The 52,494-nt window shown below is 44.9% G+C and overlaps 3 protein-coding genes across 5 annotated transcripts; 1 reads left to right on the top strand and 2 right to left on the bottom strand.

The window, feature by feature from the left end:
* The first annotated feature begins 11,660 nt into the window (after positions 1-11,660).
* On the top strand, positions 11,661-16,794 carry LOC142941897 (epithelial membrane protein 1). The gene is made up of 5 exons (XM_076084025.1): positions 11,661-11,726; positions 13,463-13,550; positions 14,153-14,258; positions 15,121-15,261; positions 15,412-16,794. The coding sequence occupies exons 2-5, from the start codon at positions 13,473-13,475 to the stop codon at positions 15,573-15,575; spliced, it is 489 nt and encodes a 162-aa protein (XP_075940140.1). The 5' UTR covers positions 11,661-11,726; positions 13,463-13,472; the 3' UTR covers positions 15,576-16,794.
* A 439-nt stretch (positions 16,795-17,233) lies between these two features.
* On the bottom strand, positions 17,234-23,362 carry gsg1 (germ cell associated 1). The gene is made up of 6 exons (XM_076086681.1): positions 22,932-23,362; positions 21,434-21,507; positions 19,681-19,728; positions 19,387-19,578; positions 19,177-19,288; positions 17,234-17,681 (listed from the first exon to the last, which is right to left on the bottom strand). Exons 1-6 carry the CDS (start codon positions 23,360-23,362, stop codon positions 17,234-17,236), a joined length of 1,305 nt encoding a protein of 434 aa, XP_075942796.1.
* A 2,457-nt stretch (positions 23,363-25,819) lies between these two features.
* Positions 25,820-41,154, bottom strand: tcf20 (transcription factor 20). Of its 3 annotated transcripts, none has more exons than XM_076084044.1 (6): positions 40,649-41,154; positions 30,108-38,546; positions 29,917-30,010; positions 29,688-29,751; positions 29,431-29,531; positions 25,820-27,349 (listed from the first exon to the last, which is right to left on the bottom strand). In XM_076084044.1, exons 2-6 carry the CDS (start codon positions 37,296-37,298, stop codon positions 27,333-27,335), a joined length of 7,467 nt encoding a protein of 2,488 aa, XP_075940159.1. In that variant the 5' UTR covers positions 37,299-38,546; positions 40,649-41,154; the 3' UTR covers positions 25,820-27,332. The 3 variants fall into 3 exon arrangements, with proteins under 3 accessions (XP_075940159.1, XP_075940167.1, XP_075940151.1); XM_076084052.1 differs by having other exon boundaries at positions 29,702-29,751; positions 40,532-41,154; XM_076084036.1 differs by having other exon boundaries at positions 40,532-41,154.
* Between the last annotated feature and the right edge of the window lie 11,340 nt (positions 41,155-52,494).

Here is a 52,494-nt window from a genome sequence, read left to right on the forward strand (position 1 = left end):
CGACAGGAATCAGGTGAGAGTAGTGGTTCTGATAGTCTGGCTGGGAATCAACGGCAGGGAGAGGCTGAGGACCGAATGTAGGAGTCAGAGATGAGGGAGAAGGAGGGTTAACTGCAGTGCGTCTCTCAGGACTAAGATACTTGTGGCGATACGTAGGGTGGGGATAGTAAGGTGGGGCCAGGTAGAACGGTGGAGCCCATGGAAGTGGCTCCAGGGATTCTGGCATGTGCTCTGCTGGCCCTCTGGTTAGATGATGAGGGCTGTTGACCACAGGCTGATGGGTCAGGGGGAGTTCTTCAGGGGGAGAGACAGGACAGGTCAGCGTGAATGTCTTCTCTCCTATCTGAAGAGAAAGTGTGTGGTTTCCATCCTGAGGAAAAAGATGAGATTTTCTGTGTGAGACTGTAGAAAATAACCACGTTCAGGACTAGATCATTAATGTCTGAACACATAAGGAAGTAAACGATATCTATATTTAGCAGTTGATGGTATGGCGGTCCGACTTCTGACAACGAGGGCACCTTTGTACACTAAAGCTGGTCTGAGACGGTGTCTTTCTATTCTTATTCTTTGACTAAATGCTTTGAATCCTAGTCCTTTACCCCTGAAGTTAAACTTCCGTTATAAGTCGGTATAATTAAGTTATGACTTAAGGGTGAATTTAGTGGAAGCAAAAGTAATATCTATATGCGTTTTGTAATAAATACACAAATATATATATATTTTTTTTCTCAATTGTGTTCATCATTGACTGATGGATTTATTAAATTTATTGGATTAAATTTGTTTCCTTCAGATGATCATTTTGATTCTTAAAGATATTTTGATTTCCTCAGATGTTGTACTGCGTTCATTCCTCCCTCAACACGTTTCTAAAGTTCACATTAATACAAACGAGACTTTAAGATATCATGCGACACCAGTCACATAGTTTTGGCATCATCCTTCCCTGAGAAGTTATTACTGACTGAGTCATTATTATTGATGATCAAACTCAAAGAATGACAGTGCTATGGAGACAATAAAAAAAAACACTGAAAATGTAATTTCGATGTCTCATAAATTGTTCCTTTTCTGAAATTCACCTTTACTGCGACACCACAGGTAATGAACGGAGCAGCGATTATAATCTCTGCATCTCGTCTGTCCAGTGTGTAGCCACACAGCTCAGCTAACTCCACCAGACGGGTCCATTTCCCTCGGACTGTAGAGTAAAGGAAAAAAAAAAAAAACTACAGTCATATTTATTGTAAAAGTCTGGAAAACAAAAGAGAAGATGAATATCTGAGTGAACTAATAGAAATGAAAGGGAAACTTCGTTTTACCATTTACCCTCAGCTCCTCTGTAGCATGGAGTCCCTGCACTTTGACGGTCATACCGAGCGGGGAGCAGCAGAGGGAGGAAGGGCCCCCGGCCTGAGGCTGGATCTGAGGGGCCGGGCAGGACATCTTGACCGGAGTCCCCCTCCACAGCAGAGGCAACGCATAGCCGTCAACCTAAATACATGTTTTAAAACAGCAACCTTTTATAACTTTTACTGCTGCTGGCTAAAACAATTTCACATCCATTAGACAAGCGCTTCTCATTAAATACGCATTAAAAACATGAGTCATCACGCCATGAAAGTCCATAACCATCTTGTTAAGATGACATTAGAGCGCAGTGAGTCACTTCAGTTGTAATGTATGATTCATCCTAACCCCGTTACTAACAAAGGGTGTGTTGCAAGACAAAGACACCGTCACTGTAAGAAACAATCAACAGAGAGGCTTCAGTGAGATGAGAAATCCTCCTTTTGAACATCAGAAACAAAACAAAAAGGTAAATAAACTAAACTTGTCAATTTGATCCGATTTCCCACAACTTTGACCATCACAATGTAGAGAGCAAAAACGGCTAGTTGGTTGAAGTGTCCTGTAAAAAACGAATCTGTGCATTGTTATCAGACATTAAACATATTACATGGATACCATACCTCCCGTGTGACATGGCAGGCATCATACTGAGCCATCAGACTGAGGTCTCTCAATGTGGTCTGAACAGAGAAGCCACAATGAGGTGGCAGCTGGGACAGCGGCACGGAGGACTCGTTCACTGAGACACAAAGAGACCACAAAACCTTAATTTTACCCATATGACAAAAATAAATAAATCTGGTTAAACTTGAGTCCACACCAAGCTGCTACTATTTTGTGTGGCGTATCTCCAAATTTAAGCTTAACAATGTCGGGGGGGGGGGGGGGGGGCTGTAGCCTCACCTCGGTCCAGCTGTAGCTGGACAGCTCGTCTCCTCCTGACAGTGAGGGTCATGGCGTCGTCTCCGCACTGCACCACGGGGTGCAGCCTCTGCCAGCTCTCCTCTGAGCCGTTGAGCCGCTGACCTCTGACCCTCTCCCGGCCTCCCTGAGCTTGGACTGGTGAACAAAAACGAACCATAACCAATAATGCTTTGAAAGAATTTTCTACTCTCCTGCTTGACATTTAAAAAAGGCACAGCTTTATGAGCCATTATCTCTGTAGAAACCATCTCTGTACCCATTGCATATTATTTTTATTCTTTATACTGTGGACCTTCGCACAGCCACAAAAACAATATTTTTTTGCAGTTACATGTACATATTTTTTTTGTGTGATTTTTTAATTATTATTATATATTCATGCACTAATACACCAAAGCAAATACATTTCATATAAAAACATTACTTCAATGGGAATAAACTACCAGCTCACCTGAAGCAGCAGAGTCTGCCTGGTCGCCCACATGAAGGCTCGTTTCCAGTTGACCAGTAATATAAAACGCGCCAGGAACAACATGTTCAGTTTTCCCTTTGCCACAATATTCATTTGCAGCGTCGCTTCGCTTCGGTTTGTTACGGTTTTTGAAGCTTTTGTCAGCGGACGTAGACGCTATTGTGAGTTTGGGCGTCAGTCCGGAGGTGTCGGACCGTGTCCGGTCCCCGTGTTCCAAGTTGTGAAAGTACGGGAGACGTCTCGAGTCGAGCTGTAGCCGCTCTCTGCCCTCTCGCTCAGAGGGGTGAGGGAGGCCTTCTGTCGTCACAACGCTGCTCCCGTCATTGTGCAGAGACGGGTGAGCGGTCGGGTGGGAGGAATGAACGGAGGGCTCACACCGGCCCACTGGGGGGAAAGTTATGGTCGTGATGGTGTAAATGAGAAGGACACCGAAGCAGTATCCTGTTCGTTTCAAATGCATGTCAGATAAGAGTTTCTCTCTGCGCACCAACACACTGGGACAGAGCGAACAGCAGCGGTATCTTTGTAGGCTTCCTGCCAACACACCTGTGCGCTAATTGCCACTAATTAGTAAATGGCGGATTATTAGTATAACGGTTGCAGATTTCACACGTTCAAGTGTGTTTAATGAACGTTGAAGGATTCAAGTCACCACTTAACTTGATTTAAGTGCATTTACTCATGTACTTAACGTTTGAATACGATCATTAGCTGCTACTTTATGCTTCTATTCCACTACGGGGGGAAATGTTAACACTTTGTAACCCCACAACATTTATATTTTCCTAAAAAAAAAAATCAAATAAAAGAGAAACAAAACACAGTTCATTGTTAAAGATTAAATGGGTGGTTCAAAACATTTTCGGCTTGTGACTTCTCACAAAAAAAAAGCAGATCCTCCAAAGAGATTTCCCCTCTAGAATTTAGAGGGATTTATTTAGATAGCTGCTAGAATCATACAACGTTTCACAAAAAAAAAGGAAAGATTACAGAAAAGTCTAAAAAATTAATATAAATTTGTCGACCCCTTAGATTTATTTTGTGATATTTTGAAAGGGAACAAGCTCTACCCAGCTACAACATATACGCTCTGATACATCATTATCAATCTAACATATAATAAATGATCAGTCAGGACGTTTTCTGCACAATAAGTACATTTACTCAAGTAGGAGTAGGATTAGGATTTTGAAACGTGTACTTTGAGTATGGACTATTAAAAACTTTGATCACAATCTACTTCTCTGCCCACTAGAGGGCGGTACTACATTGAACTAATCATTTCCACTGGAGACCTATCCACACACACACACACACACACACACACACACATTATTCATACATTTGTAACCTCAGAAATTGCTTTTTTATCTCTTTAATACAATTGACCATTATGCATAGTTGAATTCTTCATTAAAAAATATATTTTAACTCTTAACTTAAAAACATGTCTGCACTTCTGACAGATCTCACTCCACCCTGACATACATCCCCGTTGACCTTTGCCCTCTTTTTAAATAGTCTCTCTCTTTTTTGTCAAACTGCACACATCATCTGATTGATAGTAATAAGTCATATACTAAGTCACATCAGAGATTAATTTACCACCTAACTCATTTGCATTTCATAGTTTGGTTTTATATACTTAGCTGAAATAAAATCCTTTGCTGCCAGTGTTCTTCCCAACTGCCGTCTGGCCTGGAAATAAATGCCTCTAATAAAAGTTTAATAGACTCTAGATGCTCCGCCTATTCATGAGGAGAAAAAAACACAGATATTTTCTGTGTGCTACTGTAGGCGACCAAACCGTCAGGAAACAAGAGCACTGTTGGTTTAACTGCCAACTCCGCCATCTGATAATTATAGTGACTCTGCCAAGCTGTGGGCAGTCATCACATTGAGGTCATGATGTTATCGACTGAGGGCAGACTGGTAATGTTCTCACAGTTTGCCCTCTCTCGCCTCAAGAATCACAGCTTGAATGCTTGAAACAAAATACACTTCATAAAGAGGCTGTGTGTGTGTCAATGGGGTGGGTGTGGGGAGGGGGGGGGAATGATCAGTTGATGATGGGCGCGGCAGTGAGATGACTCATATTTGGAGTTGCCTAGCTACAGCCAGGAGTTGTTTTCATGAGAGTCGGAGCGAGAGTACAGTGTGTGTATATGTCTGGATTTCATTGAGAGAGCGAGCCTTTGTGGGGGCGACATAAACGCAGGGGTGGCACCCGAGCAGGAAACAGGAGGAGCAGAATAGTTTTCCAAAAGAGGAGAAGAAATCACGTGAGGACAAACTGGAGTTAAATGTAGTAATGTCCACGAGGGAGGGGAAAGAAACAGAGCGAGGTCTACAAAAGAAGAAAAGAGGGCTGAGGGTGAGGAAGTGAACCAAATACGAAAACCCTTGGCCAGTAACCATGGAAACATGCCGGCTCGACTAAATATGAGGAATTCTTTTTTTTTTGTTGAATGTAAACGGTGGCTGAGGCACCACAGCTGACACACACACACACACACACACACACACAGGCAGCCAACAGGGCGCATGCTTTGAGAGACATTCTCTCAGCTACAGGTTTAGCATATTCTTTGAGGTGTTAATTTGATTTTGATTGCCCCTTCGCTCAAAGTTACCCCCGGCCCGTCCACCTCCTACGTGGGTCTTTGCCCTGTGCCACATCATGTAGCCTCTCTTCTCTGATTCCAATATTTCACCCTCGGGACAAACACAAAGCTTGAGTTTTGTGCAACAATTCAAACACAATCTAACAGTGTAAAAGAAAAAAAATGAAAGCAAGTTATAATAATGATAATACACTTTTTTTTATATATATATACATTTTAAATATTTAAACAGTGTCATAAAAATAAATAAAAGATTCAATAAAAACAAGGATACAGACTTAAACAAAACATATGGTTAAACAATTTAAATTGTTCGGATCGTTAGAATCAGCTTTATTGGCTGACTATGTGTACACATACAGGGAATTAGCTCACACAGCACATAGAAATAGACACAATAACAAGGACAACAAAGATGGGTAAAATAAACTTTGAACGTATGTACATACATGTAGGTGACAATAATAGGTGTGTACATAAATATGTCTAAAAAGCAACAATGAACAAAAACATACAATGTCTGCACACACAAATCAAGTCGTACTTTAAATTGTAAACAGTGCAGATATTGAATGGGTTATGTTATAGATGACTTTAGAAACATGAAGTGGGTGCTTACAGTACATGCATGTATACATGTCTATGTACAGTATATACAAGGTGTACAGGTATAATGAAAAAAGGAGTGGACCAAGTATTGAACCCTGTGGAACACCATATGGAATGTATTGGGTACTTGAAACAACCAATACTCATGATAAAACTGTAGGTCATAATTAACCTAAATTGCATCGGCACTTGTGGTTAACGTTGCCATCCTGCTTATTTGTCCACAACTGAACACTTAAACTTTTTGAAAAAGCATGTTTTTAAAAAAAAGGCCTGTATTTCCTTACGGAGAGAATGAGGCTGCCTTCAATTAATGAGTTATTGTCGGGCCGAAGGCCACGGCATGGACACACACTGGGGAGGTGACCATTACTGGAAAATGAAACTGATGATCATCACACTCCTGAGAGGACAGAAGGAAAGGAAACTGTGTGTGTGTGTGCGTGTGTGTGTGTGTGTGTGTGTGTGTGTGTGTGTGTGTGTGTGTGTGTGTGTGGGTGTGTGTGTGTGTGTGTGTGCCGTTGTTTCTCCAGTTCAGCAATGTGTCGTTCCCTTAATGGTGAGTATGCAGTATGTTTATACAATATGCATGTGTTTACTTTTTTTTCCAGAAACTGGGGCCATGTGTCACTTCCTTGGCAGGTAGATGAGAATGTGTACATGTATACGAAGGTATGTGTGTGTGTGTGTGTGTGTGAGGATGTGTGTTTGAGAATGTGTCCCTGTACATAGCTTATCATAAAACCCCAGCCCAGTGACACTGGAAGCAGGGGCGGAGGGCGACGGTCGACTTTTTCCAATTAGTCGACAGCCTGGGGGTGAGGAGAGAGTTACAACACACCAAGCTATAGTGACAAAGGCCCTTGTGTTTGCTCTGTCGCGTTTTAACAGAACACTCGCATGAAAATGACCCCTGTAAATCCTGTGAATACACACTCTGGGCTGTGTTTTTATAATAGGAGTTTAGAAATCTCAGGGCAGGGTGCGACATTGTGTAAGAGGAGAAGGAATGAGCACAGTGAGACAGTCAACCACAGACGGAGAGCTTCACTATTGTGTAAAGCAGCAGTGACTTGGCTGTGGTCAGGCTCACTCCCCTTGGCATGGAGGCACCACTCTGCTGGCTTTGTCTCACACAGTCGTGTTGAAATATCCCTCATTGAGCATCCACACAAACACATCATCAAAGGATTTAGATATTACACAACTAAAAATAGCAACGTACCTTTACCTTGTTTGTCTATTTACAACAAATGTATATTTTTTGGGAATATAGCCGGTGACAATTTAACGTGTGTGTATGTCTAACATTGCCAACTTAACAAACAAACGGTAATTAAAAATGCAAGAATGTCACAGGTTTGATACACAAGAGTGCTTGTTGAGGATGTTGGGTAAGTTAAAGTAATTGTTCTCCTGAGGCCACATATTCCATTTTTTCCACAATGTAAAATGTCAAAGTGTATTTCAGTCAGCCCTGCATTCAGTTCTGTAATGAGCCCGCGGTGTATCGTAAACTGCACACTAAATAGAACCACCCTGAACCAGCAAACCCTGAGAAAGTATTTAGAGGCACCATCATTAATACTTGTGCACACAACAGTTAGCAGATCAGACAATATCGCAACTGTTACAAGTGATCCTTTAGGACTCTCTGGTTCTCCCAGTACTGATCAGCAACGTCAGCGCAACAAAGGGCTGCTTGTTGCAAGCCGCCCCATTGGTCTTCTTCAGTATTTACACAAGGCATGTGATTTGCCAACTTGTGTTTGGATCTTAAAAAAAACGCCCCTCCCTCCCCCTCTCCCTCCCCCCCTCACCCGAGAGACACAGTAGACGGTGGCGTCAAACTCCCGCTCAAGTTTTCACTCTGAAAAAAACGATAGCTGACCAATACATGACTCATGGCATTTCCTCTCCCCCGAAAATACACCAAGATCTGAGTAAAAGGCCTGTTTTCTTGCATAACTCAAGTTTTTTGTTTGTTTTACTCCACAGGCATGTATATTGGTTTCACTCAGTAACTCTCAGAGTTCTGCTGTGTGGAACAGGCGGGAGGGAGTGCCGTATCACACGGCAATACAAATGTTGCCTCACCTGCAAGGTGGGGTCGATCAGCTCACAGCAGAATCAGGTTCGACCACATTCTCACTTCTCCCTTTCTCTCAGCCAGTCGCTCTGGTCTGCGCTCTATATCAGCCTCGTGTAGTTTCGCACAAGCACTTGTATTTGAAAGAGTCATTTAAATAGTGCAGGTCCATCTCTGCATGCACGGAGGGAGTTGTCTGTCGGCCCGGGTGAAGACGTTTGTCTCGTTTTTTTTGGGGCTTCTCGTAGTAGACGTAGCGTAGATTCTGACAAGATTAGACAACTAAATCCCAACCCTGAATTGCGAAATTTCAAAGGGCTGATATTTTTTCCCATAGGGATCTGGGTGTGGCACGTTGAACGTTAAGCAACGCTATCAAGGTGTGGTGTCTAAAAGACTGTTGAACATGAATGGATGGCTGCTATATTTACTCTGGTTCCCATGGAGCGTGATAGTGCATTAAGTGTTACCATGGCAGGGGCATCAGTTAGTTCCCCATTTCAGCACTGGCGATGATTGGCATTCCAGCTCTCTGAGTCCACTTTGTCTACATATGAAAAAGGTTATTTTCCATGACAACCTCATTAAAACGCATTCATAATAGCTTGCACACGAAAAAAAAAAAAGGAGAAGAGGATCCGTTTCATTTCTAGGGAAGAGGCCGGGGCGGTAGTGTCTGCGTGAAGCCTCATGACCCCCAGCAGAGTGAAGCCACACAAGTAGCCCTGCCACAAACTCAGGCAGGCTCTGCTGCCTTTCAATGTCGCCGCAGTGGCAGGTAAGTCATATACCGAAGCCTGTTATTATCCTGCTGGCTCATACCTGTGGCAGAGGCAGCCTTGACATGATACTGACCAGGTGCTCTGCCGAGCCTTTTGACTCAGACTGCTGTTTGGTGTATCTGCATGTTTCCAAACTCACCATGAAGCAAACAAGTGACCTCAGTCTCCCAGTCCACACCCAGAGTATTTTTGTCTGTCTCTATCTATTTGCGTGTATCTGACGTCCCTGTACTCAAGTTCATCTACGCGTATATCTTTATTATTATTATTTCTGTTTTAACAGGCGCGCTCTTTGAGATTGTGGTCTTTTTTTTTTCTCAAGAGAGACCGGTGTACGAGAGTGTGCACTATAGTTTAAAGGGACAGTTCACCCTCTTTACCTTTCATGTTATTTATCAGTCTCGATTGTTACATTACATTACATTACAGTCATTTAGCAGACGCTTTTATCCAAAGCGACTTACAATTCAGAGTCTATCACATTTCCACACCGTAGGCACAACTACGGGAGCAATTTTGGGGTTAAGTGTCTTGCTCAAGGACACATCGACATGCGACTAGCGGAGCCGGGGATTGAACCGCCGACCCTCTGATTGAAAGACGGCCCTGCTATCCACTTAGCCACAGTCGCCCCACTGTTCTTATGTGAGTTGCCTAGTTTTGGAGATATCAGCCATACAGATGTCTTCCTTCTCTAGAGAAAATAAAGGAACTTTATGGCACTCGGCTTGTGGTGCTCAAAGCGCCAAAAGAATACATTTGAAAAACTCCAACAGCAATGTCTCGTTCCAGAAATCATGACCCGGTTACTCAAAATAATCCTCAGACCTGGTTGAGACCAGTTTCATAGTAGGAACTATTTTCTCTCCGGCCAACTACACCCGCCAACCGTGTCGCCGCGAAGAAGGAAGCGGGCGTCTGCTCATGAACGCGAGGCTCTGTGCTAGGTGAGCTAGCAGCATTAAGTATAGATGAAGGCCTCCTTCTGTGATACGGTCGTCCGGTGTCGTTCATAAGAAAGAAAATAGTTCCTACAACAAGGTCTGTGGATTATCCTCAGTAACCGGATCATGATTCCTGGAAAGAGACATTGCTGTTGAGTTTTAATTTTTTATTTGTTGGCGCTTTGATCACAACAAGCAGATATATAGTCCCTTAATATTGGAGACATCTCTACGGCAGATATCTCCAAAACTAGACAACTCGCACCAAAACAATTTACACTGATAAAAAGCACCACAGGTAAGAGGTAAAATATGTACTTTTGATTTTGGGGTCCCTTTATATAGACACACCACACACATACACACGCTTCACAATAAGGAAAGCAACTACAAGTGCAATTACAAACACTTCATTTACACTTACATTGACATTCAAACTTCTTTCCACGCTTCCCTTTTAACCATCATTTTAGCAGCTATGTTTACTTTAACTTCACTTATTCCAGTATTTTGACATTTCCAATGTTTCAGCTGCAAGCTTTCAGCAGTGAGCAACATCTGTGTAGCTTTCTTAGTTTATTCAAGTATAATTGCTGAATACTGAACAGAAACAGTGAGAGTATTTATAACCTATCCGCCCAAAAACCTTTACAACGGTTTTAAAAATCAAACCACCTCGTAAAACTATAAAAAAAAAAGAGAAAAAGATCTAGTTAAACACTGTTTGGGTGTGCGTCTACTGCTGTGTGAATAACATACAAAGATGTCTCTTATTTGAGGCTGATGACACTGTGTGGCCTGGTCCTCTGAGGACACTTTTTACTCAGCGTGTCTGATACTTGAGGGGGAACTCATTAGATACGGTGATAGCGACGATGGCTCCGGCATTTGCACTCTGTCCTATTGATGCCACTGATTTGCCAGAGGAACAGCAATTTGCAATCAACGAGCTGTGTGACGAACAAGCAAATGTTATTATGCGTTATTATGTGGCGTGGTATGATTAGATTAAGTCTCAAGACAGAGCTGTTGGATGAAGATTGAGATTCAGCCTCAGACTAAACGCACCGCATGTGATCGGCTCAAACAGCAGATGACTTTGATTAGGATCATTAGGACCATATCATCAGTATCATCATATATCAGTGATGAGTAATACATTTATGAACTTGCAGCAGTGTGAAATGTCTCCAACCCCTCCTCCCCTCTTTAAATTCCTCTCCCATTGCCTTCATTGCCTCCCTCCCCTCCTTCTCGCTCACTCAAGCTATGACTTGCACTCATTTGCCCCCACCTCTCTCTCTCCCTCGCAGCCAACAACATTCCTTCATCCTGAAACTCCTTCCCCTGTAACAAAAGCGGGAAAAGAAGGAAGGCGGCGATCAGGAAGAAGCACAGCGCTTCGTGCCAGTTCGCCCGTTTTGTTTACACATGCAACGGCAACGCAGTGACTGTGATTAGGCCGGGGCTGCAAGTCTGTCGCCATGGCAGCATGTAAGGAATCGTTGTCAATAATGTGAAATGTTATGGAAGTCCCCCCCCCCCTTGAAACTTCAGTGAGTCATGAGCTGGAGAAAATCACCACCACCAAACTGAGTGACAAAGACATGAGTAACCAAACACAAAAGGAAAATGTGTATATATATTTATATATATTGCCTGCCCGCAAAAGTTGTGGAAATAGTGTCTGGCTTGAGTCTTTGGATGTGTGGAGAGAGAGGGGGGGGGGAGAGTAGAGTGGGAGGGAGGAAGAGAGGCTATGTGACCCAGCCAGCCAGAGGCTTGTCTGGGGTGTGGACTTAAAAAAGAGGGCTGGGTAAAAGTGGGCGGACGGGTAGCTCCTAGAGTTTGTGCATTTAGACTCTGAAATTATTGTCCTTGAGAACAGGAGGATTTAGACTTGAAGAGAGGCACAGCCGTCAAACAGTAAGTCAAAGACTCTCCTTGAATCCCTCTGTACGTCTTACTTCTCTATAGATGCTTCACGGTGATAAAACGGTGGTATTTTAATAAGAGTTCTGCAGGTTTGTTTCAGTATTTTCTGGTTTTATAAAAAGAAAAAAAGAAAAAATGCAGATGAGCAAAAGCAGGTGTGTGTGTGTGTGTGTGTGTGTGTGTGTGTGACCTCCTCTGTTCACCTTCACAGGCAACTTTGCTATTGAATTACGGCCCATCTTTGTGGGCCAGGTGTGGCTGCCTCCCAGATGTGTTTGGTTCCTGTAGCAGTGCTAAAGGGATTAGTTTGAATGTAAATAGTTATTTTTAAAAGACATAGGATTGCTTTGCTGCTTGCTTTTTTTAGGGGGGGGGGGGGGGGGGGGTTAGCATTCTCACACCTAGCCTCAGCCACATGTATTCCATTTGGCGTGATGGAAAATATGCCACAGCCAGGCCAGATGCAAGAATCCCAGCAGCAAAAGCTGACACGTCTTGTTTTTCGGGCGAAGAATCTGGAGGAAGTCGGATCAAAGTGGTCCACAAGTGTGCTTTGTATTAAAGCAACTGCCGAGCATTTAACTTTGCTTGTTATTTATTTTTTTTGTCCGGAAGCTGTTCATTATCTGGTATTATTCAGCTCTCAGCAAACAAACGTTCAAAAAACTCAAATCTTTCATTTCATTGTAGCCGTCTGAAGCAAACAGACGTGCTTGACATATTGTACGAGCGTGCCTGCATGCTCGTGTGCAGTTGCGTGTGAGTGAGCTGGCGGGCATGCCAGTGTGTGTGTGTGTGTGTTTTTGGGACCCAGCCCTTGACCACTCCTTTTCCCGTGGAAGGAACCAGCACATTCCAGATGTTCCTCTTCCTCTGTTCACACCCAGTGCGGCCTCGGTGCTGGATGCGGCCGCAGATAGTTCACACACGAGTACGACTTGAAAACAACAAAGTGATCAGATGTGTGAAATCACAGGGCAGAGCCCCCTGAAGAGTGATCAGTGGAGTAGAACTAATACAGCTATACAGTAAAGAGGAGGGAAGTATTTTGAATAGTTTTTTAGCGGTTTATGGTGTGTTTGTAGCAGCAGGATTGGGCGTGGGCCAGCCAGGCTGCTGGGATTACAGGTATTCTCTCTACAGTTATTTTAAGGAGTGGCGGGGGTTCTTGGCAGCACAAGACAAGCCCAAACTCATCTGCCCGCCACAAACTTCCCTCCTAAACACGCACTTTCTCACTCACTTTCTCCTGACCAACAGTATCTCTTTTGCCCGCCTGATTTTGCGTCTCTCAGCACCTCTGATTCTCGATCGGAACATTGTCTCGCTGTCTATTTGCAGGCGTTTCACTGGGAGTGCGTTAACTCCAACTCAAAGTAATTAGAAGTTGTGAAGCCACACCCTGAGTGGGTGCCAGGTTTTTGGGCCTTGCGTTGCTGCTCACGAGTGTGCTCATGAAGATGAGTGTGTGTGTGTGTGCGTGTGTGTGTGGAGCTGTCATTAATGGCTGCCTCTGTGGAACCGGGCAGGAAGTGTGAAGCCTTTGTTATTGGCCACACTTGATTCTTTCTGCTCATAGGAGCTGCCAATCTGCTCTGTGTGCGTGTGTCGAGTATAAAAGTTGGAGTCAGCCCTCCAGTTATATTCATCCTCCATAATAAAAAGGCTGAAAGTGGTGTAACAAGTTTCCCCTCTCCCTCTCCCTCTCTCTCTCTCTCTCTCTCCAGCACCGTCAACATGCTGATTCTACTCGCTGCCATCTTCGTCCTTCACATCATAGGCATCATCCTCCTCCTGGTGGCCACCATTGACAATGTAAGTACACTTTTGTTCTGCCACACAGTGCGGCACTGCGTAGACTCCCCGCGTAATCCCTGACTTCCTTCAAAATGACGGGGCTGAAGAGTTATGTGCATCTCCCAGCATGCTGACAGGCAGCAAGAGAGTCGAGGCCTGTGAGCGATTGGCTGCTGGATGCCCTCGTTCCTTCCTTCTGCGTCAATGGGCCACTGATCTTCACAGGGCCACATATTTGACACAGGGTGCGGGTGTTGTCTACATTTAAACTGTAGGCAAAGCGTCAATCAGGCGGCGCACACACACACACACACACACACACACGTAAACATGCTAGATTCTTGCCTGTGTTGTAGTTAGCGTTGCACATACCGGAGTGAGACCCGAGGAATGCCACAGTAACAGCCGGATGTGCATTCCATCCCTTTTTGCCTGCACCTGCCCCCCTAAATACAAGTCAAAACACAGGGTGAACACACACACACACACTCCTGCTTTGACTTCTCCGCATTACTTCTCTGTCTCGCCTAGTATTGATTCATTCACTTCCCCTTAGCACGTGAGGAAGCTTGTCCGTATTTATGCCTGATTGTGAATGTAAAATGATCTCTTCCCCTCAGGCCTGGTGGATGACCGACAGCATATCCACTGACGTGTGGTTCCGGTGGATGCTGCAACCAAACGGAGTGTGGAACACCACCGATCTGCCCTCACACTACCCAACGGGTAAGTCCGGCCCTGTGATGCAAAGAAGCGAAGTAAAGAGGGGACCTGTTTCCGTGGGCGCAACATTTTAACTCAGTCTTATGTACTTCTCAGAAAAAAAAAAGAAAGTTTGTTTCATTGATTTCCTGCCACACCGTACGACCTAGCATTCCCTGTGCTGCCGTTATTCTACACCAGTGGCTGAAACCACTGCATTTCATTAAAGCCCCTGAAACAGTGTTTCTCTAAATGTGAAATTGTCATGCCCTTCATGGCCGCGATCAAAGCTAAGCTGTGTGGGTGTGGTTTGGTTTGATTGACGGCTATCATCAGGTTTTGAGTCAGACGTTGCTCAACCCTGATTGGCCCGTGGAAGCACGTGACGTCACCTTTTTTTTCTCTACACATTAAATACAGACCTTATTAAAGTGAAAAATAAGTGTACAAACAAATCTTGTAGAGAGCTATTTATTCTGCAACATATGTAAACGAACTGGACACACACAATGGGTTTTTGCAGTTATCCAAATACATTTTTTTTTGCCTCGCAAATTACGACCATCAAAGGGCTCCTGTCATATAACACCAGAATATCCAAACTCATGTATGAGAATGTACAGTGAGGGGTTATTCCAACTGTGAACCTTCAAATCATACAGAGTTGTTTGTCTTCCCGCGGCGCCATAATCAGCAGATTTCTGTTTGTGTTGGACTGACTCACCAGATGTTATGATAACACAGTGTCACTGCAGCATTAATGTGTCCTGAGTGAGTCAGTATGATGTTTAGCACATAGGATAACCCCCCCCCCCCCCCTCATCACTCAAACACACACAGCATCTTCACTGTGTCACTCTCTCTCTCTCTCTGTCTCCCCCTGCAGAATACCTCCAGGCAGTGCAGGCCAGCTCAGTGCTAGCTTGTATATTCTCCATCCTGGGCATCTTCGTGTTTGTGGCTCAACTCTTCACCCTCCCGAAAGGAGAGAGGTTCACCATCTCCGGCATCTTTCAGCTCCTTGCCTGTGAGTGTCTTTGCCCTGTTTGTTTTTTTTCTCTCTCTCTCTCTCTCTCTCTCTCTCTCTCTCTCTCTCTCTCTCTCTCTCTCTCTGCATCCTCACCCCTTCCCCATTCTCCGTGCCCTCACTGATGTGCCCTCGTCTCCTTCCCTCCAGGCCTGTGCATCATGATCGCAGCCTCCATCTACACAGACCGCTTCCACCTCGACGAGTCCGGTGGTTGGTACGGTCACTGCTTCATCCTGGCGTGGATCTCCTTCGCCCTCACGTTCTTCTCCTCCATCACTTACTTTGTGCTACGCAAGAAGACAGCAGCGTGAGACGGACACTAGAACACGCTCCAACCAGCCCAAAGCCTCTGGCTGGATCTACTCTTCCAGCTGAAATCTGGTTTCTAGTCGCAGATGGTGTAAACAGTGTTTATATTGTCCCGTTGTGGACATCAGATTTGAGCTGCTAGTGTATATTCAGCTACAGATAAAAGCCGACCTATTGACCCTCTCAAATATATACTGGTGTTTAATTGAGCCTGCTGTCAGATAGTCCGGGTTTCACACTTTGTGGGGTGTTTATTCTGCAGTAAAAGGCGAGTTCAATCAATCACGACGGGTATTTGAGTGCAGTTTCAACCCAGAGTTTGAGCTGGATTTCTAAGGCATCTACAGATTAATAATATTATTGTTGTTAACTGAACAAAGTTTGCCTTTCGATTTAAGATGCTATGATAAATTAAGATCCATCAATGTTTCTGGCTTTAACAAAGGCAGGTTGAAGAGTAAAATCTGTGGTCTTTGTTGTTGTTGTTGTTGTTGTTGTTGTTGTTGTAATGTATGGATATGAGTGTTGGATAAAAAGGGGCGAGTTTATGATTTTAGTTTATCATCTTTTTTCCCGTTATCTTATTGTTAGTTCATCAATTCTATTTCATTTATCTGCTCCGGTCTTATTTTAAATAATTAAACAGAGTCACTACAACGTGACCGGCAAAGTCTTAAAAGTCTTAAAAAAAAGATTTTTGCAGATTTGCGTGGGAGACTATGTGATGATATAAAATGTAAAATCAGTATAAAAAAAAATAACACAGAAGCTTTTCTTTTGTAATTATTTGTGACTAAGAAGACATCACACTGGTTCACGTGTGGGGGTACACTACATTACTGTGTCGATACAAAGCATAAATATAGGTCAGAGTAATGAACCCCGAAGTTTCTGTTCGGGCCATTCCAAGCAACAGTATTTGAGTGAATCTGAGTTCCACTAGCCTAGTATGTTTGAAATGTACCTAAATCCACTAATCTAGTATCTTTATGACAGTTAATCCACAGATATACTGGTAATATGTGCTCTGTTTCCACGCAGTGTGACAGAAAGGCAAACTGCCTCGTAACTTAACGCGTGAGATATCATTTGTAAATATGTCTTGTTTCCCATAATGCCCTGTATGTCTAATGCTGTTGTATTTTTGCTACTGCTATTGCTTATTATGGACGACAATGACAATGATTTCTACGACTTCATTAAAACTTGATTTTCAACCAATTATTGAGGTTTTTTACTTTGTTATTTGCTACTTTGTTAGAATGATTGTGTTTCATTTGAGTCTTGCAGACAAAGAGCAGTGAGATGTTTCAAACAGCCAGTCTGAAGATCAAATTTATTAAAATGTTGTGCATTAGCCAAAACAAGATGTCTGTTTAAAATACCTGCTGATGCTCTCTATATACACAAGTAAAACTGGAAGATTGCTTCTAAATGATAGTTTATGGATCATTTCTTCACTGTAATCAGTTTCCAAAACAATGTTGTCCTCTGCATTTACTCTCTCTTTCATTATTAGAGCTGAGCGATAATGATCAAAGCTGATTCTCTGGGTCACTGGACTGATAACTGTGTAAATTCAGAACTTTAAAAACATTGTACTGCATTGCCGAGACAGGTCACAGGTCCTCCAGTCATAGAAAACAGTCCATATAGTAGGTCAAAGTGGGCTGTAGTCCTCCTCCGGCCCATAATGGCTCTCCTGGTGTCCTGGCAGCGTCAGGTGGACCGGCGATGGACACGGAGAGGGGAGGGAGAAGCGATGGAACGGGGATGCAGGCGCGGGGCGGGATGGGGGAGGAGGGAAAGTATCGGAGCGAGGGAGAGGTAGCGAGTGGGAGTGCGCGAGCCTCAGCGAGGAGGCCGGCAAGGCTGCTGTAGAGGGCTCGTAGTAGGGAGACAAGTGGGAGATCCGGGGGGGAGACGGGGGACAGGCCAGGGCTATGGCTGGGTACGCAGGGGTGTAATAAGGTGGCAGGAGGCCCACGAAGTTAAAGCTGTAGGTGTTGAAGCTGTATCTGGGTCCCATCATCAGCACGTTCTCGGTGTAGTTGTTCAGAGTGGAGACGCCGGCTGACATGCAGACAGTGAAGGCAAACCAGGCCACACTGATGGAGACAGAGAGAAACAGGAAGCGCATCACAAGCGTGCCGTTGGCTTGTGCTTGTGTGTTGACACACCTGTGCAGAGGAGGTGTAACTGAGTACATACCGGGTCATTTCAGACTTTGACTAAAGGGAAGACACAATAACTTGGTAAATAACATGTTTTACTGATCTGATTTATTGGGGGGGGGGGGGGGGGGGGGGGGGGGGCAGTGGCACCTTCCCCACTTTCTACTCCCTCGGGGGCACCTTTGCTCAGACCACGGCCATCATTTCGATCTCAGCTCCACACCTGTGGAGTTTTGTGACTGCATCTTGCACAGTTGTGACACTATCACGGTGACAACATCTGTCCACAGACTCAAGTTCTCAGAACCACTTCTGTGGGCGTCTCCAGGACCACATGTTGCCACGATGACACACACACACACAGACTCACAAGGTGTACAACAATACCAGCCGCACGCTGCCACGCCCTGTAATTACAGAATGGAACTGGATATACGCAACCTATGAAAGTAGTTCCCTTTCTGCTTTCTTTTTTTTTTACAGACACAAAAACAAAAATGTCAGAGTTAATTCTGAGCATTTATGAATTTCAAACAAAAAAAAGACTTATTTCTTATTATCCTATTATGTACTACTGCTGGTAGACACTCCAGCAGGCTTTTATATAACTTGGAGATACAGTTCAAATGTTTGTTCTTACTGTAAAGTAGAGTTTTTGCAGAGAGCCTCTGTTTGCCTGAAACATGGGACGGACTTTTAAAAAATCTGAATAAATGTGTGGATGCTATGAGACATGGAAATAATAATAATAATATGCTCTAATTCCTTTGTCATACCAAGTTCTAAATGAATCCTCACTGAGGCAGAGAGGAAGACACGTTTAATGATTGTTCAAACATGTTCACACGCAAACTGTTTGTGCTGATAAGGCACCTCGGACCAGCTTGACCGTGAGCTTTTAATCACGCCTTCTGAGGCCATGTTCTTGTAACACCGAGTAGAGGAAAAAAGGCTGAGCTGTCGACTGTTAGAATGATGCCTTCAGGGTCTGTTCGGCAAGCACGGTTTCACGATAATTTCAGCAGAAGCTGCGGTTGTCAAATTGGTATTGGGACTGTGCGGCTACAAAGAATGGACAGGAGAACACCCTGATACAAAGCACGCTGTAAGGGACGACATCATACATGGTCCCACATGAAGAGTTGAAGAAATGCTGATGTCTGGAAAATGAGTAACAGCAGAGCCTGGTCCAGAGGGGCCGCACGTAGAGAAACACTTAGTTTCAAGTCATCGAGGACTCAACAGGAAGACAGGAAAACTTTCCGCCATACCAACGGAAATGTTCACAAGCGAAACACTCAGTAGTACACTACGGTCCAAGATTTGAAAGGGAACAGCTAAGTGGACCGAGGATCCCAGTGTGCCTGGATCCTGTGCAGTTTCAATCAAGCCTCATGTGATTTTAGTGCAGTGTGTTTTATGAACTCACTAGAACGCCCAGGAGTAGCCATAGCTGTGAGGCTTGAAGTCTTCTGGCCCCATTGAGGCCGTGGTCTGAAACACCTGCATGAACATCATGTGACCCACCATCCCAAGCAGACCTGCGAAGACAAGAGGGAGGAAACATACCAGATTGGTTCCGTAATTCAAAAAGGGAAACTAGTAATACTGGTCGTTCTGTGTTCAATACATACAGTACCTCCCAGGACTGTAAAGATGGCAGCGAAAGCGTTGAGCAGCTGGCCCCAGCGTTGCGTGGAGGGGCACCAGGCCCTGATGCACAACTGCACAGACAGCAGTGTGCAGCTGATTACCAGCAGACCCACATACAGGATCTCCAACGACAGAGACAGCCACATCATTGCTGCAGAGGGAGGAGGAGGAGAAGAGGCTGAGCACAAACACAGGGGAAGGTTTGATTTTCAAACATCCAGTCGACCGAGAGCGTAAGCGCCCCACGGAAAACGCACGAGAATGTGAGGAATCCGTTTACCTTTTTCAGATCCTGGAGTCAACGTGTGAAACCCTCGACACTTCTCGTCTGTGGGAATCAAAAGACAAAACGCAAATAAGCTCATACATTTAACAATAAATCTGCTTTTATACCAACAGGAAAAGAGGATATTTGCACTGGAAAGCTTTTAGTAAACAATATATATAAGAGAAACCGAGTTCAAACCACCTTCAGCCTGTGCATACGTTGTCTACTGTACGTTTAAATTAACACTGCAATCTAATTACTGTGTGAATAACCAGATTGAGGCAAAAGTGTTTACATGGCCTGAGGTAACCGGATGGGAGATTACGAGATTTGTTTGGTAATAATTGGGAAGGATGGGGCCCACGGGAAAAATCCTAGTAGCACCACAAAATGAGACTTTGTCGTTGTGTCTCGTATTTCATTTCACTTATTGACTTCAACATGAACGTATTTGGTTTTCACCCCCTCTGAAATGGGTTCTTTCCACCACTGCAAAGCTACTAAAAGAGAAGGAAAGAATAGAAGCAACCTTGTTCTGGTTAAGCTTCTTTGTGGCTTGACATTACAGCTGCAATAATCAGAGTACCGTATTTGGCTCTAAACTACGGTGGCCCTGAAAGTTAACCACACGAGAAAACAGATGCAAACGGACAAAGCACGAGGAAATTAAGCATTTATAGAAAAAACAAAAAAACACTGCAAAGTGAGAAAACACGACAAACGTTTTCTTCATTTGCTTGCGTTTTGTCTAATTCCGCTGTATTTGCAGTGGGGGTTTGCAGTGCATGTGTTGTCAAAGTGGTCAGATTGAGGTAACAGTTTGCATAATGTTTAAAAGCTTTGACTAAACGGATAAGAGATTATAGGATTTGTGTTGTATAAATCTGGAGGGGTGGGGCTTACAGGGAAACTCTCAGTAGCAGCACAAAACGACACTTGGTCAGTGTGTCGACTGTAGTTTTTAATTTGAGTGATTTTTTTCATTTTCAACGTAAAAGATTTTTGTTTTCATCCCCAAAACGAGATTATTTTCCCTCCACTGTAATGACATAAATAGAAGCACCCGTTTCTGCAGCCGGTTAAGCTTCTTTGTGGCTTATTTACCAAATGTGTTTACATGCAACTGCAATAAGGTATTTGGCCCTAAATTACAGTGGCCCGTAAGATCAACAAACTGTGACTTAGAAAACAGATGCAAACAGACAAAGCACCAAGAAAACCACTTTCTTCACTTGCTTAGATTTGCCCTATTTGCATTGTATCTGATGGTGTTTTAAGTCTTTGCAGCATATTCCTACATGTGTTGCCTTTGTTTTGTCTACTTGCAGTGGATTGAAAGCTCAGGGCCACCGTACTTGATAAATCATTAGCATTCATTCACATGTTTAGAGCTTGTGTGAAATATTGATTAGTCTGAAACAGGAGTGTCACTTAATATTAATATTAGGCTCCAACAGAATCACCTTTCACATTGATATAGCTAACATTAGCATACAGTTGCCTGCTATACTAACATATCCAGCAGACATGTGGCAACATATCAATCATTTGCTATCATGTGTCTGTCCACCTGGTGCATGCCAGTCCAATATTGACTTTCCTTTTAGCTCTGTTTGTGGTCTCCACCGGCTGCGGTTGGAGATATCTGGATCTGTAGCTGCTATGTTTATGTTAGGGAGTCACCAACTTTATCTGTCGGCAGTTTGACCCTTTGATTATATTTGTGACTTTCTCAGCTGATTTTATTTAAAAACAAAAGTCTTACAGGTTCCCAAAAGGCAGGCAGATACCGCTGGCAGATCACAAGCAAACAAAACTCCATGTAGCAACGAAGACGAACTGACAAAGGAACCGAAGCGTTGTAAATAGAGACGGACTAATTGGGGACGTGAGAACAGGTGAGTGCAGGACTAATGAGGGACAGGTGAAATTGATCAGGGCGGGGCAGGCAATCAAAAAGGCGGGAAAACACACAAAGACAGGAAGTAAAACCAAACATGAGGCGTGAACTTAGGAAATAAAACAGGGAACAGACGAAGCACAAACCCAGGAACATGACAGGAACTCCACATCAGTGATTCTAAAAGTGAGGTCTGTGGCACGCTGTGAAATATACAGTTGGAGTTTAGTTCTATTGAGAACAGGAGACCAAAAGGTGTCATGTGTCTTCCGTGCTAGCAGACGTAGCCTATGAAGCCAGCCGACATGAAGCAGCATCTGACAACAAAGCACCCGGAATAACGCGGCAAAAAACAAGTGGTATAAACATCATTTAAATTTAAATGTATTTCTGTTTATGACTTTAAAAAACAGGTCTGAAGTACTTTGGTTTAAAGAAAGTAGAATACAAATAGTTCCAATCCCGTGGTGTTAAGTGTGAACTGATTTATATAATTGACCACATCAGTCAGTTATATATTTTAGCTGAACTTGAGTATCGTTCAGAATCAGAATCACCTTCGTGCACATGAACTCTTGAACTAATTTAACTTTTTGTTGCATCTCTCTATGTGCTTACACAGAATTAGAAATAACAGCTAGGGACTGGGACAAGGGACGAGGACTAGAATACACAGGACAAAAAAATAGGTTTATATATATAGATACTATATAATAGATGTATAAAATCAGCAATGACCGAGCTTAATCTTTAAAATCAGTTGCAAATGAGACGGTGAAAACCCAGCCGATGTTTGTGGATCCTATTAACCTTTCCCTCTCTGGATTTCTAATCCATAATTGAGTCATGCTGTTAAAGTCTAAATCTCTGTGAGCAGAACACACACTGATGATAATCCTCTTTGGGCTGAGCCCGTACCCAAACACACACACACACACACACACACTCAGACGCACACGCACGTGCACAAATACAAATTAACACACCCGAGGCCTCACTTCATCCCACCACCTTGGATTGCTTCTCCTCCTGTGACCTACTTCATTGTCTGTCCCACTAGTGCCACAGTGAGTTTGTTTCACTTCCTGCTTCTGTGCTAATCCTCATCTCACTTTGGGAATGTCCTGTACTACACACTACCCGACCAGCACATATGGCTGATATACGCTTATGAAATCCCGTGCATTGATACTGATTGTTTACTGGAAGCATGGCCACATGTATAACTGAGGTTTGTCAGTGCTTTCTTCTTACAAATCCTGTGTTCTCTCAATTATAAATTTCCTCTACCTGCCTAATCCTTTTCAGGGTCACTAGTGGCACATCTGGGCTTTTTTTTTTTTTCATTTGAAAGAAATTTAGCTACATTAGCTTTTGCCTTTCCTTTGTGATCCCATTGTCAGACACATTTCCTCCTTTTAGCCATGACCTAACAGTCCTACAGAAAATCCACATGTTCCAAATCGGTGTCATATTTTTTACCCATCTTCCTCTCTTACCCGCCGAGTCTGCATAGATGTCCTCCTCGCAGATGAGGAACAGGCCCGTGTGAAAGACGGGGAAGACAAAGCGGTCGTCTCCGGTCTCCCAGGAGAACTGGATGTTGGTGGAGTTGGAGACGCCGGGAACGGGGATGCAGTTGCTGTGCTTGATGGGCGAACAGAGGGGCTTGGGCACCTTCTGTTGACCTGTGCACCAGTGGGAGGACATGAGGGCAATGCCACCAGTGAAGAGAGACACGACGGTCTGGATGAAGGAGAGGCGAGGGGAGCGCATCTGCTGCAGGAACTCCATGGTGCAGGGATTAAATGAGGGCTGGGGGGGAGGAACAGTAGGGATGGAGAGATGGTCAAATATCCAAAAACACATTCAAAGCATAGCCAGGGATAACTGAATAGAAGTTTTTCATTGTTAAATCAACTTGACTTTAGGTACACCTCCACTCTTGCATGTCACTAAAAATATCCCCAGCATGTTCCTAGTTTCCAAGGAGAAGCAGCTCTGTATCCGAAGCCGCTTCGCGAGGTGTTTGAAAGGGAAGGTGCGGGGGAGCCGGCGCTTTTACATGACTAATCACATTAAGAATAAAAAAAGACTGTGACAGAAAATCAGCACACTTCCGGTAATTGGCGGGAAGACAGACGGCTGAATCAAGAGGAAAAATAGGTGAAAATTGCTGTCACCATGGAAGCCCTCCAGGAGATGGATGCTCAAACAGAATAGCTCTGTGCACTCGACATCAAGCAGTGAATTAAATGTGAACGAAGGAGAGAAGAAAGAAAGAAAGAAAGAAAAAAGCACTCACCTATACTTCAGCCTCTCTTACTTCGTACTTTGTCCTCAGTTCCCTCATCGAGTTAAGCGTGGAAGTGGAAAGGAACATCCGGCCCCGGCTCTTCTACCCGCCTGCTCTCCCTTTCACTCTTCATCAGATAGTGAGAGGATTCACGCCGACCTCTGTGAGCAGAGTGACTGTCAGTCTTTATGATACGACCCCAGCAGTCAGACACACACACACACACACACACACACACACATCCTCCTCTTCTTTAATCCATCCGAATAAATCCAAACCAGACAACTCTGCTCCATCTGTTTTCATTATGATTCCTAGACTCATTTTTGATCTATATTTCATTCATTTTATCAAACGCTATCCTGTGAAAACATGCAGCACATTTTTTCATGTGAAAATCAACGTGACCTTGTAATAAATAAATATGTCAGATGCACACGATGATAACTTGGATAATATCGCTTTGCAAGTACCGCACGTGGAGATCGATATTTGACTCTGAGAGGTGGTGACTCCACAAGAGGGGGCTCTAAGGGTGAGTAGTTTAATATCTGCAGTCAACCGCAATCACTTCACTGCAAGGCTTTTATGTTGCTGCCAGAGGATAATGACTCACTTTCTAAAAAAAGAAAAGACCACACAATTCCATCTTCTTCCTTCCAGACGGAGGTATAGAGTCCCACGGTGTAGAACACAGCGGTGTAAAAACAGCTTTGTTCCAGCAGTCATCACTCAGGTGAACACGTTATAGCAACAGTGCACAGATGCTATAGAAGCAACGTCTGTGTACTTATTTATTTTATTTAGTGATTGACTGATTTGTAGCCTTGTGTACTTTTATCATGTTTGTCTTGTTGTCTGTTGATTGTAATGTGTGTCGAGATGGACGCCTCGCCTTCTACTGCAAACCAAGTCTATACGGCTACAAAGTAACCTGAACCTGAGCCACACACTAAGCTGGTTGCTGTTTAACACGGTGCATTATATGAATTTGTATATTGTTACATACATTTTTGTCCATACCATTGAATTGTACATTTTTATGTCGGTCTGGTCAAGTTTACATTTGTTTAGCAGCCTGTTACTTTGAGGAGCTGAACCTTTCAACCACGTATCCATTCATTTTGGCTCACTATTTAAACTCTCTTACTTTTAGGTATTTCACTAGTTCCCCATTAGTTTGAGCTATTTAACCATTTATCCATTACTTTTAACTAGTTTAATTGTTTATCAATTACTGTTAGCAAACTATTTCAACCATATTATTCTTTTTCTTTTAATGAAATTGTCTTCTCTTGTATTAACCGATGCAACGCTCTACTCTACCCTGTATCGTCTGCTGAAGTGCCCGTGGTTGGCAGTAATCCTTGTTCTGTAAGCCATTGCCGAAGAATATATTACATTTTGGTTCATTATAAGACGCTAACCATAGTTCCACTTATGACAAAGGAAACCTAAGCTAATGCACAAATCAACAGCCGATCGTATAAATGTTTAAAATGTCTGCTTTCACCTTTCATGGCTTTTGCATTTTAACACCTAATTCAACTTTTAACAAAGCTAAATCAGACATTTTGTTTTTTTTATCTTTACATCAAAGCTGCTCTAGTTTCTTTAAGTCTAATTCTTCACCGTATGGCACTTTGTTTCAGAAACAGAACTGACCTGGTAGACCGGTTTTAGACTCAAGAACATGCATTCATAACTCTTCTTCAGAGAGGGTTTCTGCGCCTCCCTCAAACTGAAAAGGCAGGAAGGAGAAACGAGGGAGAGGGACAGACATCGAGACGGAGATAGCTTACGTACATATGAGCCACAGGGAGATGATTGAGAATACATGTGCAGGAGATAAAGAGAGAGGGAGGCAGAGAATTTAGAAAAGGTGGGAAAGAAATCGGGGCAAAAAAAATGAAACAAAATTGACAAAAATAAGTTTCAGAAACAGTTAGAGGAGCTTACTTGAAGCATTTTTTTAAGTGTATTCATAATTCATATACATATTGACAGGTCTCTAATACAGCATGGTTTTGATAGTGTCACTGTCTTCTTCTCAGCTTGACTTTTTTATCTTTTTTTTTTTACAAGAATAACAATAAAAAATGATAAAGACAACACCATGTACGACTCACTTTTAAATTTTATGGCAATGCTTCTTGTGAATGGATTTTGTCGCTCGAGAGTGAAACCATTCAGAAGTACTCGGTAAGGCTTACTCCCCCATTGGCCAGTACGGTTGGCCAATCGCAGCCGTTCAATATGACACCTTCTCCAAAGTTTCCAGTTCCCCAAAAAAAATGTTTTTCCATCAGTGTACGGCGGCGTGCCAGTCCTGCGGAACGTCCCATGAAGAACGAGCGCATGCGTTCACCCAGTACACAGTTCCCCCGTCAGTGTCCTGTTCATCTTTGTGCTGTCAGCACAGTCAAAGATGGCAGGCACGCATTAGTCCATAGTGTTATCCCCTCCTCTGTCCCTCTCTTTACACATAACGAACATTTTGTACTTGAAAAATAAGATTGTGTCCATCGGATTTTTTTCGTGAATACTATCTGTACCGTAAAAACCCCAGTGATGAAAAATAAGAACACTTTTCAAAAGGACCAAAAATGGAATCAAAGACCCAGATATCGGCATTTTTTTCAGTTTCTCTCGCTCTCTCTCTCGCACACACACACACACACACACACACACACACACACACATTTCACACTCGTACACATGACTTTTGAAAGGCAACAGATGTCCGTTCTCCAAGGCAATAATGTCTTTGTGGCAAACTCGACCCTGACATTCCAGACATCACTCTGGCTCCTCCCTCTCCAGGAATGAAAAAATAAATCCAAATCATGTGTTGACAGAATATAAAGTGAGATACATCCATTTCATTTTCATGAGTAAATACTGACGAGGATACAAAATAATAATGAGTACTAAACATAATAATTGTGGTCATTGTAATATAAGATAGAATACTACTTGTGAGAGGGTATAAAAGTCTCTTTGTTTCTTTTCTGGGTTTGACGCCCAACTTGCTCCCAAAACGCCTCTGCATAGCAACCAAAAGAACACTTAAAGAAAACGGATAATGATTATACAGATGATGATAAACACGAGTGTAACACTTTGAGGGTGTCTGAGGAAAATCAAAGTAAGCCTAGAGAGGAAGTTTGTTTCTTTTGTTCTCTACAAAAATGTTCCTTTAGTTCCACCGTCCGTCTTTTACTTGTAGCTCCATTCCGCTCTGTTGCATGTTCATGTTTTTTTCTTTTCTTCTTTTTCTGCTTTTAAGTCAAGAGCAACAATTCTCTTAAAAAAAAAAAAAAAAGGTTTCTTTTCTCCATTGTCTTACATGTAAATAACGCCCGTTGAGAAATTGTACATTCCCTTTTGTTGTTCTCCGTCACGGATGCCAGTCCTGTCCTTTCACATTTCGGGCTGCTTCACAAACAAGTCCCACTCCTCAGTCTTCTATTGACCAAATGAACCTGGCAAAGGGAACACAAACAAACTGAGCTCAGTATGATCAACAAGGACCCGCACATTCTGATACAAACAATGAACCGCTTTCACCAATAGCACAATTTCTTTAAATGGAGAGGACCTCTTTTAAAAGTCTCTTGAAGTGCACCGTTAGGCCGGTAATCACCGGGTGTGTTGTTATTACCACACAGTCCTTTACTGATTATCTGAAGCACCATTATTTAAATGTGTAAGTTGAAGCATAAAACATAAATCTCTTTCATTTTTAGTCCACTGATTTAAAAAAAGAAAATAATATATTTGCACAAAACGTGATGAAGTAAGGGGGAAGAGTCGCTCAATCCTGAGCATAACCATTAGCAATTTACTGTAGTCTTACAAGAAGAGAAAGAGAAGGGGAGATGTACGCGTCTTTAGTTTCCATGAGGCTGATTGGAAGTGAGGGGGAGTGACAGGCAGCAGTGCAGCCACTAAGGTCAGGTGAGGAGGAGTGGGAGAGCCAGCCAACAAAGAGTAGAGCAGGTACTGCATTGCTGTGTGAAATTAAATTGTCTGAATAGAAAAGGTATAAACAGCCCTGAGGCAATAAATTGGAGCCCATTCACTGAAGGTCCATTAATGAGAAACCAGTCTCCAGACAAATGATGTTTCCAGGATGAAAATGTATTTGTGGTGATTGAACGCGCCGGGCGGTGATGTGGGGGTTTCATACCAGAGAGCTGGCTGCATTACATTACATGTTAACACCCATTTTGGGAAGCTGCGTTTTCCAGTCTACACGACTCTATCTGGATTAGGGTTGGGCAATGTAGAAATTCCTCTTCTGACGATATTGTTTTTAAGAAACACAACGATGTAGAAAATACATCGAGAGAGAGAGGCGCACTTAGGCTGGATATAAATACACACACAAAGTGGCCACAATGTATAGGAAGTAAGCGCTATTTTACACAAGGGCACGCTGAGATCAATCATCTAGTAGTAACTGCTCTTTATATTCTGCTGCCCCGATGATTGAGGGTGGATTGCTCACTGTGACGGTTCGGTTGCTATTTGTGGATGGAGTCACTGGCAGACCTGCGTATTCAGTTTGACACAAAGTGAGTGATGCGACACTGTGTTCTAGTCCCTGTAAGCATCTTAGTCCAGAAGTCATAATATAATGGAAAAAAAAGATGTAATCTTTTCCAAATGTTCATCCAACTAAATATTCAGCTTCAATCCATATTTGTTGGCTTTTAGCTACATTTTCCCTGCTGTCCACAACAGTTTAATCTCCTGCACGCACCATAATAACGGGGTGGTCGAGCAGCAATCTAACAGCGCCATAAATTATATTCATAAAACCACAATAAAACTAAATCTGAAATATGCCAGCATGTTGTCAATGTATTTATTATTTAAGAGAAAAAGACTGAATATAGTGCAAAAGCAGGCGTTGCATAAGTGATTATCGCTCCGTTATCGTGGACATGCGAGGACCATTATCGTGGCCAACCAATATTGTGTTGAATGATGAGCTCGTCATATCGCCCAAGACTCGTATGGATGCACACGAGGTCACGCAAGCATTTCCATTCCATTTTATGAAAGCAAGAAATAATAATAATAAAGGCTCCAATGACTCGATGATCTTTGGCTCAGCATTGTCTTTAGAGGAGCTGACATTTTAATGTCTTGTGTTGTAAATGTCTTCCCTTTCACTTCATTTTCTGTTGGCTTTGCTGAAGTTTATTGTCGCAGTTTGATCATTTTGATTTTGCCTGCTCTCTAATTTGCTCTGAGAGCAACACAACTGGACAGACAGACACACAGACACACAGACACACACCCTGGCCCGGATGTTGACTAATGGGGCTGATCAGACAGATCAGCCCCATTAGTCAATATTTGGCACCAGAGCTTCCTTTTGCCGCACCCCATGTTAAATTAACATGTTAATTTAGACCTTAAATTAACCTAGACCAACATAGGTAACCAGTCCAAATTATTCTGGGTGGTTAATCGTTTACATCCCTAATTCACACTATGACACATGCTGTAGACACATAGGTACACAAACACACAAAACCAAGTCTAAACTTACAGCTCCCAGACTCCGGTGTCTCTTCTTCTTCTGCGTTTCTCTCAGCCTCTCTCTGACTGCTCCACGCACACTGACTTGGCTGGCCGGATGCTCTGGGTAAACTGAGTGGAGGAGGGAGGAGGAGGGGAGAGAGAAAGAGAGAGAAAGACAGACAGAAAGAAAACTGTCAGGGTTCGATGACGAGACGTGCGAGTGGGTGGTGAGGATCTAGAATGGCAAAGGAAAATGAGAGTGAATCACACAAAACGAAGACCAACCTCTCCTTCTTTACCTTGTGCTTCGGACACCGCACTGAGAAGTTATCTTCGTTCAGAGAGCAATCTGGAAGAGGGACAGGGAGTTTTAGTACAATACAGAAACCACCACGCAAAGCTCTTACATGAAAGGACAATATGTGTTTCAAACAGGCACAAACCCTTATTAGGAAACTGTATTTAACATTAACTCACTTTCTAGAGTGTGTCTGTATTTATTGCATCCACTCACCTGCTTCGATAGCACACATGTAGTGGTAGCGGAGTGTACAGCCTTTGCTGTAGCAGCCCAGGGTGGAGCCAACCATCTCACAGTATGAGCAGCACTGAGCAGAGACAGAAAGAAAAGGTAACAATCAACATCAGAAATATGTTTCAAGGCTGAAAATTCCCAAAACAAACACAGATAAAGAAGACACTTACTGTTTCTCTGGCGCCATCTAGTGCCTCCTGCATGCCATACAGTCTCCCATTGACAAGATACACCCCACTGGTCCACACTATGCATCCTTCATGGACCCACAGCTCCTCCGGGTCCATGGGCATCTGAGGCAGCTGGGCGAGTTGTGCCAAGGGTCCCAGGGAGTCCAAGGCGGGCGGAGGGGGCTGGAAGGGCAGGGAGGCCTTACTGTTGGAGGGCACCATTCTGGGGGAATCCTCACTGGATTTGTGCCTTCTCTTAAAGCGGGGGTGTGAAGTCAGCTTTCTGTGTTGAGGTCGTTGCTGAGCTTCGTCTGTCGGCTGCTGCTGCAGCAGCTGCTGCTGGAGTTGCGGCTGCTGCTGCTGCTGCTGCTGCTCCTGCTGCTGCTTGTCTGTATCAAGGTCTGGCTCTCTCTTAAGCTTCGGGATGGGCCGGATGTCTAGATTCATGTCCCAGGTCAGAGACGTTGTTTTACTGGTGTAGGAGGAGAAAGACGAAGACGAGGAGGACGAGGAAGAGGAGGAGGCGGTGTTACTGAACTTGCCAGTCATGTGCATCATCATTTCCTCTCCACCAGCCGTCGGGGCAGTTCTGACTCTAGCGGGGAGAGGCACTGCGTTTGAATCCAGGCTGATGGCATAGTGACTCTCAGTCGGGGGCTTGGTAAACTGAGCATCTTGTGTTTGCGCGTCTTGGTTGGTGCTCAAAGTATTTGAGCTCACGTCTGAGTTTTGTCCTGTTTTGTTTGTGCCCGTGGCCGCTTGACATTGTCGGACCTGGGGCTGGTTCTTGGGGAGCTTTGCAGCATATTCAGCTGGATAGAAAGGGCCGTAGAGATCTCCAAGATGTTTGTAATTTGCCCATTTCTGACACAGGCAGCAGAGCAGGCGGCCGGAGTGATTGGTCTCTGTAATCACGGGGCCTGAAACAATATAGCCAGATGAAGGAAGTGCTTTTCCCGACTCAAGTGTTGTCTCCACCTCGTCTGTCTCCCTTTTCTCCGATTCTCTGTCTCTCCTAGATAACTGGGAGGAAGGAGCCGAGGTCAGGGGAGAATCAATCCCACTCACGCCCACTTTCCCTCCGACTGCACTACGATCTCCTTTCATCTTCTCCTCCTCAGCATTTACAATGGTGCACACTGCCCCAATCTCTGGTATTTTGTTCTCCACGTGTATGTGCGGAACAAACAGGCCCTTTATATTTGGGTCCACGAACACTCTATTGGTGCCAGGGCTCCCTCCTCCCCCTAAAGGTGTATCTGGGTCAACTTTGGCCACCGACGGTGCCGTCGGCCCTGCTCCTCTCCTTCTCCTCCTCTGTCGTCCTCTGGCCTCTAGTGACTCATCCTCACCTTTTCCACCTCTGCGTCTCCTTCGCACTGGTTTGACCTCGATCTCTGGCTGCAGGTCCTCATTCTCAACATCCACTTTCACTATCTGGGTTAAAATGGGTGGGGTCAGTGGGAGAGTGTTTTTATCGTCGGTCAGCAGGGGTGCTTCAGGGGGTGGTGTGCTGCACGTAGTCTGCTCCAGCGGTGAGGATGTCTCATCAGCTGAAGTTGGCTCGGGTGGGGCTGAGAGAGCACTCTCAGTTGTGCCCTGAGCCTGTTCTTGGGGCTGACCCGGCTCCTGTGTTTGGGCTTGGTTCTGGGCCCTTTTTTGTTTATTCACACTCCCTACGGGCCTCCCCTTCTTCTTGCCAGATGGGAAATAGCCTTTAGGCACGGAACTGTCTTGTAGCTTGGAATCTTGTGGCGACAGGCTGCCAGAGGACATTGGATGTTGCCTATTCAGCATGTTTCCTTGAGAGTGGGGTGGGGTGGCTCCATAGTAGTCACTGCCCGGATAATCATCAAATCCCATGTCAGATTCTTGAAGTTTCTGTCGAAGGAGGTTAGCCGCAGAGTGCTCCCCTCTTCTCGTCTCAAGCTGCTGGTAAGTGTTGGTGAAATGCTGAATGTCTGACAGGGCAGATGAAGATGGAGGTGGGGAACCCTGGACTGGGCGAGGAAGAGGTGGAGGAGGGGGTAAAGGTCCGAGCAAAGCAAAATCCTCCTTGTCACCCGATGCCGATGAAACAGTGGATCCCAATCCAAAGTCAAAGTCTTGTTTTAGGGTTTGGGACGTCTGATGTGGATCACATGGGTAGGCAGACGGGGGTAAAGGCCCAGTCTCATCAACTCCTCTGAAGGAAATCATGTCATCCATGTAGCCATCATCCCCTCCTGCAACCCTAGGGAAATGTGCCAAGTCTTGGTCCTGTGAATCATTAAACGGTGGCATTTCTGAGTGAGAGAAGCCTGGATAATGATTCGACTCATCATCAACATGGCCTGCTGGCTTTTTAATATTTGGTGTGATTTTCTGCACTATTGCCTCCAGTTTCAAACCTCGGCCTTTCCTGGGAGGCATAGCCCTGGCATTACCACTTGATGGAGATAGAGGTTGTGAATAGGTATTCTCTCCGGGCAGAGGGGAAGAGAGCCTGGGACATGGGATATCTGAACTGGATGAGTCATCTTCATTGTGATGACTCGACTCAGACTGAGCCCCGGGGGAGTGATGTGAATTTGTGGCAGCTCTCTGCTGAGACGCATCCTGGAGTTGCCTTTTGGCGGGAATAGGAGAGATGAAAGAACGAACTCTCCTTCGCAATATCAGCGGGTTTGTGTCTCCAGAACCCCCGGCTTTAGTCTGACGCTGCACCTGTGGCTGTGTGGCGTTCATGTCAGCAGAAGGCTTGGCGGAGCCGGGTGGAGGAGGTGGGCAGGGATGTTTGCCTTCCTCTGCGGCTCCTCTGGGGACCTCAGGTTCGGCGGCATTTAGGCCGTGAGTCATTTGTGGTGGAATGGGGACGTGTGAATCTACAGGAGCAGGAGGAGGGGGGGGAGGAGGTTGTGTTCTGTAGAAGGAGTCTCCCTCCATCATTCTAGCGCCTTCTCTGCCAGAGTGTGTCGACTCCCACATTTTCAAATCGAAGAAAGCGCTTTGATGATGGAGGGAGGTTTTGGCTGCGTGTAGTTCCCCGGGCATGTCAGTTTGTGAGACCATCCTCTGCCTCGGTTCTGTTTGGCTGACCTTATGTCTTCCAGGAGAAGAACCAGGGAGCATCATCATCTCCTTTGATGGCCTGTTCATTGCTTTTACCCATTCATTCATGTCATGGGGGTGATGAGGGGGGCCACGAGGGTGAGGGTACATTTGAAGCTTATTTGTGGACTGCGCCTGGGGGGATAAATTGTGGTACGGATGGTGGGAGGGAAAATGGGGGTTACTGCGTGGCATCATATGCCCTTCTCTTGTATCTCCAAATCGATAACCAGGAAAACCGCTGCCACTACCCGTTGATAAATCAACACCATGAAGATAGGACTGATGCCTTGAAGGTGGAGATAAAGGGTTAGTGCTCAAAGAATGAGAAGCCAGGGGTGTAATGTCAACATTACCTCGACGGTAGGGGTCCGTATTCATCACAACAGATGAATGAGCAGACTTGGAATGATACTCCATATCAGCATCGTTAGTGCAACCAATGCCGAGATGATCAGTCTGTAACGTGTCTAAGACAGCCTCTTTTGATGCCGTTTCCATTTTCACCACTTGTTTCTCTCCAATATCCTTTTTACTCAGATCACTGGCTGCTGCTGGAGAGGAAAATGGCTGTTGAATCACAGAGGCGCCACTCAGACTTTTTTCCCGCTCTCTCTCTCTGTCACTTTCCCGGTCCCTCTCTGGGGTGCCGCGTCGGTTCGGCGACACATCACAGATGACAGAGCGCCGCTCTGATGGGGCTAATATGGAGCCTGATGATTTCTGAGACTCAGTTTGACCAATGCTGCCCGTTAGCGGCTCTGGCTCTTGCAAAAGGAGCTCCTGCACAGCGGAGGGTGGAGTGGACACATTTGATAAGGCTTTTCTCTGTGGTAGAGAATAGTCAGCTAAGTTTATATGTTTGGTTGGGGGTTGCTGGGACTCTGCCGCCTGTGTTGAATGGCTCTGGGACACGCCCATGTCATTTTTCTCAGCATTTTGCATTATCTTAGTAATAGACACTTCAGACTTCACTGAGGACTGAGCATCTGTGGTAAAACTAGGCTCACTTCCATGCCGCTGGTTCGCATGTGGAGGCTTTCCAGTGCTAACCATTTGTCCAGAATGAGCCAACGCCTCAGTTATGCCGTACGGGTGTCTGGTTTGAAACGGTTGCTGAACTTGGAGATGGGCAGGATAGGCCTGCTCCGGTCTGCCATAACGTCTGTCTAAATTGTAACCTTGAAGAACCTCTTGTAAAAGGCTGGGAAATTGCTGTGAATTATCCTCATGACCTTTAGCTCCTGCTCCTTGCCCTCTCTTTACCAAAGCCTCTGCTACAGAACCAGCATCTTTTGGATGCACAGGGCCATAACCAGCTGGTGAGTGTTGATACCCCAAGTATCTGGAATTTGATTCCATCACACCCGCCGGACCAGTCCTCCCTCTGCTTTTCATCGACAAATCTGAGCCATATGTTGATTCTGGATAGCCATATTTATGCGGTCCAGACTGGGGAGGATTTTGAGGCCGTCCAAAATTGGATTTTTGATGAAGGGAGGAATATAAACTCAGATCTACACCTTCCTCCCCATTATGGCCGCTCGATTCTCTTAAGAAAGAGTGTTTCTCTTCTATGCAGTTGCCTTGGGTATGCTTGCTTTTTTCAGTGTGACTTCCCTCAGACCGAGCTGAAACAATCACACCGACACTACTGGCACTCTGGTGCTCCTCAGAAGTGTGCTTTTCTCCCCTCTCGTTGTTGTGTAATCTGGATGCGGTGTGCAACCTGTTTTCTTTGTCCTGACAATTTTGTGAATTGACCTCTCCAACTCGCTGCATTTGGCTACGGCCTTTCTCCGTTTTGTCAACCGGGCCTTCACTTTCATTTTTGATGACCTCCTTTTTTATTTCTGTTGTCCTCCTATGGCCACCACCTCTGTGGTCACTGTATGTGAGACCAGACTCTGAGACACAATTTGGCGGAGGAGGAGGAATACTGGAGGAGGTGGATGATGGGGAGGAGGAAACTGGAGGTGTTGAATGTGAAGTTGGGCCAGTCTCTGATGACTGACATCCAAAGGATGGAGATGACGACGAAGAGGGAACGCGTGCTTTGTTTGCTTTAGTTTCGGAAACACTTGGTTCTTTTGACGGTAAATGGGAGGCAATTGTTTTAACAGCTGATGCTTGCCCAGTCTGTGTTTGACTCTGAGAGGGAGGGTAATAGCCGGTTGGTTCAGACCCACTGCTTGCACCACTCATCTGCCTCACTCTCCCATGTTCCCCTTCAGAAAACTGCTCCTCACGGTCCACCTTGGTCCTCGATGAGCCTCCAACTGACATTAGTGAGGAGTCTTCATCGGCACCAGCATCTAAGCTGGCGCCGTCACCAATCCCTGGCGCACTTCCGTCTTTAACTGTGCTAGTGCTTGAGGCTGCACTTACATTTCGACTTCTTGGTTGTGATGGGGGCGCGCAATGCGTTGCCTGTTGCATCTGCCCCACATCCTTCCCCTTCTTCTGTGAAAGCACTGAGTCGGTGAGGAGCATGTGCTGAACTGTGTTTGGTAAATTGGCTACTTGTGAGCTCAAGGCATTAAGACTGTTCAGGCCAGCATCCTGCATTTTGTCAAGTGGAGAGCATGAATAAATAGAGGGGCCTTCCTCTCGCGATCCGACTCCTGTGCCTAAACCCAATTTGTTTCGGCCTGTTGGAGGAATACTGCTCCCTCCAACTGCACTCACGCTGTGAGCTTTATGACTGCCACTGCTACCACAACTACTGATGCTGCTATTTGAGTTGGGTGTGGGACTTAATTGTGGCATGGTCTGCAGTAATCTACCTTGACCATGGCTGCTACGGGGGTTTGATGAAGGAGGATGCGAAGGACCATGACCTGAGGGGTTTGCATGTACCTCTGAGACGCCCATCAAAGGGGACGGAGAGGAGCTACAACTGGGGGAATGCACTGCAGAGGCAGCTGGTGAGGGGTTGGATATCGGGCTAAAGTTTTGGTTCATTTGGGTTTGTTGAGCATTGGGATGCATTGGTGATTTGGCTATTTCTTGAGACGCTGCTTGAGGTATACTGGGATTGGAGGCTTGATGATGTTTAGCATATACAGAGCCCGGAGACGGGCCCTGGTGCTGCATCTTGAGAGAGTTGTCGTAACCTACCCCTAAGTTGTGCTGCGAGTTGCGGTGCTGTAGTGTGGCTTGCTTGTGAAGCGAAAGTGTCTGCGGGGAATATCCAGGATAATTTGAAGCATGGTAACTCTGCTGAACATTCTCCATTGGCCCCACATTGTTAGCAGCAACTGAACTGGAGACTGAGTTTGAACTAGAGTTGACACTGGGAGAACTGTTGACTTTGGGATCGAACCCCGCGCTAGCAGCCCCGTCGAGATATCTCTGTGGAGGAGGGCTGTACATTCCTGATGACCCTGTGGATGCTCCACCCTGTGGGGAGTAGTGTGGGTACTGAGGGGTCATCCTGTGCCCAGAGTGAGGATAGCTCCTATGCTGCTGTCCATGGTGGACGGCTGGGAAGGTTTGTCCAAGCTGGCGGTGTTGCATCTGAGAACCTGGCACTGACTGCATTGCAGCATTCTGACTCATATTGTACTGATGAGAAGGAGAGAACGCTCCAGCACCAGCAACAGCACCTCCACCCGAACCAGCACTTGAGCCGTAGTCTACTGGATATGGTGACATCAGGCCAGATGCTGGTGCAGTGCCAGATCCAGCATGCCGATACTGGTGAGGTATATGTCCATCAATATTAGGGTACCCAAACCCTGCCCCATAAGCCATGCCCCCCCTTCTGTGCCTGTCCTTTCCAGCCATCGAAAAATAATAATCCATGGCCTCCTTCCTGTAGGGGTTGTTAGTGTTGGCGCTGTGAATGTTACCCTGTGTTGGCGATGCCTCCACAGCACCTCTGTTTCTAGCACTGTAAGCAAGCATGTGGCTGGCTTGACTGGGATGGTGATGGCCTCTGTGCAGGCTCTGCTGTTGCATCCCCGCGTAATCATCCGTCATCCTTGGGGAAATCTGGGGATCTGCTGGCTGAGGGGGATACGGAGTTCCCCCTCCACCCCTCCCACTGAACCCCGGGGGAAGCGAAGGGGGAACCGGACTGTTAGAAAAGTTCTGCATTGTTTTTCCACGTTTGGATTAAAAATGGAAATAACCGTCAGTGTCTACACCAGGGAATGCTTCTGATCAGAAACTGGAAGGCTTACGGTAGTAACCATAAATGACAAAGAAAAGAGAGTCTATGGCCTGGCAGTAAAACAAGGAAATGCTTTGGAAAACCAAATAGTTCAAGCTGAGGAATATCTATCGCAGATGTTATTATCACTTTTTTTTGTAGCAGAAAGTGGGTAGTGAGGTTGAACAGACAATGGTTTTATCAATACATGAAAAGGCCAAATGGTAAAAGTCTTAATTCTTCAATGTGACGATGGTATATGGTTATTTTCACTTTTCTTTTGTTTAAAAAAAAAGGTTCACTGTACAGCTGGGTCTTAAAAAAAAATGGAACTTTGAAAAGAAAAAGAAATATCTAGTGAAGCAGGTTTCTACTGGAGAAAAATACAAGACTAAAACTGTGCAGTCATTCCAATGAAGCTGAAGCAGTTTGGCACCGAGCAGGCAACGATATCACGTCTGACACACCACCATGTGAGATGTTCAAATGTCTTTACATGTACACTTCTCTGCTTTAATAACAGCTCAAGCAAACTGAGCTATGTTGGAATTGAATTGTGGTCCAATGGCATCTTGTGCAAATAAACAAAAACAAAAACAAAATCTCTCAATAAAACCATCGAGAATGCGTTCCGTCGCGACAATCCTTTAGTCCGTCAATGCGTTTGCCAGGACCCGACTCACACCTGTGTGAGACCAAAACGGCAGTAACTTGAATCAATAGGTCTGAATACAGACCTTTACTGAACACTCCCAGAGGCAAACACTCCATTGATATTCTCATCAGCTCTTGGATGCAGAGTGTTATACTGTTTGAGATGTTCTTTTTCTTGGTCGTTCCCTTTCAAATACTCTTGTTAGTTGTTGTTTTTTTTGCTACGGCATGCATTCATTCGGACTGTAGAAGTCTTTGGTCCCTATTTAGTAATCGTTCTTCCCTTGTCTGTGTTCAAAATTCTTCTCGGTGCTCTCCTCTATCTTCAGCATGTGGCTGTCTTACCTTCGCTTCATTATGTTCACCACCGTTTAACTCTACCTAGTTCCATGGCAACAATTTTCCAAAAGGAGGGTAATCCATTTATTCCACCTCAAGTTCAGTCAATTCAAGCACCCGCTTTCGGTTTTTCTCTCTTCAGTATTTCCATGCAGATACGTTCATTTTCCAGGAGCTGCTGACCAGAAGCCTTTGCAACTCTGCAAACACAAAAGATGAATCAAAATAGTTAGCACACAAAAATGAAAAGGTATCATTTATTTAGTACACCTTGTGCTACATGTCTGTAATAGATATAAAGAAGAATATACTGTGGGCATTCAATAGCAATAAAAAGCCTCTTTGGGTTAGTTTAATATTCTGTTTGAGTATTCTATTCAACAATCTCATTTCAGTGGTAAATTAAGACATATTTATCAATGCAACTACTACTAATTTAATTCAGTGTTGCTCTAGGATCATATATTGCAGATTACATCGGCATTTCCCATAAGTGGACTTATCTTTTTAGCAGGAATATCACCAAGGTCCATCACAAATATATTCACCTAACCAACAACAATGTTATCATTGCTTCCTTGTTGCACACACTGCCTGCTAAACTTAAAAAGGCTTGCTTGGCCTCACATCAACACTGCTGTTTAAATATGCAGTGGGAGTACAGCCTTTAACAATACATGCCTAAGCTGTCTCTTCTGACTGATAACAAACAGGGCTGCTGGAGAGAAAAATGGGTTGGCGGCAGCACGCAATTAAGGCAACAGAGTAACATAAGACAAGGTCACAAACACTACTTCACATGTAAACAAACAAGCCCGTGTAGCCAGGACAGAGGCAGTCTCTCTAACATGAGACTAAAGGCCATAAACATTAGTGTATTTAACGTCTTTCAACAGGCCTTAATGGTTAAGGGGTGATAATCAAAAGGCATTACGACATCTTTATAGGTCAGCACCCATAATTGCAGCGTGTGACACAAGCCTCTATTGTACACTGTAAAATGGTTAATGGCCCCAACAACACAACTTTGGGCGACTTTTGTGAAGTGTCGACCTACACTGGGCCACACAACAACAAGCCCTTGCTGTTTATGATTACGACTATTCGTCTGTGGGTAACTGGTGCTACTTGTCGGTCGATCTCATCAGTAGTGTGAACCTATCTTCACCAATGTAATGCATCGCTTTCTGCACAGAGAAAGTGATGGACAGTTAGATGGGCATGGGGGAAACAACAGCACCAGGGCGGGCTAGTCATTGCTTGTAAATCTATTTGAGTCAGACATATTTGCACACAGGTCTCTGTCCAGGGTGTCACAACTGAGGGTCAGAGCTGGTGGGTCGATGCAGTGTAAAATTGGAAAAGTTGGGGAGGACACTACTGCTCTCCATCCGTCTATCAGCCCCTACCTTGATTACTAATTAATCACAGCAGCTCACTGGGCACAACCAGGCAGCAGCGATCACAATAGAACAGTGCAGCGTGAATAAAAACGGGCTCAATGCAGTCTGTCAGACCTAATTGTTGAGAGCAAACGCAATGTTATTTTTCAGACTGTGATCAAAACGCCAGCTCCGTTGTATTCCAATGGTTTGTCGTCTTTGCTTGTCATCAAACACACAACACTAGCTTTTGTACGATTACCTCAGTGGCTACATTAGCCAGTAGCAATACGCATTACAATTAGCTGTGCAGTGCTGCCTCTTTTAGCTCTGAGAGGTTAGCGTTAGCTTAACAAAAAGAAAACCTTCACATACTGCAAATTAAAGACGCGATGCAGCCGCATACGTCGGGTGCTAGCTAAGCTACAACCGTTAGCGTCCTAGCAAGCCGGCTAATTTGCGTTTATTACATTATCACGCGCATTCGAGAACGTGCACACAGCGATAGTTGTAGCAAGCTACAGAAAAAAAAAAAAGGCACGGGGCAGCCAGGCAGCGTTTAGCTACGAAAGAGAGGTGATTAGGTGCAGATGTTTCCCCCCCTCAGAAACCCAGTGGGGCTGTGAGTAAACGCGTTAGCTAGCATACATAACGTCTACTGGCGAGAGACCCGGTGTGGGTACCGCATCAGACCATCACGCAGCCTGACATTTTCCTTCAACAAACTACAACTAACGTTTGCCAGAGGGGGAAAAGGCAAAGTCAGTCAGAGACGGGCTAGCTAACGCACTCTGAAAGCATACCTGAAAACGTAGCAATACAAGGCCCCTCGAAGAGTGAAAGGCTGTTTTGTGACAATCCCGCTGCTGTGGCAGGAAACCCCAGTCTCGAGTCGACTGCTCCGCCGCTTTTCCCCTCACCCTGTTTGAGTCCAGACAACCCCGACCAGCGGCGGCGAAGTCGGGGGAGGGAGGGAGGGGGGGGGGGGCCCGTCACGACACTCGGATCCCGGGCCTTTCTTCCGATTTCCCCTTTTTCCTTTTGTCCTCACCTCCAAAAATGATGAGAGCGGAGCACAATCGGGGTGCCTGTAGGTCCCGTATCCAGAGAGAGGTCCATACACCCCCGCCCCCTCCGCTCTTGTTCCCTCGCCTCGCTCTCTCTCTCTCTTTCTCTCTCTCCCTCTTTCACACACCGCTGAGGTGATTCCACCTATCTCGGGCTGAAATTAAACACGTTGCCATCTCACGAGCCTCCACTAACGCACGAAGATCTCAAACGTCAGTTTCCGCCACTGAATTGCATTTGCACGCCTTCATCGGGAGCTCGACCTATTCGTTTTCCTGTTAGACTACTGCTTTTTTCTTCTTCTTCTTCTTCTTCTTTGCAACAGAAAGACCGCCTTGAAAATGCATACACACTCATATTCCTGCACACCCCCCCTCCCTCCCTCCCTCCCTCATCTCTCTCCATCACATCCCTCCACCTCCCCTCCCTCTCTGAAGCTTTTGCTTTCCCACTGCTTTTCTTTCACCTATTTCTACCACAGAATCTAAGATTATAGTGATATTACAAATGCAATTTTTTGATTTTTTTTTTTGCATGTCAGGGCTCAGGGATTTAAGCACAGGTCCTTTGTTCTCGTTTCATCTCCAGTGAAAATGAATTAGGGTAGCCTAATGAAAGGCACCAGGGTACAAAGGCAATATGCAGCGGAGACAGGGCTGAATGGAACGGTGGGTTGTGTCTGAAATGAACAAGTCAATAACAGATAAAAAAGACAATTTGGGACCAAATAGGTATGCCTGCGTTAGAGGGAGATTGCGGTGCAATGGTTGAAGCTTCATCAGCTCACTGTGGTCTCTCACTGCTGAAGCGCAGACCCCATTGTACACACAGTGCAGCTATATTGTTGTTTTTCCGCAAAGGAAAAGCCACTTAAATCATTATTATAACAACTAGCCATTGGTTAATGTTTGACACGACTAGCTCGGAAACATCATCATGACCAGGATGACAATGGAGGGGCAACAAACGGAATCCCTTTCCCCCCCCCCCCGACCCCCCCATTTAAATGTATTGTGTTGTTCTCTGCCTGAGCTCCTCTGCTCTCACACAGGGCCAGCGAGTGCAGTGCAGACCCGCTCACACTCTGCTACCATCATAATGATGTGCCCTATTGCCCCCCATCCATGGTGCTGCACTTTTAATGCACTGCAGTGTGTCACACACACACACACATACAATGAAACCACACAAGTACGTACAAAGACAACAAACTGCACAATCACACACAAACAGTCAGCGTGCACATCAAGTCTCCCACTTAACCTGTCGATCACGAGAGTGAAATCCCAGTGTTCCAAACAACTGTTCAACACATCTCATTCCCCTCGCAGATACACGTCTATTTCTATCATGGTTGCCATAGCAACTGCATCACAGAGCCTTAACTGTGGATAATTTTTTTAGGCTATGTAGCTACACTTGCTTTTCACATGTGCGATTTCACGCAGACCCTCAGCCGCTTGAATCGAGCCGTCGTCTGCTCGCGTTGCCACGAAGTCGAAGAGCTGAGAGAGCCGAGAGGCGAGATAAAGGGCACTGATACTCTGGGCCAGCAAGTCAGCCAGCCAGGCCTATCCAATCAACAGGAACGCCTGCTGGGATACACACACACAGACTCTCTCCATCACGGACAAGGGCACAAAATCTTCTGCAGAGGAGGCTCAAAGCATCACGGTTGTAGAGAAAGCGACCGGTTTTGAACACACTTGACGCCCTCCACATTTTTCTAACACACACAATCATGCACACACAGTGCAGAACCGTCCATCTCTCAATTTGCTGATATGTTTTGAAATTGTACACAGATAGGGATGGATTCAAAACAAGGCACGAGAAAATGTATTTAAATCTTCCACATATTTGTTCATATTAATCTCAGTTTATCGTGGGCAACAATGTTTCATGCCTCAAAAAGCTGCCTTTGTGGAGGAAGTTGAAAAGCGCCTTTGTCGGTTTAGTTGTCTTATATCCATTGGCAATGTTTTTTAATTTAGAATGATGATAACAAAAAAAGAAAATGAGAACTTTGATTTCATGTCACTGTATTTTCATTACAGGGAACATCTCAAAGGCTGCAATGCTAACGGTCGATATTGTCACAACTTGTCCCCCAGCACTGTATCTGCACAAAGGAATGGCTGAATGGTTACAGTCCCTTGAATAAATATGAGCACTAAACAACATGCCCACTACATTATGTAAAAGACCTTCACGTTTACAAAGTCCAACACAACCCAGTTAGGTAAACTTGTGAATACACTCCACTGCATTTACATATTTTTGACACCATCTACTTGCACAGAAATCTGAGCAAATATGTGCGCTGAGTAGCTAAAGCGAACATGAAAGCCTTCACGCACAAATGAAACGGCATTGCCCTTGACACGTCGGAACTAAGTGAGGACATGTTGCGTCAATGTGCAAACATTTGCATTGAATTAATTTCAAACGCGTTGAATGTGTCTGGTTCTCTGCAGAAGGTCCACGAGTTGGACAAGTTGAATGGGCAGTTTTCCAAACTCAGCTGGAGCATACTTCTGTAACCTGAGTGCATGGCGAGAGGAATGCCGGATAAGTGGCTGCATTGCGTGATCCCCGCTTTCACCGTGAATGCAATCCACTCTCAGGTGTCATTTTGATTGTGAAGGTGTGAGGCTGTAGTTAGGAGGCTCTTTCTTGCTACTGAATAACGCCTGCAGATATAATAACCAATAATGACTCCATCACAGCAGAATGGTCACTATGGGGGAGCAGATGGCCATTTAAAAAAGTATTTTATATTATGTTAGGTCTTCAGGATTTGTATGTGTTCACTATATATATATATATATATATATATATATATATATATATATAGCCTGGACAACATTAGCATCCTGCTGCATCCAGTTCATACAACAGAAACCAAAGCAGCAGTGATTTGCAGTTTCCTTGATGACCACATGGAGTCAGAGTCATACAACAAACATGCAGCTATGCTGTGACGCTCTGACGCTCAGAGGCTGGCCTTGCATTACAGCAGCAGGCTGAATGAGATGGAAAAAACAGCCCTGGTGTTATTTTGTCTGATATCCCAGTTCATCAATCCCTTTGAAGTGTGTGCTTCTAAAGTTATGCTTTGGTTCATTTTCAGTCTTTGATCCTTTTTTCCCAATCTGAAGTGTCCTACACTATCACAATTAAGTGCCCCGCGGACACTTAGCATTATATCAGCAGAGAGGCACAGCTTTGATAATACGTGGTTGAAAACATAGTTCTGAGGACACCAGACGGACGAGATCGTGAACTTTGATTGCTACTCGGTGTGTGGTGCCCCTCTCACGATCTCGCTGAAACTCTCCGAGATCAAAGAGCGTGACGCAGCCCAGTTGAAACACACTTGCAACAGCTCCGATTCCAAATCTGTGACCTTAACAGAGGCCGATAATGCAAAGATGGATTTTTACTCAGAGGGACACGAGTGGTACATAATCAGCCACCGCTCTTAAAGTGATGCTCCCATCGAACAAGTGGTGTTTACCAAGTCTTTAAATCAATAGCATACAAACAAAGTACACAGCAGGGGCTCCCACAAACACAAAGATACTCACTTCTGTGTGAGCCCTTTGCTTGTTCACCAAAACATTGAACTCAGTGGCCGGCAGAAAACCAGCAGGGGGCGCTCTCTCCCCTAAAGTCTCTCGCCGCTCTCACATAACCCTCTCCCACACCGAGGCCGGCTGCCACACTCTCCTTGTCTCCTAGCAACCGCAGAACCCTGCCTCCAATCACTACGGATACCGGGAGGGATGGAGGGAGGAGGGTGGGAGAGTGTGAAAGAGGTGGAGGGGAGAGAAGAGGAAGAGGAGGAGGAGGAGAGGCTGGCTGGGCTTCAGCATCTCGAGCAGGCAAAAACTGGAAGTGTGGATGCAAGGGTTCCAGAGGTGGGTCGTGTTGGGTGGGTGGGTGTGAGGTCGTGTTGGGTGGGTGGTTGTGAGGTCGTGTTGGGTGGGTGGTTGTGAGGTCGTGTTGGGTTGGTGGGAGACGTGAATTACAGAGCCAAGATTCTCAGGGACATGTTGAGATCATAATTCAAATCGGGTGTAATACAGTAATACAGAACGTGAAGTGGAGGAGAGTGATTGCCCCAATTAAGTTGGGGCAATCACTCCTGTTGCTCTTCAGGGTCCCCTTTTCCGTAGCCTCCACAGCTCATGGTTCTGCTTTATCACTCCACTCTTCCTCGGGGGTCCGTCCTCCTCTCCCCGGTGATCTATGTTGCCCTCTCTCACGCAGACACACATACGGAGAGTACAATGTGTGAACACACACACACACGCACACACACGCACACACAGCTCCAACCCTACATTGCATCATACAGTCAGTGATTGCATCACACACAAGTCACATATATTTACAGCCGGAGATGCCACATATTGTCGCATGTCACATAACAAGCCCATGCGACATTCTGCGTACACACACACACACACACACACACACACACACCTACACACATGCTCGTCACTCACAGTCACAACACACAAGCTTTCACACACTCTGTGTGATGCGATGGTGACCTTAGACACTGGATCTCCTCCCATCACCCCCCCCCCCCCCCCCCCCCCCCACACACACACACACACACACACCCCTGGCAGCTGTCCAGTGACACAACAGGAGTCGCTGGAGAGAAAGCTGTAACAATTGATAGGGTACTTAAAAAACACAATGACAGGAAACTGGGAATTTAACGGCTTGTAATACGATTGCACGTGCAAGTTATTTCTGAGGGCAAGCTTGTGTATGTGCGGTGCAGTGTGAGCTTGCAGAGATTATAAATATTTAACGGTGCCGGCCTGTTGCATCTTGTCATTACTGTATATTTTATGTAGCATTTCATTTCACCTCAGCCGGAGAGACTCGTGTGCAGCAATAACACATTTAAGCATAATGTGACCTAAAGAGTACGTTTATCACATCTATAAATCTTTATAACAACAACATGAAGAAGTGACGGTGACACCGTGTGATGTCATTCGATACGATTACACTCATTGGTTGAACTCGCACTACACCACTCCTTTTAAAGCACACCCTGTGCCTCCACGGCATCAGACAAACACATCGTCCTTTTGAAGAAATCTGTTCCAAGACGAGCGGCGTGTTAATATAATACGGCTGCAAAAACTTTAACTCTGAAGAGATGAAGGAGGGGGAGGGGGGGGAGGGAGGGGGAGAACATGTGTATGTATGCCTCTGTGCGTGTGTGTATGTGTGTGTGTGTGTGTGCAGGACGGATTGATAAAGAAAGAGAGAAAACGCTGGCTGCTGTTGCCGAGGCAACCATCTCTCTCTCCCCCCTCTCCTCTTTAACCCTTTCTCCTCAGCACTTCCTTTTCACCTTCTGTCTTTTACCATCGCAGAGATCTCTCACTTGTTGATGTCCTATCACTCCATCTGTCCCTCTCTTTATCTCCACGCAGCTCTCTGCTCTCCATCTCTCTCTCTCTCTCTCCATCTCTCTCTCTCCACACGTCTGCGTCTCTCTCTGCAACACGAAGTGACTGATTCGTGAGCTCTTTCGGTCACATCTCCATCCCGATTACTCATCCTCGTGTTGGCACACCTGCCGTTTTGTCTGCACACATGTGCTGTGTTAACACTGAATCATTCTGTGCTCGAGAACAGTAACAATTTGTGCTGAACCGTGTTAAGTATCAGGAAGTCATTGCTTCACCGCAGGTGTTATTGATGACAGGAAAACTTTAACGCATGGGGGGGGGGGGACACAACATAACTGCTGTCGTTCAGTAAAGCGGTTCACTTCCCTGAAGGAGTAGGTGCTTGTATATTCGAAACATTGAGTAAATGTTTGGTTTCAACGCATCGTTGACCTGTGTGGGACAGAACCCTCTGTAGAACTGTCATGTTTAAACTGGACTTTTTTTAAAGGATTAAATAAAAACAGTCAGCTGTTTCCAGTCTTCATGCTAAACTAAGCTAAGCTAAGCAGCTGCAGCTTCATATTTAGCATATATAAAGCAAGTACGTGTATTTCACTGAATATCAAACTATTCCTTTAGAGTATGTGTTGCCCTTAGTGCTACTACTAAATTTACAAACTTCAGCCAAACCAAATCCATTGGGTGAGGGCAACCAGCCCCTCCCCTCAGGCCTCCCTCCATAGCCACTCCCCCAAAACACATGAACGCCCCCCTGCCTGACTACTGCCTTTATAACAGCTTAGTGATTGTATCCACAGTACTTATGATTATTTCTCAAAAAGCTCTTTGCGCAAAGACTACAATGTCGTCGCAATATCGACATGCAGGTATTTGGTCAAAAATATCTTGATATTTGATTTGTTTCCATATCGCCCACCTCTAATGGGTTGCTGTCGGGATGTAAAGAGAATTTAAACAAATATAACCAAAAAAAACGCTTCTAAAATAAATTGCCTACCCTAGCTTTAAAATGCACTGATGTGTAAGTGTATGATATGACACAGTGCCAGCCTCAACTCTTGCCGAATTCCAGTATTTTGTATGTGTCGCTCTTCGCATGCTGCGTCATGAAAAAAAAGAAGCTTCCGCCCACTTTCAGCCAAAAATTCTATAAACCTCGTGTATTGATCACATGCAGTCTCATTACACTGCATACATCATGAACGCTGGCGAGCTGACGGTCCAGCTGCTGTGTTTAATCAGTGGCTGATGTTCCTCCAAAAGGAGCTCAATGCTTACACACACACACACACACACACACACACACACGAAGTGTCCAGCCAAATCAAATCTCAAGGAACAGTTTGTTCGCAGTGTGCGGAGGTGAGTGTGATCCATTACACCAAATGTGGGAATCAAGTCGAAATGCATGGAACGTAACAGTATTACTATAAATACCACGCTTTATATTTCATCGCTGCCTCAGACGCTTCTCCTCTCTGCTTTTTGACATAATATATCCTGTTGCTAGGTAACTGTTAATTGTTAAAAATGCAGGTACTTCGTAAAGAGCGGAAGGAGAAGGGACAGTGATGGAAGAAAAAGGTAGAGCAGGAGAGTGACAGAGCTCTGTACTGGTGCGACACACACACACACACACACACACACACACACACACACACAAATAGCTGTGAAATATTCTGCAAACAAAAGTTTCAAGGATGAAGTGAGTTGAATCACTGAAGGTGACGCTTGCTTTATCGGACTTGTGGAAGAACTGTAGCCCCTCTGTCATCTGTCCTTCTTTACCCCTCTTCTTCTCCGTCCATCCTGCTCCCCCTCTCATTCTCCATAAACCAGTGAACTCTCATCCATAACTCACGGGCCCCTCTTTCTTTTATTACCGCGATGCCCCACCACCACCACCAGCTCTCCCCCCGTCCTAATAACTCAAGCTGACGCACAATATAAGGGGGCATTGGAGAAAGTAAGAGTGTGGGGGGGGGGGGGGGGGGGACGAAGTAGGGTTGAAAAAAGGATGGGAGGATGGGGACACAGTCAGTGTTAGAGAATATCAGGCGGGAGACAGGAGAATAGGGAGGAGTGATGGGGCAAAGCAACGGTGAGAGGCAGACAGAGAAGGTGAGAGGCAGACAGAGAGCAAGGTTGAGCCTCTGACTGGCTGCTGAATTAGAGCTGTTGACGGCTTCGGCCTTCAGATAGCGGCTTCTGTTCAGACGGTCAGACGGTCCAGCTCTCCGAACCCGGAAAAAAGCAACTGTATATCATTCAGCTAATCCGTGACAGCAGCAGAAACACCGTACACTGTAGCGCAGTTATTGATATTTCCCATTTAAGGCGGTGTTGCAAACTCACATGTGAATCTCTTACTAATATATCTTGTCCACCCCCCCCCACCCCCACACACACACACACCTCACTCCCTCCATCAATAATTTAATAAGTCTCGCTCGCTAGTGTGACTGAAAAATTAATGGGAGCGAGGAGTGAGGGGATGATGGACGAGGAGGTGGGTGTCACCACGGCTGGGTGGGGGACAGGCGGGCTGCTGAGTGCAGGTATAGAGGTGAGAGCAGGTCAGATATTTAGCATACAGAGTGGATGCTAAGCTAGTTAGTCGTAGTGTTGTCCCAGCAGGTAGCCTCGCTCCCAGCATGTATTGCACTGATCAACACTGCAGAGCCCGACTGTGTTTGCCTGGTTTGCTCTTGTCAGCAAGTTTACCATCATGTCTCTGAACTTCCAGGTTCCCTGGCAGACGACTATCTCCTAACTATCTAACTATGGTCCTGTGGGGAGCCACTCCAACTCATCTTCACTCTTTTGGGAGGTAGCTTAAATAGGAGGTAGCAACCTCCTATCCTATTCCTCTATACCCCTCAGTCGGTCTCAGTTTTTAAGAAGTGAAGATCTGTAATCTTTTACAGATCATGTTCCCCTGAGGATGAATTTGGTGATCACCTGACATTTCTTCAAGTGCCATCGCCAGGTCGAAGTTTTCACATATCCTTTACGAAACATCTCAACATATACTAGACGGTTTTGGTCAAAATGCCGGACAGACATTCACGGTTCCCAGAGGATGCACCCTAAGTGCTTTGGATGATCCTCTGAGTTTTCCTCTCGTGCCAATACTAATGAATGACATGAAACACTTTGTGTTTAGTGCTTATAAATGTAACACACTAAACTAAGACAGTGAACAAGGTACATGTTACCTTCTAAACATGAGTGCGGTGGCATTGTCATCGTCAGCATGTTAGCATGCTGACATTAGCATTTAGCTCAACGCTGTGCCTCAGCCTCACAGAGCCGCTAGCATGGCTCGTTATACATTCTCACTCACTGTTAAAGGTGTTATTAAGGCTTTTCTTTTTGGCCGTAAAGCAAAATTAACATCGCTCTGCTTTTTGGGCTTCGAGCACAAAACGTGTTGGTGGTTGTTTAGTCATGTGTGAAGCTCTTCCGTCCTCCACCTTTGACCGGCTGATAATGCGAGTGATAGTGAGTCTCTAAAAGTGCCTGGCAAAGTAATCGTCGAGTCATTGGTATTGATCAACAACCATATCAAATCATTTTGTACTATGGGGCAGTAAAAACTCTTACTGCATCTTTAAGTCACTCTGGAAAAGATCCGCTCGTTAAAATGTGAAAATGTTAAATTGACAGACTACAACGCCCAGCTGTTCAACGGCGGAGCACAAACGAACTGTTGTTTTTGGATGCGAGGTGCTTTTGTGATGCAAGAGGTAATCACAGCTAATCACGCACACCTCCATATTGAATATGGCCTTCCATTTCAATGAAGGGTCATAATTCAAACTTGGCTATAGCGTTAATGTGTGCACAACGTAGTTAAGAAATGCAATGTTTTGAATGCACACTGCTGAACGAGAGCTAAGGACGTTAGCAGCCGAGCTAAATGCACGCAAATTCAGCTTTGATTTTCTCTGGGATGTTTGGCCTGTATCCTCCTGCTTATTATTCACACAGTTAAATACTTTTGCACAGGGGACCTGCTCGGTACAAGAACAATATTACACTATTGGCAACTGAACAGCGTTGGAGACCGCTGCCGGAAGATAAATGCCCTTCTCAATGTCAGTTTGATGGCAATTGCCGAGACAGGGGAGGCTTCTTCTTCATTCACTTCCATCAACCAGATTTTTCAATCTGTCCCGCTTCCCCGACCTCAGATAATTATTATGCATTGTGGAAGACTTCCTCAACCCCAGTGTTGATCTCTCCTGGATAAATACGTGTACAATCATCACAGTGTGAACCCAAATGGGTGCCGGAATCGGTTTTGAAATGTAATCACACAACAGGTCTCAGGCAGGTACACGGGCTGCTGCAAAGTCCAGCAGGAGCAGCGATGGTGTGTGTGTGTGTGTGTGTGTGTGGGGGGGGGGGTGGGGGGGGGGAGGAGAGAGAGCAGCCTGAGAGAACCCTGAGGGGGCTGGACGGCATCAGACGAGGCAGTGTGGAGCGCCAGCAACCACCCAACCACTCCACCATACAGTCACCATATGGCCCAGGAATTCCTGCCTGAGAGGGGGAGAGGGGGAGGGAGGGAGAGAGAGAGACGAAGGGTTTCTGATTATGTGCGTGTGTGTGTCCACTACAGTGGGCAGGGGAATGTGAGAGCCATGCACAAGAGATGCGAGAGAGAGAGAGGGGGGGGGGGGGGGATTCTCTGACGCATAAACACACCGGCAAAGTGAAATGAATCAACAGTAAAGTGTCAAGGAGGTCAGAGGGAAACACAACAGGCTTAAAAAGACTCGGTGCCACATGCGTGAAACTTAGTTTTTTATTATTAATACTCAACACTTCATTTTGTTCATCATGTACAAAGAGAAAGGATCGTCTTATTTGAGCACTTATAACTGTAGATATCAGTATTATCCTTATTAGAGGTACCTTAATGTTTTTTTTGTTGCGACTTTGTCATGACGCAGTTGATTTTTGTTATTGAGATTACTTTGATCGTTTCCATACAAAAAAAAAACCAAAACAAGGTAAATGTTTCCCCCGATATTCAGTATTTACACAACCTGTACAATTATTTGTTTTTGTGTCGTTTTCTGTTCGTATGGCGTAAAAATTGGGGGGATTATTTCAAAGAAAAGGGCCACAAAAAGAGAAAAGAATGGCCAAGAATAATATTATGTATATCATTATGTATACAATTGATATTACTCATATGTTACATATTGTTAGCCCACAGTAAATCTAATCGATGTGTGTTCACCTGGTGAAATACATTTAGTAGCAACCCCTGATGCCTTTTTCATTCTTGACCGTATGAATGATGACGATGGAAAATAGCAATATTAAACAAACAAAGCTGTACACAATTTAATAGAAAATTTTTGTATGCATCAATATAAAGCAATATCAATACATATTAACACACGCACACACAGATAGATCTTTAAAATATGAGCAAACGGCTTCTGCAAATGAATTAAGAGTGAACTGGAAAATTATAAGCAGCTAAATTACATGGAGCTTCACAACAAAATCAATCGCATAATATCACAGTATAATTCTTCCTATCTGCATGTGACTTGTTGATTAAAAAAAAACGACAACAAAAGAAACAACACACCATGATTGAAATATTGATGTCAAATACATTTTCACGAGTCAGTTTAACCGGTACATCGATCCCTGTGGCTGACCACGTCATGCTCTCGTTTGGTCCCGTGTGTCAGTATCCCTGACAGAAAAAAAAAAAAAACCCACACACGCGTCAGCAGAGGGTGAGATTTACACCCTCCACCTCCAGGATATCCCAGACTCGCCGACTTGCCACAGCCGTTTGTTGTGTTGTAAAAATGTGACACAGTGGTTGTTGTTGTTGTTTTTTTGCTTTACCCATTTGAACAAATGTGTTGTGGCATGAGAGCCCGGGACCAACCGGGTCGTGAGGGAAATAAAAAAAATAAAAAAATGACTTCTGGCGAGCCATGCTTACTCTGCAGCAGAGCAGCTGGAGGTGGTAAAGGCCTGATGATAGCATGTTTTACCACAGTGTCAGGTGCACCTCGACTCCCCCAACCAGCAGCTGGACGCTGGTCCTATAGCTCGCCCTCCCAGTGCATGAAAAAAACTAAAACACACAAGTGGAAGGAAGTGATGAATTGGCACATATAGTGTGTAAGAGCTTCGTTTTCTGTTTCGTCATCCGGTTTATTGCAAATGAGGAGAAAGGGTCGCGGTGGCTTGTGTGAAAAAAAAAT

Source organism: Anarhichas minor, unplaced genomic scaffold (assembly GCF_050575085.1).
Source record: "Anarhichas minor isolate MPS153535 unplaced genomic scaffold, ASM5057508v1 ptg000007l, whole genome shotgun sequence".
Classification (NCBI taxonomy): domain Eukaryota; kingdom Metazoa; phylum Chordata; class Actinopteri; order Perciformes; family Anarhichadidae; genus Anarhichas; species Anarhichas minor.

Coding starts and splice junctions, on each gene's coding strand:
- tcf20 (XM_076084044.1), bottom strand. CDS start 37,298: ATGCAGAACTTTTCTAACAGTCCGGTTCCCCCTTCGCTTCCCCCGGGG. Junction 30,011..30,107: donor TAGATGGCGCCAGAGAAACA/GTAAGTGTCTTC, acceptor GTCTCTGCTCAG/TGCTGCTCATACTGTGAGAT. Junction 29,752..29,916: donor CATGTGTGCTATCGAAGCAG/GTGAGTGGATGC, acceptor TCCCTCTTCCAG/ATTGCTCTCTGAACGAAGAT.
- gsg1 (XM_076086681.1), bottom strand. CDS start 23,362: ATGGAGTTCCTGCAGCAGATGCGCTCCCCTCGCCTCTCCTTCATCCAG. Junction 19,729..21,433: donor TGCCTGCCTTTTGGGAACCT/GTAAGACTTTTG, acceptor TGATTCCCACAG/ACGAGAAGTGTCGAGGGTTT. Junction 19,579..19,680: donor GACTCCAGGATCTGAAAAAG/GTAAACGGATTC, acceptor GTTTGTGCTCAG/CCTCTTCTCCTCCTCCTCCC.
- LOC142941897 (XM_076084025.1), top strand. CDS start 13,473: ATGCTGATTCTACTCGCTGCCATCTTCGTCCTTCACATCATAGGCATC. Junction 14,259..15,120: donor GCCCTCACACTACCCAACGG/GTAAGTCCGGCC, acceptor CTCCCCCTGCAG/AATACCTCCAGGCAGTGCAG. Junction 15,262..15,411: donor CATCTTTCAGCTCCTTGCCT/GTGAGTGTCTTT, acceptor CCTTCCCTCCAG/GCCTGTGCATCATGATCGCA.